This window comes from Triturus cristatus, chromosome 11 (assembly GCF_964204655.1).
Source record: "Triturus cristatus chromosome 11, aTriCri1.1, whole genome shotgun sequence".
NCBI classification, from domain to species: domain Eukaryota; kingdom Metazoa; phylum Chordata; class Amphibia; order Caudata; family Salamandridae; genus Triturus; species Triturus cristatus.
Genome location: NC_140594.1, coordinates 474,841,366 through 474,913,454, shown reverse-complemented (window position 1 = coordinate 474,913,454; position 72,089 = coordinate 474,841,366).

Genomic DNA, 72,089 nt, shown 5'->3' with positions numbered 1-72,089 from the left:
TTGATTATGTTACCAAAAGATCATTAACAAAAATCCCTGAGCTTCAGTGGCCCTAGGAAGATATAACAGGAGTCTCTTGTCCAAGAATTAGACCTGCCGCTGACAATTCATGTTTCTGCTGTCTGAATCCTGCCACACCTGCAGAACATGGGTTCTCAGCTTTGAAAACTGGCAAGTGTGAAATCCGGGGCTATGCACACTCTGATGACACATAGAAATAGCGAACAATTAGAGTGTCCTCTGGAGTGCTGGAGACGGCTCTCTCCCGCCAAGACAAGCCCGGTTCCCATATCCAAGTACAGAAGAAATAAATCACATCTGCTCCATCCCTGCGTCCAACTTTCGAGAAAATACGGTTTCATTGCCGTAGCCTAATGATGTTTTGGAATGCATTCGCAGCGGGGCCGTTTTTTACAGGCCTTTGGGAATGTGTTTTTCATTTGTTTTTACACCGTTGAGCTGAAGAGGCTAAGGCTGAATGAAGCTTATCCTCTCAATCGCGAGAAAGTGCTGTACGTCACTGGCCCGTGTCCAATAAAGAGGAGCGAAGCTGGGCTGAAGACTTAGGGGTATATACCCTCCGTTTGTGTAAAGGAACAATGAACTGCAGGCATTGATTTGGTGTGGTTGGTTTTCTGTTGAGAGAGCAGTGCCTGTGGTCACTGAGTGTGTGTGTTTGTTGGTGTCTTCATTATGGTGTGATGTGTAGCATTTGTAAAGTGCACGACTGGAACTAGTTTGGAATGTTAGCAGAATAAGTACAGGCAGACCTGTATGCGTGTGGAGACATGTGGTTGTTGTATGACCTGTGAGGCAAGTGTTGGTGAGCTGGGAGAGGCCCTGACGTGTGGCCTTGCCATGTAGAAGAAGGCCCAGGTCTACTTGTATGCATGGAAATGTTTATAGAGACATGCAAGAGAAATAGGTCACATTTCATACATTTATTTTACATACCTGATTGAAGAATAGTTGCGTGGTGGGTATACTGACCTCTCTGGACCAAAGTAAGTAAACCAATGCTGTATACGGGTCTAAGGGCTCCACCCAGAAGAAGTGAAGACGTAGCTAAGAAAATCCACAGACACCCCACGTGGGTAAGTCACTTGGGGGCATATTATCAAGAAACGGCGTTAAAATTATCGCCGCTTTAGCGGCAGAAAACTGCTGCTAAAGCGGCGATAATGAGCTTGATAATATGCCCGTGAGAATTCCCATAGAAGCCCATGTTGACACCAGAACATGGGCTTCTATGGGAATTCTCAAGGGCATACTATCAAGCCCATTATCGCCGCTTTAGCGGCAGTTTTCTGCCGCTAAAGCGGCGATAATTGTAACGCAGTTTCTTGATAATATGCCCCTTGGTCTGTTGTGTTGGGGCTAGGCTACCAAGAGTTTGCAAAATGGAGCACACACAGCGAGTATTGGTGGACTCTACATCCAGGAGACGGTGTCTCCCAGCCGGAACCTTTATTTATGACTGCCGTTACATAACCAGAGAACATACCATTATTGGGATAGATCACAGAGGTCTCTTCGCTTTCATGGCTCACTGCACATGAACCTTATGAACGCAACAGAGGTCCACCCAGAAATATTGTAGATGTAAACAGGGAAATCTACCGACACTCTGGGCCTCATTCACAAAGGTAACTTCCACTTTTGAGTACGTTTACTAATTTTCAGTATTATCAAGCTCTGAGTGTAAGTTATTACTAATAAACAACAGTAGTAAGTCCAGGACTGGTAGTGCAACACCCTCCCATAGAAAATAATGGATCTAGGGGCTTAAGAAAACTCCATCGGAAATAATGTGCAAGTAAATTATTTTAAATAATTGAAATATAAATAAATAACATTCATGTTAAAACAATATGTATATATGCATATATATAGAGAGAGAAAGACAGAGAAAGCATATTTATTATTTAATTATAAAATATTTCAATTAGCTATTTTGAATTTAAACATAATATAAAAATCCATTAATTCAGAATAATTAAATTAATTGTAATTAACTCTATGCATCACTTTGGATAAGTATTAATAAACGTAAAACATATTTTTCTTTAGGTGGGAACGTCGTTTTTAATTCAAACTTCAGAAAAATAATTGTAAACTAATTTAATATATCTCCATTATTTAAAATTGCAATTCAAAATTAATTTAATGGTGCTGTAGCATTTTTATATTTTGTTCTACATTTAAAGTAAATATATAAAATGAATTTACATTAATATTTCAAATGAAATATATTAATAGTTATTCTCAAGTTGAATACAACTTTACCATGAAGAAAAAAAATTATAAAATGAATTTACACTCATATTTAACATAAACATATCTGTAATATATTTTCCTGTTAAATAATTTTTGCAAAATATTCACTATATTTTGCCAACCCAGAGGGCCCGATTCACAGAACTAACTTAAGACAAAATCCTAAACTTATTACCATTTTGCTATTCACAGAAGGCATTTACTCATTTTGGTATTCACCGAAGGCACTGACTCATTTTGGTATTCACAGAAGGCACTTACTCATCAATGAGTAAGTGCCTTCTGTGAATACCAAAATGAGTAAACGGTAGTAAGTTTAGGATTTTGTCTTAAGTTAGTTCTGTGAATAGGCCCCAAATCACTATCTGCAAAATACAATAACCTTAAAGAGCACTGAATGAGCATCTTAAATGAAAGGATACATTTAAAAGTAAATTGTGCTTAGATCGGGTTTAAAAGGACTTTAGAAAACGAGCATATCCAGAACGTATCATTTGCTAACACTCTTGTTAAGGAGACACCTATGTATGTGCTTTTCGTAGGTAAAAGATTCTTTGTCACAATAGGCCTTTTTGATTTTTTCTCAAAATGCGACTCTGTCACGTTGTGACAATGACAGGTCCCAGCTCAGAGAACTAGCAGGAAGTCTACCTGCCACGAGCCCCTGCACGTGCGGCCTGTCTGCCACAGGGCCTAGTATGTGTACCTTGTCTGTCACCAGCCCCTCGAGGGCATCCTGCTCTAACAGTGTGCCCGCCCTATTCAAGATATCCGAGTGGTAATCTGTTCCATGTCATTAACACCGCGGGAGCATCTTTTCCCTGTCAATAGAATCACTGTTTGTCTATCCTCGGGGTGTCATCAGGCCTGTGTAGTATGTGTTTATTTCTCCTGCCCACAGACCTTTCCTAGATATATCATTTATCAGCAGTGCTCTCTGCATACATTCCGTGTCATCACGTCTTGTAGCTGTGTTCTCCCTCTGCCTTAACACTCTAAATGTATATTCGCCCTACGCTCCATGTGTTTCCACCCTACCCCACGCCCCACCAGACACCAGTGCACAATCTTCATATATAATCTGTCCTCTTAGATCACATGCATCGTGTACTTATTCTATGCCACTCCACCCTGTAAGCATAGCATATCCATCCAATGTCATCAAATGGTATGTCTGTCCTCCCTATGTCATCACATGCTGTGAGTCTCTCCGCCCTATGTCATCACTTACTGTTTGTCTAGCCATGCTGTGTAATGACACTCAAAATGAGTATCCATCCCATCCCATCATTAGCTATGGTAGGTGTACTAATTTTAAATCATGAAATGGCGTATGTCTACCCTATCCGGGTCATGGCATGCCAAACGCCCATCCACCCTCTCTTTACTGCTGCTTTTCGAGCCATATTATCTCATTACATGCTGCACGTCTATACTGCCTGTGCCCTCCTCACATGCTGCGTGCCTCTTCATTCTTTGTCCTCATATATTGTCTATACGTCTTATGTCATCACACTCTGTATGTGTATTCACTTTTTGTCGTTACATATTTGTTGTGCACAATTTCCTCTGGCAGCAGATTGTATGTATATATTCCTAGCTACGAGGCCCACGCTGTGCTTCCGTGCGCACTGATCAGCTCTTGAGAGAGCTCCTTTCCATAAAGATCCAATTCTGTGTGTATTTAATTCCACAATAGGTGTCTTGTTACTTTTACTGCACAAAAAGCAGAGGTACTGTTGTTTTTATTGCTTAAAAGCAGTGGTATAAAAACCCACACATCGCAGAGAACTGTGAAATCTGAGAACTATTCATGATTTCCTGTGAAACACGGATTTCGCCTAGATTTTAACAGCCCCAAACTACTCTGCACAGCCTTTACATTGTCAGTGCCACTAAGATTAAGAGGCATAGTGGCACAAATTATGTTATCAAGCATCGTTATATAAATTATGCAGCAAAAAAATCAAATGATGCTGCACCTTCTCTGGCAGTATTGTTTTTCAATCCATATTTGGTACAATCTGCAAATCGTGCAAATTATGTGGCAAATGTAGTTAAATCCATAATTATGCAATAAACACTGCAGACACAGAATCGTATAAATACACTGATCGCATAATTTCCTATTGTTTTAACAATAATTTATTTGTAAATGATTAACAAAACCTAAAATGTCCTATTACAATCAGCCCATTGTTAACTGCACTTTAAAGAAAACAGTGTTTTCGAGCTACCGCTAAGTACAAATGTAATATAAAAATACATAACAGGCTACAAGTGTAATATGATCCTATATTGTCATCTCTGAGCTCTGGAGACATTTAAAAACAACCCGGCCTTCGGCGTTGTGGTTTATCATGTCACCAGAACCCTTTCATGGCAATACTGGGCCATATTACTAAGTTGCATGTTATCCCCTATTTAGTGATTAAACCATATTTTTACTTCTCCTATTATCATATCGTGCATTCGAAAACCAGACATAACCTTTCCAATCAGGGCCGGCTTTATTGCTGGTGGCGCCCTGTGCGACAATGTTTGTTGGTGCCCCCCAATGACCACCTCCACCACGGATTCTCTCACTAGCACCCTTTAACAGTGACTAAGTCTCCATAACCACACTCTCTCCGATGCATTGAATTAGTTATATAGCGCCACTCATACCAGTGGAGGGTATCCAAGCACTTTGCATCACACACACATTACACAGAGACAATCAATCATACGTGCGTAAATCAGTGTATAGGGAATGTTACATAAGCCAAAGGACTAAATGTGTAGGAGTCACATGTCATCCATAAAGGTACGCAGTATAGTTTAAGAGTGCTTGGTGTGGAGAAGCACAAACTCACAGTCGAAAAAGAAACAGCATAGTTGGGAGTTTTCTTTAATAATAAGAATTGATTTCTAGCCAAATTAACCCTTTTTGCAACATTAATCAATGTTCTAATAATGTATACTTTGCAGTGTGTATGCAGTTCTAGGATGAAAGTTAATAGCTCACTATTCTATATTAGGACTTTAAGTTATAAATTGCAAGTAACAAAAAAGATGTCTCTTTTGAAGGCAGTAACCTGCTGATCTGTTTACATCATACGCACTACTTGGTACACCTTCTTTGCAGCAGGCATATTAACCCTCTGCACTAACTTCACCGAAGTCAAAACCTCAACTATACAAAATGCTCATCTCTCTCCAGGAAAATAATTAATCACACGAGTTATCTTGACCTTTATGTGAGGCCTGGTAATTGCCGGGGGAAAGAAACGCTGCAGCAGGTGCTTCAAAAGCATAATAAACTTTCAAACACGGCGCTCCCAGGAAGGCAGCACCCGGTGCGGTGGCACCGGTCGCACCGCCCTAAAGCCGGCCGTTTCCAACTATTAGACCATTCTCATATGATTCATCTAATTCAGACCTTCTGTGTGAGAAGTCGCACATTAGACCCTCACAGGGATACAGATTTGCTGATCAGGCGCCATCTTACAACATTGTTTAAAGCAAACATTTTGTTTAAAGAAAACAAACTCCCAAAGCAGGAGCTTGGTTACTCTCAAACAAATGGACCCAAACGGCAGAGTTTTCATTCTTCAAGTCCAGGACTCTCTGTGTTCTCCACGCCCCTGTCCGTAGGGGCAGGGAAAATGAGTGATGGCTGTTCTGCTGTCACTATGACAGAATGTCCTTCACTGTGACCTACAGGCCCCTTGGAAGAGGGGCCTCCAGCTTAGAGGTTCACACTAGCTGAACCAGTGGAGGTTCCACCAGTGTCAACCTTGCACTTTCCCGGACTCTAAGGAACTGACGGCCTGATTCACATAGGTAAACCTACACTTTTGTGTACGTTTACAATTGTTTACTATTCATGAAGGTATTTTACTGGTAGTATTTTTATGACTGCGTAGTATCCACTCATAAAGAGATAGGACAGTCCTATCTTTTTTTGTGCTGAAACTCCACAATACTAGCAGTAAAATACCCTTGTGAATAGCAAATAATCGTTAACTCACAAAAGTGTAAGTTTACCTTTGTGAACCAGGATCTTAGAGCTGGGCAGGAGTACTGCCGTTTTGTGGTGGTGCTCCTGCTCCACCAAACTCTAAGTTTGGCTCACTCTGTTTATGTTTCCCGAAATATCAGATCCTGGATTAATTATTAAGCCTGGGCGGAGTTCGCATGCAAAAAAAACTTTGCCGAACTAAGCGGATCTCCGCGAGCAGCGGAGTGCGTTAGATAAATGCAGTTTGTGGTGATTTTCAGGCCGAGATGCGTGTCCGCACTACGCAATCGTCGCGAACGGCACCATGCACAGCGCACGCGGGCGCTGCTTCCTTAATGCCGCTCGAGTAGATTTTTATACAAGCGGCAGCATTCTCAAAGTGAATGGACAATTTCTCAATGCGAGCGGTCGTGAGCATACCCGACCACTCGCAATGAGAAATCTGACCGCCCGCATTGAGAAATCTCACCGGGAGGTTGATTTTCCATGCTCGCGCTCGCCAACTTGATGTTGACGATCACAAACGAGGAAAAGTCTCGCCGGGAGGTGGATTTTCTGCGCTCGCCAACTTGACGCTGACAAACTCGAGCGAGGAAAAAACTCTGCTCTGCTACGCAAAGTGGAGTTTTTCGAAACTCCGCGTGCTCCGCGTCACGCAAAGTGCGGAAAACCCCGCGAGCGGAGCAGAGTTCACTGCCCAGACGTACTAATTATACGTGTGTCTATTTGCTTTCACAATTATCAACTTTTTGGATCTCTAAATGTCCTTTGTGTTCACACATCTTGTGTGTTATCTTCCTCAATATCAGAAAGTATGTATATAATTTTATTGTTATCAAATTTACAGTCTTTTTTATTAGTCCCTGTGTGTGTGTGCTTCTTACACGATCAGTCAATAATGGTTTATTTAGCTCCAGTCAGCAGTGTAAAATTAATTACAATGCAATTTCTGCCCATTAATACACTAAGGTCTATCGGAGCAGAGAGCAGTGGCACAAGTAAGAGCGGTAGGGTGGGGAGAAGTCGATAGATGACGGGGTAGGTAAAATTAAATTGAAAATAAATAAAACCACTTACCTTGCCCTCACCGCATCGCTGAGTCGGCAATGCGGCAAGCGCAAGGTAATTGGTTTTATTTCCGTAGTCCTCCTACTTGAGCTTTTGGATAATGTCCTAGGCTCTATTGCTATTTTGTTGAGCTCAGAGAGTATCAGAAAACACAGAGGAGCTACCGCTTCCAAAATTACAATTTCCCTAGTTCCAAGTGATGTGTCTACAATCACAAATCGAGCTCCAAGACTGTGGGTACTCACAGACAAAATAATTTCAAGGCCCTTTGAAGAATGGTAAGATATCAGCCGCAAAGGTTTTCCAGGTAAAACTTACCATCAAGCAAAACCTTTAAAGGGGAAGGCAGTAACGGGGTCTATGCTCCAGGCCAGTTATCTAAATAATAAAGCAGGCCGCACCACTAGGTGGTGCCAAATATTGATTTTTCTCTTTCCCTAGCAAGGATTATTTTTGTTAAAGTATGAGGTGCTCTTTGGTTTACATTGTAGAGATGGGCCGCACAAAAGTATTTTTTATAGGCTCCACAAAGGCTTTGACAGACCTGCCATCAAGATTGACTTACTGATATAAATAGGCCCCTGTGGCACAAAAAATAGCAATTCAGATGTACGGATCCATGACAACCCAGTACCCAAGGTGAGAAAATGTACTTATCAAGGCCAGCCAGTTCCAAGATTCTGGTCCCTGAATGCTTTGATTACCCAACATAATCTCAATAGGCAAGCCAATATATCCATTGCAAAAACATTTGCTTGAAAAAACCACAGTATTTGCATCTGTAGTGAGTTTTTCAGTTGGAAGGCTTAATTGGACGTTTTCCCAAAACAAAATTGCCGGATTCTAAGTACACCCTGGTGTGTGGTACTAAAGCGGAACACGGCTGTTGTGGAAGAGTGGGCTCCTACCTTTTGCAGTGGTGTACATTCCTTATCTAGACCCAATGAGAGGAAACAGTAATGAATCCTTGGGACCCTGAGCCTTTTGCTCAAGTAGTTTATCAGACTAACATTAATCAAGAATTTGACTGATTCCTATGGGAAACCAGGTGTACAAATTCGAGGTCCAAACTCCCCACTCATTATGGGTAGACACTTCCAGTACAACATCCTATGCCTAGGCAACCATATCTACAACATTCCACACAATGAATGTGTGCTGCACAGCACTGCCCACATGCAATATTTGAAGACAATAAAACATTTCTCCAACTTTGCATCTGCTTCAAGGAGGGGTTATTTTGATGCAGTGCTTGGTCTCAATTTTATAATATATCAGGCTTTGCTTCACTGTGGGTGTTTACACCGATCTGCCAAAGTCCCTAGACTCAAAGTTGCACAAAGGGGCACAAAGCACAATCTGCACCGCGAATAAGGCACCTTTATTGTGAAAAATAATGCCATTCTCATACTTTGCACCATTTTTCATCACTTTATGTGAATGCGCCAGCCCAAAGTCATAGTAAATCTGCCTCCAGTTTATAAATGTCAGCACTACTGATTGCCAATATATGTATTCCCTGGGGTCTTCACACTGACAATAGTTCCCCCTCCATGCCTCTAAGCCCCCATGACCTGAGCTGGATATTCATATTGGTCACAAATCTCTACAACTGAACTTGTATATTCTGCTTTCTATTAAAAACTCAGCCACTTGCCCTGCCTGTCACCAAGAGACTGTGCAATCAACTAAGGTGGGTTTGCAACAAATGCTCGATATTTGGACTTAGTGTGCTAGCACCAATGTCCTTCAAGTCAATCCAGAAAGTGGTACAGTATGGGCATAGTCCATCAATGAAGTAGCATTAGAACACTGGAACGTTGAAGTCAATGCAGTCAGTGGTTTATTTGTAAAAAAAGAAAATACGTGCCCGGGCTCTCGTTAGGAGGCAGCTTGCACCAGCCCATTTCTCTTTTTAGATCCCCCTAAAACAGAACCAACTACTAATGGAAGGATGTAGCGTAATGGCCAGAGCTGTAGACTTCGAAGCTGGGGAACCAGGTTTGAGTCTGCGTGGGCTTAACATCCTGTGATTCTGGGCCAATCACTTAATCTCCCCGTAAATAAATGTGTCTTTCACTGGTGCTCATGAAAAGTGCCGGTGCTGATGATTAAGTGCCAGTGCTGAGCACCGGAAACCACCAGCTCAATTTAAGCACTGAATGGAGAAGGTCCAGGCTTCTAATGGCTGGTAAAAAGCCCGGAGCTCCAACATTCCAATGTTTGTTTTTCACAGCAATAGCTGGGAAGAAGGGCCTCATGGAGCCCAAGGGGATTTCAGCCCCCTCGGGCTCCATGAGGCCTTTGTTGTACGGTGGGCTATAAGACTATATTAGCAGAAGTGAAAGTACATAATTAGCTGGTATGTTACTTGATAACTGGTTAAACTGGGATGTCCTAATCATAGGTAAGAAAACGTTGGTGCAGTTGTTTGTGAATGCTTTCTGCTGTTTAAACCATATGTTTGGGGGACATTCCATGTGCCTTTCTAGCAAAGCCAGCAGGTCATGTCTTTGTCAGCTATTGGCTTTGCCAGTGCCTTTTGGCGATGCTGTACAGCATCAGCAAGATGCTGTGCAGCATGGCCAAAACAAAAAAAGTGCGATGACTCATCTTCTCTAGACAATCATTTTGTGCATACATGCATGATGTGAGCATCATTATGAATGCACACCTACAAAATATGGTGACCACCTTTTTTTTAATTTGTTGATCCAGAGTTGATGGGTAAATAGACAAAATGATAAAAAGGAGTACCGTGAAAGCAATATATTTAATGCATGGTGCTGGCAGCAATTTACTGCATGGTCCCTCCCCTACAAAATAAATAAATAATAAATAATCTTTTTAAAAAGATGATGGACATGGGGCAACAGAGGAGCGGGTGTGGGAAAGCAGGAAGCAGTGCGGGTGATAGGGGAAAAGCAGTACACAAGGAAGAGCAACACAGGATGCGGAAGAAGCACATGAGCAAGAAAGTGGCACTGAGCACAGGGAAGAGAAGAAGTTTGAAAGGGAGAAGCACACGAGAGAGCACTTCCAACACCAGAGAGACAGCAATATGGAGCACAGAGATTTGGCTGAAAGGAATGTGTAAGCAAAAGGAAAAAAAATAGCTTCCTATAAGTGGGCAGTAGAAGGGTAGAAGTCAGTGAACCTTTGACCCTGTCACCAGGCAGGTCACTCCCCTCACCGCCACGCAGCCCCCTGTGTGACTGGTGTTCCGCTGCCACTGCGCCCGTATTAAGCCGCCTGCCTCCAGGTTAAGTACTGTGCTGCCTTGTCTTTGTCTCTGTTTGTTTACTCCTGGTTGTTTCTGCGCGATTGTACCCCTGTGCCATTTTGCCTTCTGTATCCCTGTGTGTTCGTCCTCCCCCCATTGAGCCCCCTTACTTTGCGGTCCCCTTGCCTCCGTGACCCCGCCGTTTTTCTTTTCCCGCCGCTGCGTCCCTGCGGCCCCGCCCCCTTGTCTCCCATTCGCCGCCCCGCTCCCGCCTCCCAGCTGCTCCTCCCTCCCTTTCCCCCTCATATGGAGGCAGCGCAGCGGTAGAGAGAGCGACCTTTGACCCTGTCACCAGGCAGGTCGCTCCCCTCACCGCCACGCAGCCCCCTGTGTGACTGGTGTTCCGCTGCCACTGCGCCCGTATTAAGCCGCCTGCCTCTAGGTTAAGTACTGTGCTGCCTTGTCTTTGCCTCTGTTTGTTTACTCCTGGTTGTTTTTGCGGGATTGTCTTTGCCTCTGTTTGTTTACTCCTGGTTGTTTCTGCGAGATTGTACCCCTGTGCCATGTTGCCTTCTGTACCCCTGTGTGTTCGTCCTCCCCCCATTGAGCCCCCTTACTTTGCTGTCCCCTTGCCTCCGTGACCCCGACGTTTTTCTTTTCCCGCCACTGCGTCCCTGCGGCCTCGCCCCCTTGTCTCCCATTCGCCACCCCGCTCCCGCCTCCCAGATGTTCCTCCCACCCTCTCCCCCTTCATATGGAGGCCGCGAGGCCGTCTGCGCCCGTCTGTGCCTGGACCGCGCCCAGCGCCAGAACCCCTGGCCCCCGCCGGAGCCAGAAGCCTCGACTGAGATACAACTCCGCTGCCCTCAACGCACTCAACACCGGACGACCACATGCCTGCCACCGAGCCACCCCGAAGCGCACCCACGGACCATTTACCTGTCAAGCCTGCAAATTCACCTGCCTCCAAACCTGCCTCCCGCCCGCCGGACCAAGCAACAACAACAACCACCTCAAATGCATCCTCCTCAACACACGCTCCGTCCACAAGCAAGCCGTCGAACTCTGGGACCTCCTCGACACAACAGCACCTGACGTCGCCTTCCTCGCGGAAACCTGGATGAACGCCTCCTCGGCCCCCGACATCGCCATAGCCATCCCGGACGGCTACAAGATCACCAGGAAGGACCGCGTCAACCAAACCGGAGGAGAAATCGCCATCATCTACAGGAACACCATCAACATCACAACCAACGCCGAAGACACATTCCCCGACGCCGAACACCTACACTTCCAGATTCGCACCGACCCCAAGACCACCCTTAGAGGAACGCTCATCTACAGACCCCCGGGCCCGCGCACACAATTCAGCGAAACCATCGCCAACTTCATCAGCCCGCACGTCCTAGCCTCACCAGAATACATCCTCCTAGGGGACCTGAACTTCCACCTGGAGAAAAACAACGACAACAACACCACCACACTGCTCGACAACCTCGCCAACCTCGGACTCAAACAACTGGTGAACATCCCCAACCACCTCGCCGGCCACACGCTCAACCCCATCTTCTCCACCAGCAACCACGTCTCCTTCAGCCACTCCACCGGACCACACTGTACCGACCACAGATGCATTCACTTCACCTTCAAAAAGACCACAGCACAACACCGCACGCAACAAATCCCCCGCAGATGCTGGAGCAAAATCACCACAGACCAGCTCCTCTCATCACTGAGCCAGAACCCGCCAGCCGACACCGCTGACACAAACAACGCAGCCCACAACCTCACACAGTGGATCACCAACTGCGCCGACGACCTTGCCCCACTAAAGAACCCCCCAGGCAAGACCGGCAACAGGAAAACCTCATGGTTCACTGACGCCCTCAAAGAATCAAAGAAATCCTGTAGAACCGTCAAAAAAACCTGGTGCCACGAACGGACAATAGAAAACATGACAGCCCTCAAAAATGCCACTCGCGAACACCACCAGCTGATCCGCACCACCAAAAGGACATCGTTCAAAGAGCGGCTAGACAGCAACCCCCACATCAGCAAGGAACTCTTCAGCATAGTCAAAGAGCTCTCCAACCCCAGCGCCAGCAACAACGACATCACACTGTCACAAGACCTCTGCAACTCCCTCGCCACGTTCTTCCACCGCAAGATCGCAGACATACACGACAGCTTCGGACCCCAGACACCACCTCCAGCCACCGAACCAACGACCCCCACCACCACCCTCAGCACCTGGACCCCCATCAGCACTGAAGACACCACCCACACCATGAACACCATCCACTCTGGCTCCCCCTCTGATCCATGCCCCCATCATATCTTCAACAAAGCCGACATCATCATCGCACCCCACCTCCGGAACGTCATCAACAACTCCTTTGCGTCAGCCTCCTTCCCTGAGAGCTGGAAGCACGCAGAAATCAACGCCCTTCTGAAGAAACCCACAGCGGACCCCAAAGACCTCAAGAACTTCCGCCCCATCTCTCTTCTTCCCTTCCCGGCTAAAGTCATCGAGAAGACCGTCAACAAACAGCTGACTGCATTCCTCGAGGCAACCAACTCTCTCGACCCGTCCCAGTCCGGATTTCGAGCCAACCACAGCACCGAGACCGCCCTCATCGCAGCCACCGACGAGATCAGGACCCTGATGGACAACGGAGAAACAACTGCTCTCATCCTCCTAGACCTCTCGGCAGCCTTTGTTACCGTATGCCATCGCACCCTAATAACCCGCCTCTTCAACACTGGGATCCAAGGAAAGGCCCTGGACTGGATCACCTCGTTCCTCTCTGACAGAACCCAGAGAGTCCGCCTCCCTCCCTTCCGCTCAGCGGCCACCGAGATCATCTGCGGCGTACCCCAAGGCTCCTCACTCAGCCCAACCCTCTTCAACATCTACATGAGCCCCCTCGCCGCCATCGCACGCAAACACAACATCAACATCATCTCCTACACCGACGACACCCAGCTGATACTCTCCCTCACCAAACACCCAGCCACCGCCAAAACCAACCTCCAGGAAGGAATGAAAGACGTCACAGAATGGATGAAGCTCAGTCGCCTGAAGCTGAACTCAGACAAGACGGAGGTCCTCATCCTCGGACAATCCCCATCCGCCTGAAACGACTCCTGGTGGCCCACAGCGCTGGGATCCGCGCCAACACCCTCGGACCACGCACGCACGCAACCTGGGATTCATCCTGGACTCCTCCCTCATGATGACCAAGCAAGTTAACGCCGTCTCGTCCTCTTGCTTTAACACCCTGCGCATGCTCCGAAAAATCTTCCGGTGGGTCCCCACCGAAACCGGAAAGACCGTCACCCAGGCCCTCGTCACCAGCCGACTGGACTACGGAAACGCCCTATACGCAGGAACTACAGCCAAACTTCAGAAACGACTTCAGCGCAGACAGAACGCTTCCGCACGACTCATCCTCGACATCCCTCGCCACAGCCACATATCCGCCGTCCTGAAAAACCTGCACTGGCTCCCTGTCAGCAAGAGGATCACGTTCAGACTCCTCACCCACGCACACAAAGCACTCCACGACATGGGCCCCGAATACCTCAACAGCCGCCTCTTGTTCTACACTCCCACCCACCAGCTCCGCTCCGCCAGCCTCGCCCTCGCCACCGTCCCACGGATTCGCAGAACCACCACCGGAGGAAGATCGTTCTCCTACCTGGCAGCCAAAACATGGAACTCCCTCCCCGCACACCTACGACTGACCCAGGACCATCTCACCTTCAGGAAACACCTCAAGACCTGGCTATTTGAGCAATAGCGGCACCCCCCTCCCTTGAGCGCCTTGAGACCCTCACGGGTGAATAGCGCGCTCTATAAATGTATAGATTGTATTGATTGATTGATTGAGTGAACCAGAGAGTTGGCTAAGAAGGTAGGCTCCAGGTGAGGAACAGAACAAGGCTGTCCAAGGAAAGCCATTAAAATGAACTACCTTTGCAGAGGCGGCCGGCATGGCTCGCGGATGATAGGGTGGGGGGTGCCACAGGGGACATTGCGCGGGAGGAGTCATGCTGGGGGTTGGGGAGAGCAATATAACAAAAAAGAACTTACCTTGCCGCCGGATCCCTCGTCTCTGCTCCTGTTCTCCTCTTCTTGGAACAGGAAGAACAGCTAGGCCTCACTGACCAATCACAATGATGCAATGCAGTGTTGTGATTGGTAAGCACCCAGGCTCCCCTGACCAATCACAACGCTGCAATGCTGCGGTCAATTTTATGTGTTCGCCAACCTCTGCCATGCCACAAAATACTCTTTACTCTAGAGAGTTTCTCCATTGGGAAAAATGTTTTTCAAAGGCACCGCCTTGGGAATGCCAAAGGACCGCCTGCCAGACAACGAAAGAAATTGTAATCTGGCGGGCAGCCGGTGGTCGAGTTTGGTGATGTGGGAGCTGGGCGGTGGCGTGCTGCCCCACTCCCACACCATCTTACTCATAATCAGGCCCTTAGTCCTGTTTCACAGCACACATGCAAAGATGGTATTTCTCCTCATTATGCCAGCCTCACGTAGGTGCTCCATTTTGGTGCAAATGCATGTTTACCAAATTTAGTAAATATGGGTGCACAGGAACATCCATGCTCCATCCATGTAAAGTATCTGCTACGCAAGGTAACACAAGGTAACACAAGGCACCTTGCGTAATGTTTTTTTTTTTTTTTTTACAAATCCACATACATTGGGCCTTGCGTGGCTTTGTTAATCCCCAAATAGGCTTTGCATTGGTGCTGCACCAAAACAGTGATGCATCCCTAATGCAAAATCTTAGTAAATCTGGGCATAAATATTTATGAGGCTAAACTGTTCCTCTGGTCACTATTCCAGTGCTGTGTTTATCAACCTTTGCAAATACTCTCCTTTCTGAATTTTGGAAAACTAATTTTTATGCTCAGCAGTATGCCAGTTCACTGCGAATAGCTTGGTTCAAACAGGTGAAACATTGAATGCTATCTAATAGAGGAATATGGAATGACGATTGAAGTGCTAAGACATTTCTGCCTTCCATTTGATCTTCACTAACTAATGAAATATGGATCATTACTTTGTTTCCCCTCAAATTAAGTATGAGTGATTGAGCATGCAAACATTTTCACAAACACTGACAAATAAAACTAAGCAATGCCACAATCTTATGCTGTATTAAATATGGGTGGCTTTGAGCCCCTTCGTTTGTATAGGCCATTGTGAACAGAGCAATACTGTTGTAAAAGAACACAATTTATAACTGTAAATATTTCAAAAGTTTTTTTTTTTTTCAATTTTTTCAGAAATGTGTGAGTTTTTCTTTTTCTTTCATAATTTGCCCCTTGACCAAGGGCCCACCCCAAAATGCACTGGGACACAGAGGCATCTATAAATGTTTATCGGAGTATCTAGCGAATAAACCTCTTTGTAAAAAATAAATTGAAGAGATCTGCAAATTAGCAAAATCATTTGGATATATTTGAATATCAATGGAGCAATGTTATAGGAATCATGATAAACACTGGAAATTGACTGGATAAATGGGCACTAGGACCAATATTATCAATATCAATATTAGACTTGTGCACACAAGGAAGACTAGAAGCTGCACAGAACACTTGTTATTCCCATGTAAAGTCAACATTACTGTTACAAATCTTGAAAAATAACAAGTCAGGATTCATACACCTAATAATTTGTCTGGGCCAGTCTTCCTCCCCCCTGATCATCAATAGGAGCCACTTGGCATCCACATGCACTCTCACTCCCAATACCTTTGACATCACTGTTGTCACCCCTTGCCAGAATAAAATGATGACTGGGCATTCCCATAGAGTATGGAAGAGGGATCCCTTCTGCTGGCAGTCTCTTATGCATTGAGGTGACTGCACTTTGCCCCATTTGTGAATTAGCGTGCGGGGGTAATATGAGCAGTGTAAGACCCTGAGTTGTACCAGTCTGAATCGTGCCCTGATCGCTATCTCTCAAGGGCTCTTCACCGCTTCCATCCAATCTTCATCTTCAATACTGCCCAGATCATCTGTCCAGGCGTTTCTGAGGGAGGTCAAAGGGTCTGGTGCATTATTTATTATTTTCTTGTATATCGTGGAAGTCCCTTTGTCGAGTATGGGGTCTACCTGTAGCCTGTCTTCCTGAGGGGAATGGCCAGGGATGGTCACTCCTCATTTTATGTGCCTATTTAGGGCATGCGTGAGCTGGTGTAAGGGAAAATCTGAGTAGGTGCTAAGTTGAATTCTTGTTTTAAATCGTCAAAGGAGAGGGGCGCTCCATCCCGCCACATGTCTCCTAGGTGCTCAATGCCTATATTCCGCCACCCTGAGAAAACCTGCCAGATTGGCCACCTCCTTCAACTGGTCACCCACCCATAGTGGCATCATTGCTGTCAACCGGTCGTGCCAGCCCAAATACTTGTTTGCCTCTTTCCAGCATTTGACCACTGTTTCTGTGTGTGTTGGCCATCACTGATGAGGCCTACGGGCATGTAAGAGAGGATTGTGGTTCCCATTCGGCATTACTTCTCTATCCATTTTATAGGCCGGCTCGTCCCTACTAGCATAGACCCAATCATTTATCACTACCAACTGGGAGGCCCAGTAGTATAGTCTAACATCCGAGACTGCTAATCAGCCATCGTAGATCCCCCTCCTGTAGTTTATGTAGGGCTGTATGTGGCACCCCTCCCTGCTATAGCAGGGTGCGGAGTTCCTGGGCTACCTGTTTGAAAAAAGTGTCAGGAACTGGATAGGGAGTGTTTTGTAGCACATATAGGAGGCGCGGCAGTCATCATTTTATATAGCGCAGCTGTGCCCATCAAGGACAGCGGGAGAGTGTTTCAATGCACTATGTCGGTGCGAAGTCTATGCAGCTGGGGGAAGAGTTTTTTTTAGAAATATCTGAGGGCTGCGCATTACATATATGCTCAGGTACTTGAATCCTTCCTCCACAAGTGGAGCTGCGCATTTTGCCAGTAATCTCGGGGAAGGGCCCGACAGGGAAAGCACAACTGATTCTATGAACATTTCTTGTCATTTCTTGTGTTAAAAATAATTACAAAAGGGGATAATGCTGAATACCTGAAGATGTCTATGGTCTCAAGGACTTTTTTATTTTTATTTGAGCTCTAGAAAAGCATGATATTCCAATATTATCTAAACACCAAACAGTGCCACTGCATGTCGTCATCAGGGGATTCACTCCAGAATGAAGCACATCCAGAAAAAGGTTGGTATATTTGCACTGAAGAATAGCATTGTTTTTAGATGCGTTGTCATAAAAATCTCAAAATAATGCACAAATATTCGGAGATTTTATAGCGTGAAAGTCTTCTGCCTTCTGGGCAATGCAAGTTGACATACCATATTGTATGCACATAAACCAAAAATGGAGGGTTCCCCCAAAACAAGCAATCACTCTGCCCTGCTCCTTAGTGCTCACAGGCACACATGTTTTCTTATAGAACCCTCCCCCACATGCTAATCATGTAGCATGCTTCATCATCGGGTCCTCACCTGGTGAGGTATTCACCACCAGGTGGGCTTAACCTTGCACATTGATATTCTCTATATTCCTGGTGAGATTTTAGGACAGAAAAGGTGAACATTTCTCCAGGGTACCCTAATCTAATAAGAGGGACCCTTTGATATGCTTAAAAACATAACATGACACAAAGAAGCATTTACTAAGCCAGTGTGTCTATTCTAGGTCGACTTGTTTCATTTGATTAGCAAGTTCCCAGATTTCATCAGGACCTCTAAGACCTTTAGCTTCCTAACATATACTGAGCAGGAGTTATGCATCTCCGCGCATTCCGTCCAAGATCAAGAGATAGTTACCCAACCTTATTATACAAGGTGAGTTGATTGAAAACTGGAGATTATCCACTTCAATTAACACAAACAGAAATGTGTCTGTATTAGAATATGGGTAGTTTAAACAATTAAACCTGTGTACTGCATCACACACTCAAAGGTTCTGAGATCTTTAACCTTAGAGAAACTTTAGAGCCACCATCATCTATAAGCCAGAATAAGTGTCCTGGTGTAACTTTGAGTACTTGTAACAGCTAGTGTTCAAAATATCATGCAGTCATCTCATTATTCAAGTGCATTCACACAGTGCATCACATATCCACCACAGAGTGGAGAGTAAATTCAGGAAGGTAAGCCATCTACCTCCTAGTGTTTTCAAAGGGGAATTTACTTGGCAACGGGGATTATCCAGGTGGGGAGCAAAGGTCACACACTGTAAAAACATAGGAGAGATAGTCCTACATTACTGACAAAGAAGAATAAACAGAATAGAATAGAATAGAAGAGGCATTTATAGAGCGCATGGCTACCCTAAGGCCTCCCAGCGCTAAGAAACCAGACGGCCAGAGGCAGATCAGATTATGCCATAGGAAAGAGGTGCGTTTTCAGAAGCCGTCGAAAAGGCAGGTATTCTTCCTCCATACGGATGGAGTCTGGGAGGGTGTTCCATGTCTTAGAGGCGACATAAGAGAAACAGCGACCTCCACATCTAGTCCTGGCAATTCTCGGTACCATAGCAAGGCGCTTATTTTCGGAGCGCAAGTGCCTTCTGGGATGATATGGGGAAACTATCCTTTGAAGGATTAAAGGGCCATTCGCGGCCATGATCTTGTGTGTGACACAAAGGGCCTTAAATTTAATCCTTTCTAAGACAGGCAGCCAATGTAACTGTTTAATTGCTCTTCTTACTGATTCTCTCCGTGGAATTTTCAGGAGGATTCTGGCCGCACAGTTCTGGACCTTTTGTAGTATGCCTATTGTGAACTGGGGGGCTCCTAAATATAGAGCATTAGCGTAATCCAGACATGACAAAATCAGAGCCTGGAGGAGTAGTCTTCTTGCATGAAACGGGAGAAGGGGCAGGATCTTTCGTGCCGACTTCATAATCCCGAAGCAGCACCCGGCTACCTTGTTAGCCTGTATCTTCATGTCAAGTCTTGTATCCAGCCAGACTCCTAAGCTCTTAATGTGATTTTTGGGAGTAGGCGGGTATCCCATACAGCCAGGCCATGCCAACGGCATGTCTGGGGGTAAAGGTTTGCCCAGCAGCATAAGGTCTGTTTTGGTTCCATTAAGCTGGAGCCAGGATTTTTTCATCCAGACGGATATTTCCTCAAGGCATCTGGAAAGATTGCTTCCTGGTTGTCCTGAGTCTTTGAGGGAGACAATCAGCTGGGTGTCATCAGCATACGTGACAATTTGTATGTCAAATGCCTCTACAATTTTGGCTAAAGGACACATGTAAATATTAAAAAGAGTGGGGCTAAGTGATGAGCCCTGAGGTACTCCACTCTTCAAAGGCACAATCCTAGAGGCAACGTTCTCCTCGAAAAGCTGGAATGTCCGACCTTCCAGAAAGGAGGCAATCCAACTCAGTGCGGTACCGTTCATACCCATCTCGTGACATCTTGCAAGAAGAATTTGATGGTTGACGGTATCAAAAGCCGCACTGAGATCAAGGAGGATTATTGCAGCTGATCCTCCTGAGTCCATAATTTTCCTTGCCTCTTCAACTACAGCAATCAGGGCAGTTTCAGTGCCCTGACGAGATCTGAAGCCAGTCTGTGTCGAGTGCAGGCAGTTATGTTCCTCCAGATAATTGGAGAGAATGGTATTAACATACTTCTCTGCTATTTTAGCTATTCCCGGGAGCAGGGAAATAGGGCGATAATTAGCCATTACCTCAGGATCAGATCCAGGTTTTTTTAGCAGGGCCTTCACCATTGCTTCCTTCCAAGGTGGAGGGACCTTGCCTGTTGCCAATGAGGAGTTAATAAGAGTTGCAATAACAGGGGCTACTTCTGAGGCAACCTTTTGCAGCACCGTGGGGGGCGCCTGGTCATTAGGGGAACCTGATTTAAGTTTATTAAGTAAGGACATTGCTGTATCTGAATCCAGGGGCGGGAAAGAAACCAGGCTCTGATCTCGACGGACTCTAATATCTTCCGTCAAAGCATCAAGGTCAAAAGTGGCGACTGCCGGAGAGGCTGAGTAAATCACCTGTACCTTATCCTGGAAATACTCTGCTAAATTATTACAGCGACCTTGTACATCAGTGGGGATCATTGTGGTGAGTGGAGGGGTGGTTAAAGATTTAAAAATTTTAAAAATTTCTCTAGGGGAGTTAGGTGCAGATAAAATCTTTGTTTCATAAAACTTGGATTGTGTTTTCGTGATCTCGGTTTTATATAGTTTTAGTGCATCACGATATACTTTCTTTTTCTCAAGTGAAAAGTCTTTCCTCCATTGTCTCTCAAGTTGCTTACAGTTCCGTTTAAGATCTCTCAGCTCCCTAGTGAACCAAGCAACTTTCTTTGGGCCCTTTTTAATGTCCCTGAGTTTTAAAGGGGCTAATACGTCCAGTGAATTTTTAATCCAGTGATTAAATTGCAAGTTTGCCATTTCAGGGTCAGGGTCGAGATGGGGGCGTGTTGCTTTGAGAATGGTGGTCCATTCTTCCACGGAAATATTGGACCAATTCCGATTCAAAACATACCAACAAATGATCCAGGGGTTAGGAAGATTACTTCCTGCACACCAATGCTCAGCAGAGACTTCCCAACCTACCTCCGTGGACCGCATCCCCCAAATGTGGTGGAAGGGTAGCTCGAGTTAGTCCTTAAATAATGCAATGTGTGCTGTGATGATCAATTACACCTGGAATTGTTATATTCCATATAGGTATCCTATATAGGCGCAGCTAACACTGCAACCTTTCACCTATATACTTCCCTACATTATATACATGACCGTTCATAGGGACTGACCTTTTACCTAGATAGACACTGCATTCAGAATGCGGGGTTTTCCCTGGTTTAAAACTCATACATTATGCATGAGGCTTCTTGGAAGTACAGCAGGACTGACAGCAGGACGAACATCTCCTGTATAATATCTCTGTATAAAGGTCAGGCCCGACGTCATTCTTTAGGACGACACAGTAACACAGCAAGGTAGGACCCCTGGGGAGACCTGTGGATATATATACATCATGTCTTGCTTAGAAAGACAGAGGAGACCGTGACTTTCCGGCTGACACACTGACCAGAGACGCTGAGGTTCCTGCATGCAGACACTCCAGCTCGCAGTGGTCTAACGTCCCTGGCGAGGTGTCCAACTCAAGACCAGGACGGGGTCCCGTATTCTCTCATTCTCAGGTAATGGGGTTGACTAGATCCTAGAGGGATTCTTGGCATAACACCTACACAGATGCTAGTTACATTTACATACATCTAGTTAGTGAGGCATTGTAGGAGTATGCACTTTTATTATCATGTATTCTATGTACTTGTATATATTCATGATTACTGCAAAATTATAGAACAGTACCATCCCTTTACTTTCGTAGTAATGCTAATCATATATCTCTGCTACTGTCTAATGGTTGTTACAGCACATCTATTTTACACTAGAATAACAACTGCTCAATAAATTCTTATTGAAACACCCAGACTGTTTATTCTGTGTATCTCTGAAACAAACTAAGTGAGCACGAGTGACTGAGCGAAAGGTAGTAAATTGTTTCCATGATCCTGGGGCATCAGGGTTGTCATGTTCTGAGGTTGCCAGAAACTATTCTCTCCCCGATAAGAGGAGATTCTAGTGGCACTGTGAGCTAGTTGATACAGACAGGCTAACATATCCAGTGGGGGTGCTCGGAACCAGTCTGCCACCAAGCCCACAGTTTATGTTATCCGAACGCGCAGATCCTGTATCAGGTATATAGGAACTACACGATATGGTGCCGCCAACGTTGGTGGGTACTTATTTAACAGTAGAATCTGAGTAGTTCAGTTGTGCTATTCTCAGAGACCCCTACTCACAAAATACCGGAGACGTCTGGAGTGGTTGGGCACAAACTCCGCACAGCTGAGTAGGCAAAAAAATCCTATTTATTGGCTGGTGGATAATCAAGCTTGAAGGACACATTGTTCCTGAAATTGTGCATAAAAAAACCTCATCTTAATTCCCTTGGACAAACTTCTTCTTTATAACAAGCATTTGCAATGCAATAGGTCTCGCATTTGCAGGAGTTAGAGCGATTGGCATTGTAAATACCAATGTCTTTTACCTACGTGTTTTGGTTTGGAGTGTACTGGGTGTATGTTGTGTGGAGTGGAATTATATGGGTTGTGTTGGAATTGTTAGTTGTAGAATTGTGCAGTGTGAAGTGTATTTGCGTAGTGGAATTATGTGGCACGGTGAGGTAGAGTTCAGTGGCAGAGAGTGTTGTAGAGTGCATTGTCAGAGTGAAGTGTTGTAGAGTGGTGTGGGGTGGAATAGGGTGAAGTGGGTTGGAGTGGAAACCAGAAATCACTGCATCAAATTAAACACTGATGCTTCTCCATAGGTGTTAGGCACAGCTATTCACCTCCATGGCCAGTAGTAACTCATTCTCTTCCATCGCTGCACCCCTGGAGGGGCGTGCACCTTCACTACTTGTGAGAACTATTGTGTATATTGTGTAGCCACGAAAGCCTTTACTAGCCATTTCAGTCAACAGTTGTCACATGTCAGTGAGAGCGACGAGAAGCAGCTGTAAAAGGACAGCACAAGACGCATTGAGGCTTCAAACATCCCTAACCCTCCATGGGACCTAAAAACAGCACGACATGGGGCTCTCACACTTTCAGAAGGATTGATGCACATTCTCAGTGGCGGAATAGAAGTGCAAACACATACACCTACTGTCTGACACAGACTACCGCCCGCAAGCACTGACACTGCCAGCCTGCTTTCTGACACTGATATATGCACACAAACACATCTGCATACTGACACTGACACACAATCACATCTGCTTACTGACACACACACAAACACATCTGCATACTGACACACGCACACAAACACATCTGTATACAGACACAGACACACGCACACAAACACATCTGTATACAGATACAGACACACGCACACAAACACATCTGTATACAGACACATGCACACAAACATCTGTATAAAGACACATGCACACAAACACATCTGTATACTGAAACACGCACACAAACACTTCTGTATACAGACACAGATAGGCTCACGCAAATATCAGTATACAGACACGCACACAAACACTTCTGTATATGGACACAGACATTGTCACACGGATTAACAGACGTACACATGCGTACATCAACACATTCACTATGACACTCAAGCACATCTGCACCACTTCCAAACCAGCATCCACGCACAATCATATCTACACACCTACAATCTGACAGACACGCACCAAAAGCACACGGAGATACAAAACACTCCTTGATGCTAAAACATAGACAAAAGCATGTGTGCACAGAGGGAACACAGAAACACACACTGACAGACACACGCTGGCGCAGACAGGCGTCTGCTGCCTGTCACACATCTGTTCACACACACATGCTACATCGGGACTACAGACATGTGTGTTCACACTCCGGCTGCGCAGCGTCTGCTTGCTGTCGGCATCAGTGCCAGAGGGGGCTGCTCCCTGGCAGCTGCAGCCAGTGAGCCCCATACTGCACACACTGCATAGAGGCTACCGTGAAGAAGACGCGGCGCACATCTCAGGGGAGCCCTCCAGCCTTCGGCACCCATGGGTGCCCTGCTGCTGTGTCTCCTCCTGAGCACCCCCATGCACCCCGCAGCTGAGAGGAGGGACTTAGGGGTGCAGGCAGGTGAGTGCTGTAGTGCCTAGAATCCCTGGACATTCCGTAAGTCTTGGTTTACAGCGACATATGTATATGTAAAAGGACCTGGCGGCGGGAATCCAAGTGCGAGGAAATGCACCCCAGTCAGTGTGCTATGGATTGTGTGGGGTAGTGTGTTTGCAGGAAAACTGCACGCGATTTCAGAGTGTAGGAAACTGCACAGTTATGGGTGTTTCTTAATACGATGGCAGTGTATGAGTGAGTGAGTGTCGAATGTGTCGGGAGTGTAATAAACTACATTAAGTATGTCGTACTATGAGGGACGTTTATCAGTGCATGGGGTGCATGCAGAATCAGTACATTTATAAGAAACTGAACAGCAATGTGTGTGTCACAGTATGAAGGGGCGTTATACGACTGGTGTAGGGATTTGCATATAACAGCACTGCATGCGAAAAAGTGTAGAGCAATGACCATGTCATGGCAGGGCGGTTTATGAGTGTGCACAGGGGAAGTGAGCACAGTGGCTGTGTGTGCAAGAAATTGTACAACAATGAGCATGTCATAGTGCTAAGGGAAATATCTCAGTGTGTACAGAGTAGTTGCATGAGTAAGAAATAGTACAGCACTGAATATGGTGTAGAACGCGCATGCGCCGCTGCATGTTTACGTCAGTCAGAGATGCGTGATAAAAAAAAAGTGCGATCTGGCGGACGAAAACTGTAGTTAGTGGCCACTGCTTCTGGACTACATGGAAGTCAGTTTGACATCAACAGCCAGTAAAAAGCCAGCTAACAGGAGCTGCGCCAACATTCACCAAATGGCAAGCGGCAGGAGAAACTACCGGGTGCTTGCCAACATATACAATTACTTGATGCCTTGTAGGGGAAGAGCATGCGCTGCCTATGCGAGACCTAAAAATGATTGATACCAGAGATAACGCAATAGTAAATCTAAACCTCTCAGCCGGAGAAGATGCAGATGCAATACAAATTGCAGAAAAATTCAGAAATACAGTCACCCTGAAATTGTTAGAGAATGGACTATCAACTAGGGGTGGCATAGTAGCATTCGTGATTGAGGTACACAAATCAAATAAAACAGAGGTATTTTATTTGTGGGTTACATTCCCAGCAGCAGATGCAAGTACACAGACATTTCACTACTATACAAAAGGAGATGCACCAGCGGAATATTGTCCATTTGAGGACATTGAGGTTTCGCTCACATACCAGGAACACTTATACTGGTTTAAAGGTGCCCTACCCCATACAAGGAAAAGAATAAGACTTGGCCCGCTCGGAGGAGAAGGGGCAATATGCACGATATTAGCAGCCTACACACCACATCCTGACATTGATACAATGCCAGTAGGAGACTTACTCATACAACATAAAGATTTAACCCCTTCCCCGCTCATGACGGAACCGTTCCGTCATGAGCCACGGTTGCCGTGTGCTCATGACGGAACGGTTCCGTCATGACACGCCCGTTGGCGGCCGCTCCGCCTACGCGGCGCTGTTTCCCCGCCTGTGTGGGGGGACAACGCAAATGGGCGGAGTCATGACGGAACCGTTCCGTCATGAGCACAGCTCAACTGTGGCTCATGACGGAGCGGCTCCGTCATGAGCACAGGCCCACCGCGCTGCCCCCCTGCCCCCCCCAGCGCTGCAGCGGAATGTCCGCAGCAGCGAAGGGGTTAATTCAAATCTATAGAAACATGACTCAATCGTCATGAGGACATTTACAGTCCAACCAGCAATAGTTGCAACAAATGTAACTCAATCTCAGGGGACAGCAACTAAAATCACACCACAAACATTACATGCAGTGATAGGCAAAATGCCCACAAAACGCAAATAAATGCCATTCTGGGTAGCTCAGAAAATAACACAGCTAGAGGCAGTATTCCCAAATACTACCCCGTATGAAAAACACAGAATGCTAACATTATGCTTGCCCTTGGGGATAACACCACAAGTAGAAGATTGTACCACTTGGGGTATAGTCTTTGCTGCTATTTATACCAGTACTCATGGTATTCCTTCATTAGCGGTGATACCCGAAGTATTAAGACAAATACAAAATGAGTTCGGAGCAGAGCCTGCTCTGAACTTAGGGATGAAGTTACTAGGTAACTATGCCCAGGTATCAGCCATAATATTAGCTAATATTAAAGGGGAAGCAGCTTCAGTGGCTATCCCCCAACGCCTAAGGGAGTTCAGTCCTTTAGAACAGGAACATGAACTGCCAAAAATAATTGAACTGTGTATGCAGAATTAGGCAGAGACAGTTTTGAGGGGGAAAGCATTAAAACCACAACTAATGGGCAGTTCTGAAAAATACACTTCCAAGCAGACACCTGATTCTTCTAAAAAGAAGTGGGGAAATAAAAAACAGCAAACATTTAAAGGAAACAGATCTTAATCCCAAGGTAGATCTCCTCCACAGGATCCCTCCGAAAAGTGGTGTAACCTCAAGAATAGGGTTAATAATAGGAAACCTGACAGGTATAAGGATACTGATACACGTTCCTCTCATTCCTTTCAGGGTTCATCGAAAAACTCCGAGAGGGAAGGACGGTCAGAAAGACAAGAAGAGCGTACAGCAAAGTCCAGAGACAAGCAGCACGCTCAAGATTACATTTCCAAAAAAGAAGAGAAGCCAAAGCAAAAGCCACAGTTCAAAGAGAAGAAGGTTGCAGGTCTACAGACCAGACATGCCCAGAATTCTGAGGACTCGACTGCTGTTCGGGGAATCGGCTCAGACGATGCTAGACAGTGCGGCAGAAGTAACAATAGCTCGCCAGAACCTGATGGAATTCCTTGTGATAGCGGACTTGAATGATTATATCACAGTAGAAACCCCCGATACTAGGGTAAGTGTCCCACATAAAGTATATGGAATAACGCTCCAGATGGAGGGGGACAAAAGTAGAACAGTGAGAGGTCTCTTTTCGGAGAAACTTACATTTGGCTATGACATTTTGTTAGCTGAACGAGATTGGCCACTAGCATTCGTCATGGATTGCCCTAAAGGAGAAACGGTAATTCTACCGGCATTCGATGATCATATTCCTAGGCACTTGCAATACTCATATGCACAGGAGTGGGCGGTAGCCCAAGCTCCAGCATCATACAAAAACCATGTTGTATGAGATGAGGATTCAACCCACCACATAATTCCCTTAAAAAACACTCCAACTGCACAGAGGCAGTATCCAATAACACAAGAAGCTAAAAAAACAGGTCAGGGAGATCTTAGATAAACTTGAATACCAAGGGGTGATTGAAACTTGCACCTCTCAAATGAATAATCCTTTGTTTCCGGTCATGAAACCCGACAATTCATATCGTCTAGTTTTAGATTAAAGACATTTAAACACTTGCACTAAGACATTTGCATTCCAAAATGCACACGGTGCCGCATTAATGAATAACATTGTGCGGAAAAAATATAAAACAACACTTGATAGCTCAAATGTTTTTTTCTGCCAAAATATAGCGCCTGAAAGCAGATATCTAACAGCATTCTCAGCACTAGGGTCACAGCGGTAATTTTGTCGACTCCCCCAGGGGTATAACACAGCCCAGGGTTGTTTTCGGCTGGAGTAACTGAGTTACTTCAAAAATTAGATGAAGAGGCATTGTCCTATGTGGGTGATATTTATCTGACGGACAATGACCTAGAGAAACACTTGAACAGAGTGAATGCCATAATTTTGGGATTTGCGTCTGAGGGCTACACATTTAACTTTAAAAAATCAAAAATTGCCCATCTCAGTGTCCTGTTTTTAGGATATGAGCTTTCAAATGAAGGGAAAAGCCTGGCAGCCAATTCTTTGGAAAAATGCGCGCTGCTCCAACCTCCAAAATCATTAAAAAATCTACAGTCAATCCTGGGATTCCTACATTTTGGTAGAACATACATTTTAGATTACGCAGAAAGAGGGCAACCTTTCTACGACTTAATAAAACCTGATTTTTCAGTGAGGCGATGGAAACAGGAACACACAGATATACTTCATTCCTTACAAACTGACATGATAGCTTCCAAACACTTACAGACACACGTAAACGTAAGTAACCTGGTGATCCATATAATTGCAGGTCAATCTGGTTTCACCTATCTGACATATAATGAAGGTGAAACAGTACCAACGGCATAAAAATCACATTTATACACAAATGCTGAGATGCGTTTCGCATCTATAGAAAAACTTCTGACAGCAGTACAAATTGCTGTAGTGAGAGAAAGAGCACTGGCTCATGGGAAACGAATAATAGTAGTGACTCCGGTTCCTGCCTTAGAGGCTGTGACAAAAGCAAGCGCTCCAAACGCTAAAGCTTTACATCCGAGATGGATACAATGGGCGAATTATCTCACTGCAACAGATGTAGAATACAGGTACGACCCAAATTTAAAGACACAAGCATTTCTGCAATACGAACATCCTCTACCAAACGAAATAATACCTCTAGATCAGTGTGAATATAACATTTACACTGATGGATCTGCTCAACCAGCCATAGGAAGTAAGCAACAATATAGTGCGGCATGTGCAATCATTAAAGGTTGCATGCGAGATGGAAAGTTCCATCAAAGTTACACTAAAACGCATTCTCTAGGAGACTGCACGGCACAGTTGGCAGAGTTAAAAGCCCTGATACTGGCACTTGTAAATACAGATCGAGAATTCCCCACACTAATTGTGTGTGATTCCTTTTACTGTGTGCAATTGTATAATAAAAACTTGCAATACTGGATTGAAAACAGGTTCAAAGATGCTAAAGGTGGCACAATTAAGCACAAAATGCTATGGGAACAGGTAGTGGAGTTGAAAATGGAACTACCAAGGGCTCACGTGATACATACACTGAGTCATCAGCGTGATGGCGTTCACATTGAAGGGAATTCATTGGGTGATGAAGCCGTAAAGGGGGCTGTACGCATGGCTTCCGTAGCTGCAATCACTCGTTCTAAAACAAAAATAGACGGTGAGATTATGGTAGCTGTTATTGCTTCATGCAAAAACAGTGGTGCAGTACCAAAAAGATTTCCACTCAAGTACTCCTACAAGTTAGATGCCAATAACATTCCATTTGCTCAGATTCCTGGAGTGGGGAATAGAGTAATTCCAAACATGGATCGTAGCTTAGGTTTAATTCTAGCAGCACACGTGGGAATAGATTCTGCACACGCAGGAGCTACGGTGACTGTTTCTTTATTGAAACAATGCTATTGGTGACTGGTTTAACAGAGCAGACTAAAGACTATGTCTTGAAATGCGACATCTGCCAACAGATGAAAGGTTCCACCGTAACACGTCCAGCGCAGACACCTTTGTTAATATCTGACAAACCACTAGCGTGTGTTTACCGAGACCACTGCGGCCCCTTAAAAAGAGATGGTGCATACAGATATATCATGGTAGCAGTGGATTCCTGCTCAAGATTCCTATGGGTGTGGCCCCAGTGCTCGGCTGACACTCAAACTGTTATAAAAGATTTGCGAGTCTTCATAGGGACATACGCAATTGGCACATTACATTCTGACCAGGGCCCTGTGTTTAGCTCTCGGGCTTACAAGGAGGCCATGCGAGGATTGGGTGTAGCTTTGTGGTACTCCTCTGCGTACCTTCCCGAGGGAAATTCAGTCTTGGAGAGGAAAAACCGAGACTTAAAGCAGTCTTTAACAGCTAGAGTATTAGGCACGGGTGAGAGCTGGTTAAAACATCTTTACGGAGTGCAGCAGGCTCTGAACAATATGCCAAGAAGTTCTATAGGGGGTGTCACTCCATATGAGGTCCTATTTGGGACAAGAATGTGGGTAGCTGATCTTGATTGTGAAGGCGTAGTGGCGGATGAAAAACCTTTTGACATCCATGATCGTTTGGCTGTTTTTCAGGATCTACAGGCATCCAGGACACAACAAACTAATGCCCACCTGAAGCAGACCGCCAACCAGTCACAGCAAGACCTGTCTGGATCCCAAAAGTCAGGGATCTGGTCAGAGAGAAAATAGCGTAAAAGAAAGAATTTGGGCCATCCTACAGAAAACCTGTGCAGGTCCTAGCAGTGAAAGGAATAAGAACTGTACTTCTACCGCCTCTTGCCAGAAAAAAGGAGAAAAGATTTGTCTCAATTGACCTAATCAAGCCACACTATTTGGCAGATACTGAGTAGCAGGTCATGTGGGCTCCAAAGTAGCAGATGCCCTCCTCTCGCTACAATTCAAGAAGTTTAAACCGAAAGACTCATCACGTTCAAAGAGTCCCCTGTACGGAATGAAGGACTATACAACAATGCTATGGAACTCGTTCCCCTTGAACCATAAGTTCAATCTTAAAATCAAACTCAATATGAAAAACAAATTGCTATTCGATCAAATACAGATGTCTACGTCAACATACCTCAACAACAGCAACCTACGATTTCTACAATTCCTGAAGAAATACCAACAATTGATCTAACTGCTTCTGGCTACTTCATAAACTTTTATATGTTTTCTTTGGATCCAAGTGAACCTGAAACGATGCCAGCCCAAAAATCACGCAAGCAGCAAGTTAAAGACTTTCTGAACTTTCTTAAAAAGACTTCCCTGGTATCACCTTGGGTAGAACTATGGGTAATAAGAGGGATACTTTTCTTTCTTTTCTGGGTAGGCTTGGTAATAGTTTTTAGCATGCTTGCTAATGGCAAATACCTTCGACAAAGCTCTGAAGCCCAAAAGGTGAATTTAATTTTGAAACCACATCAATCATCGCATCGAGAACAAAGAGACTTGTCATTAGTGAACATTACAGCAGTTCTTATACCGGATGGTATAGTTTGGAACAAGGTTGATTTCGATATATTTGGCCCGACAGAAATTTTAAAAATTCCTCATTTTAAAAAAATATCTTTGACTGTTATCATTACCTCAAGTACATTTTCCGATGATTGGGACTTTGAAACTGTAAATAACATGTTGTCTGATTTAGAAAAATCTGCTGCATTTTCTAATAGTGAAACATTGGTAAGCACATCAGATTACAAATCTATATATTGTTTTCAACATTATGGTCATTACTTTTTGCATCAATCTGCTAATCCTAGAAATGTGTTCACATAGCATCACTGAGAACATTGTCCAACACCACCAAAAAGGCAGTTCAAAAACCTTACACAAAAGTTTCCATATTTTTCAGGGTTTAATATGTCTGACCCAGCCTCATATTATTATAAGGTTGCACCAACATCAGCACAGAAAAATATGTTAACAACCACCAAACAGATTTACTCTGCATCCTTTATTGCCCATTTGTCTGAACAAGGTTACGACTTATGGAAACACACCATAGACTTAAAATCAGTCCGGGGTACTAGAGAATGGCTAGTTCAGGGAACGGAAGCTTTATTTAGAGCGTGTTTTATCCCTCAACAGATCATGTTTTTTAATGAGACAGTGCAACAGAAGTCTTGCCCTGGACTAGCCAAGAACAAAGACTTGAACACACCTTGGCTGCTAACACCATCACTGACGGAGCGTAATGAAACATCACAAACAGAGGTTACATTAGATGACATCATACAATACAATAGATCAGACCCCGATTGGAAAAAATGGTTGAATTGGCCCACAGACACCAATAGTTGTCAGGCAAGATTCATGGGTAAAACCAATGGGTTTGCTATCCATAGGCCAGATTGACACTATGTACACCCAGGGGTAGTGACATCCTACAGTGTTGGGAAGTTGTGCCTTGATTGGCTAAAAACCTCAACACTGACACAGGTGAAACAACACTTATCCTTACTATCACAGGATGTGGATCTTATGGAATTTTTACTAGGTCCCAGGAAGCCACGTCTAAAAACGTTTCATATATCCTGGCATTTATGCTGCCTACAACAAAATATGGAAAATATCCCAACAAGAGGCCGCAGAGAGATTACGTGAAATAGACCGTATAAATCTAGAAAAAACTATAGCTGTGGTAGACAATTGGTTAACAACATTGACCTCCAGGATATATTCTTTAGGCAGCATTGTATCTTCTGCGATAGACATACTAGAACAAGATTTGGCCATATTACAACACGGACAATCTCAATTACGTTCTATCATGTTGTTAAGCTGGACGCTGCAATCTTTACGTGCAGGCTATGTGCCTTGGCGTTTTATCAACACTACGTCCCTGTTTTCTAAATACACTCTAACAGAAAAACAGATAGAAATGGCACAAAGGGGAGCAAAATATACAATGCTGTGTATCGAAAAACTGGATAGATTACCATTTACAGTGGCAGAATCACCGTCCACAGAATGGCTAATCCATGGCCACATAACTCTACCGGTCACAACTTTTCAGTTTCAGTATTGCCTTGAACAAAAGCAGGCAGGCAGATATGAAAAAATGGGTAAGGAATACATTAAGGAATCATGGGAATTACCATACAGATTTTGATGCCGGAGTGGGGATCGAGAAGTGTTTCTAAGTGGTATAAACTGTGAGAACGCTTTAAGTGGATCACACATATGTCAGGATATAATGCTGCACGGGGCTTGTAGTGTTTCTGTAGCGCACTTGTCATGTCAGCTGAGGGGTTCCCCAGCTGCCATGATTACTCCAGAGTTCGGGCTACTTTTAAATGGGAGTTACTTGATGCTGATCAGTCAAGGCTGCTGCGGAATGCTCCCGGGCATCACATATCTGGTAACCATGAGTTCCAGGGTTACTTGTTGTATGCTAGTATTGTTTCCACCGACACATACAGTCAGGGAGGTGCCGTTATGGCCTTCACTGAATGTTTCTTTAATACGGTTTGATACTCTAAGCAGACTGAAAGCCATGCTTTTACAGAAGTCTGTGCCCGTAACTTCCCCTCGAGAGACTTTTGATCTGCAGATCACAAGGTCTTCAGCAGAGATACAGGCGCTTATCCATACAAACTGCCCTTTCCATTCTGTAGGAATGGTAAATCATATCTTTAACATGTCTGATACGACTGGCATTGTCCACCTCTTTAAGACCATAGGTTCTGAACTTCTAGGCACCTTTCAGACGGTACTTGGAGTTATACCAAATTTCATACACTCCGTATTCAGAAGCATCTTTTTTGGAGGACTTCCACTAATCCTGTTTCTAATAGCAGGTATCCTGATTGTCTTCTATCTGCTATGCAATATATGTCTCTGTCACCAAAGAGATAGAAAAAGCGCTCCTGGAGTGGAAATACCGTGACCGAATGGTACAACATCTAGGCATGCCTCGCCTGAGAGAACTAAGTGCATCTTGGTTCCTGTCATTTCGACCAGTCTGGATGGACTGCATCTTACCTGTCCTCTGATGCCTGTTTAGCGGAGAAGAATGCATGTTAGACCTTTGTTTGACACTCTCATCATGTGCGCAACCGGACGTGAATGCTCTACTGGACCCGATAACAGCCCATGTTCTGCAGTGTCCTCAGCATATTCCAATGTTGATGGCGGCATTCCTTGAGCCACCGCAGGTAGTAACTGCACCTGTTGGTATGGACACCGGCTTCTCCTCTGACACCCAGGCTTTGGATGGGGCACCAGCTGCCCCAGCACCGGCTGCGGGCAACGCAGAACATCATCTGTGCTCAATTGATGTACTCTGCGAGGTGTTACAGGGGCCGTCTACTGCGGAAGCAAACAACAAAAATGTTGCGTCTACCAGCCAGGACACATTAACATTTGACCCACATTTGGCTCGTCATTTGCTCGAAGAAATTCATTCTTTTTTAAACAAACTCGATTTGGAACTAAGAATCAAAATTGATATTGACATTCCTTTTGTTATTGGGCATAAATGGCTTTCTAATGCTTGTAGTGGTTCGAACTATAACTACGGACACTTTTAGAGCTATAGTTTGCAAACATTTTCTTTTTAACACTTTTAAAGTTTTTTAGACATTTTTGTAGATGTTTTTAAACATTTTAGCAATAGAAATGTTTTTAACACTGTCTAATTTGAATGGTAGTACAATAATAGGTTACATATAGGTTACATATGTCATCCAGTTGAAATAGGAGTGGGTGTTATATTCCATATCGGTACCCTATATAGGCGCAGGTAACACTGCAACCTTTTACCTATATCCTTCCCTACATTACATACATAACACTTCATAGGGACAGACTTTTTACCTAGATACGCCACTGCATCCCTGTGTATCATGCCCACCAACACTGCCTGTGGTATGGGTAAGTCACCCCTCTGGCATGTCTTACAGCCCTAAGGCAGGGTGCACCATACCATAGGTGAGGGCATAGCTGCAGGAGCAATATGCCCCTACAGTGTCCATGTCATTCACAGACATTGTAAATGCAGTGAAGCCATTTTGAGTACATGGGCTGGGAGTTTGTCATTATGAACTCCACAGCTCCATGATGGCTTTACTAAAAACTGGGAAGTTTGGTACCAAACTTCTCAACATGATAAACCCACACTAATGCCAGTGTTGGATTTATTACAAAATGCACTCAGAGGGCATCTTAGAGATGCCCCCTGAAAAACGACCAACTTCTAGTGTATTTGCTGACTGGTCCCTGCCAGCCAGCCACCACCAGACAAGTTTCTGACCTCATGGGGTGAGAGTCTTTGTGCTCTCAGAGATCAGGAACAAAGACTGCTCTGGGTGGAGGTGCTTCACACCTCCCCCTGTCAAGAACAGCAACACTTGGCAGTGAGCCTCGAAGGCTCTCAACTCGTGATGTGCTGATTTGGGCAGCTCAACTAGTGGAGATGCCCACCCCCCTGTCCAGGCCCCACTTTTGGCAGCAGGGCAGGTGGGAAAATTAGTAAGCAAAGTAGCAGTGTCCACCTCAGCCTGGGACACCCCTAGGGTCCCCAGGAGCTGAGGTGAACCCCTCTCTTAGAAATTCTCCATCTTGAATTGGAGAATTAGACACAATAGAAACAGTTATGTGCCCCTCTCCCCAATGGGAGGGGGCAAACAGAGGGTGTAGTCTCCCTAGGGAACTGTAGCCATTGGCTACTTCCCCTGACCTCAGAAACGCCCTTAAATTTAGTATTTAAGGGCTCCCCAGAACCTTGTTCCTCAGATTCAAAGACATACGAAGAAGAAGGATCGAAGAGCCGTGCAGCAGTGGAGAAGAAGAGGACACATAACTTGGCCCCAGCCCTACCGGCCTGTCTCCTCCTGCAGTGACCCCGCTTCAAGAAACCGTTGTGGCCCCCAGCAAGCAACCTCAAGAACCCCGGAGGACCTGTGCTGTCTTCAACAAATTGGTCAAGCCAAGAAACCAACACAAGGACTCCAGATTCAGGCGGCAGTGCAACACTTGCACCACTCTGCACCCATCGTCCACGGCCCGAGTCCAGGTGGCCCACCGACCCAGTGAAGTCTCCCTGGTGATCTTGAAATGGGATTGAGCATTGGATGATCTCACCTGGTCTCCCCCTCGATGCCTACAGCCTCAACCTCAAGGGCCTCCCTGACCGTGACCGATTCTGGTGAGAAAACTCGACGTCAAAAGGCACCCCTGCACCCGCAGCCCCCGGCCTTGTTGTGCGCAAATGATGGTATCCTGGCATCCCCCCACTATCTAATTTACAGGGATTCCTTCAGCCAACTTCCGGAACAGAGCCTGCATCTGTTTTCCCCAATCGAGGATCTCCATTTATTTCAACGGAGACCCGACATCTTCCTTGCACTCGGCCACCCCTGTGCCACTGGTGGTGCAGGCTCAGTACTCTTTGGTGGCCCCTTAGTGCTGATCTTAACCCTCAGAGCCTGTGTCCTTGAGCTACAGGTACTTACTACTTACCTGTAACCAGTGCCTCTTCGAAGTGCCCCCAGTCTCCATAGGATAACATTGGGCCCAGTGACCTCTGTATCCGGCTGCCCCAGGGCCGCTGATGGTGCAGTACCTACCATGGTCAGACCATGGCCCAGTGTTGACCCAAACCCCGGAGACTGAACTCGAGAACCACTTACTTTACCTGTAAGTTACAGGCCTGTCTTTTTCCCCATAGGATAACATTGGTCTCTCACTGTACTGTACTAAGTGTGATCCTGAAAACAAAGGGGCAAATTTACAAGCCCCTTTCGTCATTGGTGCGTCACTTTTTGGGACGCAGAGGCGGCACATTTTAGTGCCCCATATTTACAAGGACAGGAAAAGCCACCCTGCGTGACTTTTCCTGTTCTTGTAAATATGGCCCCTTTGCACGCAGCACTTTGCATGAAAGGGGCATCCATGGGTGTTGCTGTGGGTGTTCCCATGCAACATCCATGGAACCAGACACATTTCCAGATTTACGAGAAATCGTAAATCTGGAAATGCGCCTGAATGCTACGCCTCCCCAGGGTAGGCGTAGGGAGGCACAACGAGGAGAAATTGATTCATTTCTCCTAGTTTGTATCCTCTTTCTATGCGTCTTGCATTCTACAGCACACATAGAAAGAGGAAATCACCTCTGGTGATTATTTATGTACAGGAAGGTGTCCCTTACTGCACGTAAACAATCAGTAAAACAATGACGTTTTGCAAGTTCTATGTTTGCTAATGCAGCACATATAGAAGTTGAAAAACGCCATTTGTGATTGTTGATGTGCAGGAAGGTAACCCTTCCTGCACATAAATGATCTCCCCACGATGCAGGCATTGTTGCACCGTGGTGCAAGGGTGCCTGTGCTGGTGCATGGCAGCAGTTTGTGCACCCGTGCAGGGGGAAGCACAGAGATGGGACATATTGTTGTAAATATGTTGCATCCCTGTGCTTTGAAAGTGACTGAGTGTGGTGCAGCCATATGGCTTGCAGCACACACTGAGTCACTTTCCTTGTAAATCTGCCCCAAAGTATCTTTTTCTGTACCGAAAAGCCTTCCATGCACATACAAAGTATTGACTGATGCTATACAAATCCATTGCCAGTATTTTAAAGTATTACAATTGAAAAATATGTACCTGTAAATGAGTTCCATTTGGTTCATAGAAATAAATGTTAACAAAGTAATATTTTTCTACAAACATTGGCATGGAGTCAGTCATTGAGTGTGTGTTCCTGCCTTGCATGAGTATGTACACCAAATACATTCACACTACCCTCTGATAAGCCTAACTGCTCAGCCAAGCTACCACTAAATTGAGAGTAAGGTATTATCTACTTTAACCTCTGATATACCTTTGGGGACTCACTGGACTCTGTGCACACTATACCTCTTTTTGCTACAGTATATACAGAGCCAGCTTCCTACAGTAGGTGTCAGTTATAAGGTGCTGGTTCTCATGGATGATGACGTCTAGAAAGGGGAGAGCTTCTTACTCAAAAGTGTATGTGTGAATTTTAAATAACTACACAAAAGGTTATCCTCACCCACTATCTTTTGTTAGGCCTAATAGACTAGTCACCGTCTGCTTCTTTAGAAATACAAATATTTCTTTTTAAGGACCCTCACCCACTCTGGAAGTGGCATGCCTTATCGTCATGTCTCATCCTGTTCCCTAAAGACCAGGATGGGCTCGACCATATTCCAGGGAGTACTTTGAATTTTTGAATATTGATTAACAGACGGATATCTGCAAAGAATAAAAATACCTAAAGTAACCCGGGTATTCCCTTTATTTATGGTTGCTCTGTAAGGTTAAAATGCTATACAGTGAGTAGGGATATACCTTTCTCCTTCGTGAGTTTCTCAGCTTTTTGTTGGGTCAAGTGCTCCCTAGAGTCATTCAACTGTTTGTTGAATGCATCTAGTTTCTTTTGTAAAGTGCCACTAAGATCTGTAACTTTCAAGTTTTTCTCACACTTGAGTAAGGCATCAGACAGGTGGGTTCGCTGTTTTAATTATTAGCACAAGCCAATCATGCGTAGTTCTCCATGACATTTAAGCCCATTCTCTTCTGAATATGGCATCTAACTGGAACACATGTGGTGCATTTGTGACAATTAAACCCCAGGGGACAAATTCTTACTTAAATACTCTATGAGGATGCCTTCTCTGTAATAAGGTTTTACCTTGCTCTTTAATGTGTTCAAGGCATCCCAATCTTCTGAATTGGCTAAAGTGTAATTAATGTTAGTCTGCTAAAACAGAGGGGAATATGCCTAGATGAGACTCATCTCCTCAACAGTAAAAGTCAGTCCCAAATTCTCAGCCATTTTGTAACTGATGCTATGCGAGTGACAGTCTCTAAAAAATGATCTCTAAACTTCTGCAGGTATGAATGTCACGTGTTACTACCATAGCAGAATTTGTCTCTGTGTTGTAAATATTGTGTCCCCACAGCCCAGTATCATATTTTATAAACAAGGACTTACTCAATCAGCCCACCAAGACCGGGGCATTCATAATAGAAGAAGCAATCGCCCTGTGGGACTCTTTTGCAGCATTACTATGGGTAGTTCATCACTTTTTTAAAAAAAAATATCACTAATTATTCAATGATAGATTCAGAGAAATGAAGTCAATACCTCAATTTTCATAACTGTAATTATATATTTTGTGTACATCATATTTTCTTGATGTAAGACAAAAAACGATTGTGACAATAGTGCAGATGACACAGTGCATAAAAGACATTGGAGGTTAAGTTCTATCAAAAATAGTAAAAACAACAAAGGACATAATCCCTGGTTAATACGGTAAATCACAATATTGTTTAGCCTTTTAACAAAATCACAGGTTTGCCAATATGATACAGTCATCATGAATCCAAGGGATCTATTGTGGATGTTTCCACCCAATATTAATTTGATGTATCATATCAGGACCAGCCATCCCACTAAAAGTGTACCTATAAAAGAAGCAAAAAACAGGGTGTTACACCTAGCATCATTGGTGTGGGATTCCCCTGTATTTTTTTACCTTTGTCTCCTGTTGTTTTGCTGTGTGTTGGACTTCATTTTTGCTGGTCTACATGCTTTGGGCATTTTGCCACTGCTGTTCAGTGCCAAAGTGCAAGTTCTCCCTCTGTATATTGTTGTTATGGATTGGTGATTCCATGATTCCATGATTGGCATATTTGATTTACTGGTAAATACCTAGTACCCTGCACTGTGTGTGCCCAGGGCATGTAAATCAAATGCTGCTAGTGCACCTGCAGCACTGATTGTGCCACCCACCCAAGCAGCCTGTAAATGTAACTCAGACCTGCCACTGCAATGTCTGTGCGCAGTTTGGTACTGCCATGTCAACCTGGCAAGAGCACCCACTTGCCAGGCCCTAACCCTCCCTTTTCTTACATGTGAGTCACCCCTAAGGAAGGCCCAAGGTACCCCCGTGGGCGGGGTGCAGTGTATGTGAAAGGAAGGACATGCCCTGATGTATGTGGCATGTCCTGATAGTGACATACTGCCAATTTCGTTTGTCACTATTGATAGGCTATCTGTCCCATAGGATAGAATGGAAGTTTATTCATAACATCTTTTAAATATAACTTCCCATTGGGACAAGTTAGGAAGATAATGTTTAGCATGTCTGAACTCAGAATTTGAGGATGCATCTTTTAGTAAGGATGATTTTTACATTCTGTGAATGAAAATACCACTTTTTAAAAAGTAGGTATTTTCTTACTTAGCATTCCTGTGTGCCTCTGCTAGGTTTGTGTATTGACTGTCTGGCTTTGGAGTGACAGGGGCTGGGGATGTCCATTCTGTTCAGACAGCCACTGGAGGGTTGAGGTGTGACCTGTCTTTCCAGAGGGAGTCAGGGCTGGGCTGAATATACCTGGGCTGCACTCAGAGTAGGGGCTGGTCTGCCTTGGACAATACTGTCTCCACCTCCTGCCGGGAAGCTGCACCAGAGAGGACAGAACTGTTTTTGGCTGGGCAAAGAGCTTCTCTGCCTCCAGAGAGCAAAGGAATTTGTGCTATAAAAAAGTGGGGCCCAGACCCCAAACTTTTAAATTACTTCTAGGACTCAAGAGGAACCTTTGCCAAGGAGAAGAGCTGGAGAAACTGAGGAGAAATACTGCCCCTTTGCTGTGTGCTGTCTGGGGTTGGCCTGCAGTGGCTGTTTCTGCCAAGGAAAGGACAAGGACTTTGCTGTGTGCTGTGTCCCCTGCTTGAGGAAGATCTCCAAGGGTTTGAAGTAGAGCTTGCCTCCTGTTTTGAAGTCTCAGGGACACAAAACCCGAGCCCCTCTGAACTTTTTTGTTTGGAGTTTTGACCTGTCAAGCGGTGCCTGACAGTGTTCTGATTTTCAACAGTAAATGGGAAACCCAATTGACCCTTGATGGCTTGGGCAAACACATATTAGCGGGAAAGAGAGTCTACAAGGGATTTGTTAAACCAAATATTTATAGTAATTGCTGCATTCAATGTTCACAAACTCTATCAAAGTAGCTTGCAATTCAATTTTTCCAAATCCAATTCCAGTTATTCACATACAGTGAATTGATTAATATAAAATTCAATCTTTGAATACAGATACCCATGTGATAAATCTTTCTTTGATGATTTGTCTATATGTGAATAACTGGAATTGGATTTGGAAAATTTGAATTGCAAGCTACTTTGATAGAGTTTGTCAACATAGAATGCAGCAATTAATATAAATATTTGGTTTAGCAAATCCCTTGCAGGCTCTCTTGACAGTGTTCTGGGCCTCTGGAGGTTGCTTCTGGAGCTGGGAACTGCAAAAGACTAAAGAACTGTGAAAATCGATGCATTGCCTGGTTCCGACGCATCGCAGCGGTGCGAGAAGACTTTCTGATGCATTGCCGCAGAAGAAGAATCGACTCAGCGCCTGCCCATGGCTGAAGTGTCTGCCATGCGACGAGTCCTGTGCACCAATCTTCGACGTCCGAGATCCCTGCACCGACTCTGACGCAGGCCCTGCTGTGTAAGAACCAACCCATTGAGGGGACGCTGCTGGAATCATCGCAGCACATCCTGGATCTTCATGCATTGCCCCGGATTGTCACACATTGCAACGAGGCGGCAGGTCTGTGACATCGCTGGGGGTTGCAGTAAGAAACTGATGCATCACCTCCCCACGCAGTAAGAAACCGACGCATCACCTCCTCTCCGGTAAAGAACCGACGCATCACCTCCCCTGCGCAGCAGTAAGGAACCGACTCATCACCTCCCCCGGAGCAAGGAACCGACGCATCACCTTCCCTGTTTGTAAGGCTTGTGTTTTTGATGCATCCAAGGTACTTTATGTTGAAAGTGTCGCATCCACCATTTTCTATGAACAGAACCATTGATACCTTTTAAAAGTCATATATTGATTACTGTATTGTGGATTTTTGTTGTTTTGGTCTTATTTGATTTAGATAAAGATTACTTATTTTTCTAAACTGGTGTGGTGTCCATTTGTAGTGTTTTCACTGTAATACTGTATGTGTTCACAAATGCTTTACACACTGCCTCTGAGATAAGGCTGTCTGATCGTGCCAAGCTACCAATGGGGTGAGCCGGAAGTTCATCCCCCTCATCCTGACTACGAAGAAGGGTTTCTATTTGGACAAAGGTGCAAACCATTGCCAACTAGAGACCCCCATTTCTAACACAGGGCACTTTAAAAACATCCGGTCAAAATGCGTACATCTAGCAAACTACATGAAAGGCCTTCAAATTCACTTACACAAGTTTGTTGAGATTATTCACTTAAATCATCATCTCGAGAAAAAATGTGGAAAACAGTCCCACAGGGCCATTGATTCTTCTTTTATCCCAAGGATATCATGCATAGCTTGAATAGGATGGCACCTTGCATAGTGGATAAGGTTAAGATTTGGCATCCTGTACACATATATATGCAATGGTCAGTGTGATCAGGATTAGCATGAATAGAGATAAACCAGTGGTTGCTTGAAGTTTATTTGGGGTATGTAGCGGTGCTCTTGAGAAAAGATTGTTAGAAGCGAGTCTAGCAATAGATACATTTCAATTGGAACGCAGATGCAGTCAGTGGCACAATGCCGGAGTCCATCCAACCGTACAGATTCTTCATCAGGGAGTTTAAGATCCTGGTCATATGATTATCTGAACCATCCAGTTTTCAATAGTTCTGTGAAGAGCAATTAGTTCTGTTTTTAACATAATGGGCAACCAACGCCTGCATGTGGCATGGGTCATTATTCCTGAATGCTTTGTGTGGGGTGCATAGTGCTTTCAATTATATCCCTCCTCAATACCGTAGCAAACAAATCTTGATGTTGTCACATAGCATGCATTTGAGAGCCAGCCATGCTGCCTGGTTTTATTTCTATTGAAGGATATTGATGAGTTTCTTTAGTGGATGGCTGTAGACCAATGTGAAACAATCCAGCCTTGCAAGGACTTGGGATCTTCTCAATTCTTCTTTGTGATCTGCCTGTTGTGCTATTGGACAGTGTAGGGCAGTGAGATTTGTAAACTGGGTCTTTTTATTACACCATTTATTTTGGAGGTTGAAGGTAGGCAAAAGTTGAAGGCTGCTGTGGGATCCGGACATTTATGCTGGGGTTCAGGGTGTCCTTAGGGTGAGAGGCCATGCAAACAGGATCTTTATTTTGTTTTTGGCACTACCCAAAAGTAGAATCTACATTTGGATGTTATTTCTCCTCATCCATTCTGTGATTGATAGTGGAGGCATTAGCGATTATAGGTGATGGTGCTCTTTTAAATTAGCTGGACCAGTGAGTACATATATATATATCTAGTGGAAACTACAAAATTAGTTATTTCTACACTGGCTCCATCCGAACTAAAGAAATAAGAGATTTAACAATTGCATTAAAAGTGGTTCCTGTTTGGGATCATCAGTGTGATGTAGTTTGATATACTTTGAAAATAATCAATGTCAAAGAGTTACTACTATTTAGCTACTCTATGTTGTGGTGAGTTAAACAAAATGGGACAAAATCCATTCACAATGAAGTGTATGATGCAAAAAAAGTCTTGATTCCACCTCAGGCATTTCTAGTCCATCCCCAGGCACCCCCTGCCCCTCTGTCTCACTCCTACACATTCTTTGTTGTCCCTACTGTGTTCTCTTGTTCCTGTTTTCCCATCTTTCTTTTATTTTTTTCTCTCTTGTTCGGGGTCAAAGTCTGCTGAGGAAAAATAAGTGCCAATGATCAAAAATGAGTGCCCCTGGGACCCACTTGCAACCACCTGCAACCACCCGCTCCAATTAAGCACTGACAGCACCACTTCCAACACTTTATCACTGGTGGGACAGGGAGTAGGTTACCTTTCGACCAGAATCAAGGCAAACGTTTGCTTAGGATGTCAGGTAGTGTGTAGCATTTATTAGAGGGCCTTAATCCTTTAGTTTTTGCACTAAGAAGCACATTATTTTGCACTATTCTGACAGCTTACATACAGAATGGAGCAAGTATGTTTTGCTTCACATTCAAATATCAAACACTGGAAAGCTATTTACACATTATTTTGCATTCAAAGGTGCCATTTAAGCCAAAACAATTATTCACAGTGCAAACACAAAAACTGTACGAATCAGCTTTTGTTGCCCTTTTCTGTCAGACCAGCTCCTCTCTGAACAGGAACCAAACCAAACCCAGACTGCTGTTGGCTTTGTTGGGCCTCAGCAGTGAGGTGCAGCTTGAGTCCTATGACACATTGAGTTAAAAGGGTCACCTCTGCAATACCCTTCACATGTAGGGCATAGCACTTTTAAGAAGCAAAAAAGTGTTGGGAGGAACGATTGTATTACTCTTAGCTGCTATTAATTACTTCAGTCTGGATTCGAGTTCATAATGTTTTGCTCACTGAGTCACTACAGAGACAACCCTCTGCAAGCGTGGCTTGACCCTGTGCCATTAGAACAGTCCAGAGTGAACTGCCAGACCACACCATCTGAATGGAAATACAAGCATTTCCAGACATATATCAGTATACCGATGGCTCTTTAGAGCATCTCACTGTGTAAAGCAAAAGGTTATGTGTGGAGTGCTTGAATCAATCTCTGCTACTGGCAATTACTTTCACCCATATTCCAATTTGTCTTTGTTGCTGACTACCACTACAGACAGGGACTAAACATATGCAAATCAGGTTTGAACCTGCTCCATTGGGAACACTCATACCTGGAGCTGGTAATTACTTTGGGCCACATTCAAGACCACTGTTTTTGTTCACTGTGCACAAGCAGAGGTAAATCAACTTTAGCACTGCTTGATTGAGAACAGCCAACCCAAATAGCTATGCCACATCCCCTCACAACAGGAAGAAAAGGAACCCCAGGCCACTTTCAGACTTGTTAGGCTACATCAGTGAGGAGCATCTTGAGTTATGTGGAGCAGTGAAATTGCTTTCTACCTTGATAGACCTCATTAATGAGATGCTCCTTGAGTCTTATAGTACAGAGAGGTACAGGAACCAGGTTTGGGCATACTAAATCACACTTACACCACCTCACTGAGAAAAAAAAGTAATGGATGGAATACTTAAATTAATCTCAGCTACTGGTAATTTCTTTGGGCTAATTACTCGGGCCCTTTTTCAGTCCATAGTGTTTTTTGTTCAATAAGCCACTACCTACAGGATCAGATGTTATGCCTTTCACTTTTGCTCTTGCTCCAACAGGAAAAGTCTAGCCGAAATTGCTAGCCTGGTTTAAGCATTATTGGGCCTCATCAGGGGCGTGAAGCTTAAGACATATAGCACAGCGAGCTATCCACAAACCCACAAAGGATGTCTTATTGAGAAAAAAAAAGTTATGGAATGAAAATGCTTCAGTTAATCTAAACCTCTGTGTCACTACAGATATGGGCCAGACTTATGCAACTCAGCTTTAGTCTAGCTTAGTTATGAATACTCCAGCCAGAACTGCTGGGCCATGTCCCATCTTAGCAGAAACGCAAGCAACCCCAGATAGGATAGGATAGAGTTTTTTAAAGCGCTCAAATGCTGAGGCGTCTTGGCGCTGAGAGGTGAGATAGAGGGACTGCATCAGCTATACTAGACCTTGGATCGCGGGGAACAGCCACGTTTTTAGCAGTTTCCTAAACAGCTGCCTATTCAATAGTAATCTCATGGTGATAGGGAGCTGGTTCAACAACTTGGCTGCACAATGTGATAGGCTCCTACCTCCCCATCTGACTCTGCGGATTTCAGAGATACAGATGAGACCATGTTTAGCTTTCTTAGGCCTCATCAGGGAAGAGCAGTTCAATTCTTATGATGCAGTGAGTTAAAGGACCCACTTCTAAACACACCTCTCAAACTTAGAGCACCCTGCTGAGAAAAAAATATGATGGATGGAATACCAGTATTAATCTCAACCAATGTTAAGTATTCTGTCCAACATTTCAGCCCATAATGAATTTTGTTCTCTCTGACACTACAGACAGGATCCAACCATGCACAAATTAGCTTTGGTCCTGCTCTATTAGAAACTGTCCAGACCAAACTACCAGGTAAAGTCCGAACAAGAACACAAGCAAACCGAGACTGATTTTGACCTTGTTGGGTCTCATCAGTGAGGCACAGCTCGAGTTCTATGGCACTAGTAACTACTCTTCGTCTCATTCCCACCGTTCCTCCACTTATTTGCATGCCTAACTTGCAGGTTAACAACCCAAACACACATGCTGAAGAAACTGTAGGAAAATGCACCAAACTATGAGTGCATATTTACTTTCAATGAAAAGAGAACAGTAATATATTTACAAAGAATTTCTTACTTTTATAACTATAAGCATGGTTACAGCATGCAATGCTCTCAGTATGCATGTGCAGGATCAGGGAAAGCGAGATAAATCAGTAATGCACCTTACATACAGTCAAGGGTGTAGCAAGGCAACCGTCCTTCAGCTGGCGCTGCCAGTAGACAGGCTTAATAGTTCTTCTTAATATTGGTCTTTGAAAGAAACAGAAGCTAATAAAATTCCACTGCAATGAAGAAGATCTGACACAGTTATGGGGTGTGGGTCGAAGGCTGGCAAAGGAAATAAACATGGTTAAAGAAAGAGAAAGGAGAAAAAGTGCACAGAAAAAATAAGCAGGAGCCATATGGAATCCCAGTGCGAAAAAACGGACGGAAAGAATGCAAAGAATGACAAAAAGATGGATAGAAGCAGAGAGAAGAAAGAAGCAAGTGATGGAACAAATGCACTGGATCATCCTTAAAAGGGTCGGGATTGCATATATCGCTCATTCATGTAATGCGATATGGTCCAAATTGGCGGGGGGGGGGAGCATTTAATTTGTGTTGCTTCTCCCTAGGAAACACTTGCAGGCATTATACTGTGCATCATGCCCTCATGCACAGCACAGCAATATTTCTGGCTACCTCGAACACAAGTGAGCTATGTCCACATATATGCAGCAAGCAAACAGCACTGCCTTGCATGTTTTTTTCTGTCACTAAGTTCATGGCAACTTCAGTTTGCTCCATTACTTATGGAATCAGAAAAAATGGTAGATCAAGGTTCTCCTCTATTTCTTTTTGTCCAAAACAAACATTGAGGTGCCAATTACGATCCGGCAAAAAAATTCCCCGTCCGACTCGTATCCGGTCTTTTTACCGTACGAATCGTACAAGTGCCGTACAAACTGGCAATCACGATTCGCATGGTAAAAAGTCCATACGAACCGCAGTCGGAATATTTCCCCACACGTCCTCGGGTCGGAAAATGTGTCCGACACGTCCTCGGATGATATACCGTACAAATGTGAAAAGTCAAGTCCGACCGAGGAATCACGATCCAACCCGTGCGTCCGATCTCACAACCGTATGGTAAAAACACCGTCCGCACCGAACTCCCATTGCAACCATGGAGACATGTCCCAGCATACGCGCCCAACACTCCCCCCAGCACCCATACGTTCGAGTCGCACTCCCCGTTAATGTACACACCCCCCCTGTATGTACACCCGTGTACGTGTCGAACCCCCACCCGTGTATGTACACCCCTGTACGTCCGAGTCGTACCCCCACCCCTGTACGTGTCCTACCCCCGTGCATGTACACCCCTGTACGTTCGCGTCATACCCCCACCCCTGTACGTGGCCTACCCCCGTGTATGTACACCCCTGTACGTTCGCGTCGTACCCCCACCCCTGTACGTGTCGTACCACCGTGTATGTACACCCCAGTACGTTCGCGTCGTACCCCCACCCCTGTACGTGTCCTACCCCCATGTATGTACACCCCAGTACGTTCGCGTCGTACCCCCACCCCTGTACGTGTCCTACCCCCGTGCATGTACACCCCTGTACGTCCGAGTCGTACCCCCACCCCTGTATGTGTCGTACCACCGTGTATGTACACCCCAGTACATTCGAGTCGTACCCCCACCCCTGTACGTGTCGTACCACCGTGCATGTACACCCCAGTACGTTCGAGTTGTACCCCCACCCCTGTACGTGTCCTACCCCCGTGCATGTACACCCCTGTACGTCCGAGTCGTACCCCCACCCCTGTACATGTCCTACCCCCGTGTATGTACACCCCAGTACGTTCACGTCATACCCCCACCCCTGTACGTGTCCTACCCCCGTGTATGTACACCCCAGTACGTTCGCGTCATACCCCCACCCCTGTACGTGTCCTACCCCGTGCATGTACACCCCTGTACGTCCGAGTCGTACCCCCACCCCTGTACGTGTCATACCACCGTGTATGTACACCCCTGTACGTTCGCGTCGTACCCCCACCCCTGTACGTGTCGTACCACTGTGTATGTACACCCCAGTATGTTTGCGTCGTACCCCCACCCCTGTACGTGTCCTACCCCCGTGTATGTACACCCCAGTACGTTCGCGTCGTACCCCCACCCCTGTACGTGTCGTACCACCGTGTATGTACACCCCAGTACGTTCGCGTTGTACCCCCACCCCTGTACGTGTCCTACCCCCGTGCATGTACACCCCTGTACGTCCGATTCGTACCCCCACCCCTGTACGTGTCGTACCACCGTGTATGTACACCCCAGTACGTTCGAGTCGTACCCCCACCCCTGTACGTGTCGTACCACCGTGTATGTACACCCCAGTACGTTCGCGTCGTACCCCCACCCCTGTACATGTCGTACCACCGTGTATGTTCACCCCAGTACGTTCGCGTCGTACCCCCACCCCTGTATGTGTCCTACCCCCGTGTATATACACCCCAGTACGTTCGCGTCATACCCCCACCCCTGTACGTGTCGTACCACCGTGTATGTACACCCCAGTACGTTCGCGTCGTACCCCCACCCCTGTACGTGTCCTACCCCCCTGTATGTACAACCGTGTACGTCAGAGTCGCACCCCCACCACAACCTCCTAAGTACGGAGCGCACCCCAGGCCCCAACATCACAACCGCATGTACGAGTCGTACCAAGCCACACACAAGGACAGCACCGTACAACCAAATGGCCCATGTACACACCGTACACACGCTCAAAACGCACGTACACAACCAGGACAAAACAAAACAACACAAGAATACACTATTCGAATGGCACAAAGCCACTAAACATGGCCAACAAACACTAAAAAAACACATTCACTGACCTGCAACTGCCAAAAACAAACAGAGGCCCAAAACACCACCACTCCTTATAACACACCCACCCAAACTTCAAACACAGCCACACCCACCAATGGACCAATAAAAAGGGCCCACACACACAAACCATGAGCCTTTGCAACAGACTCACTGCTGCCAGACACCACAGAACCATCCTACAAGCTTCACCACACCTTACACTTGCACACCTTCACACAACCACCTTCACAAACACCCCCTCATCACATTCACACACACACACCTGCACAACCACACCCACACACCCACAACCATCCACACACCCCCCCACCATCCACACCCACACCCCTCACCATGCCCACTAACAAGAATCCAAAGTTCAGTAACCGAGAGTTGGAGGTCCTTGTTGATGAAATCCTCAGAGTCGAGCCACAGCTCTTTGGAACATTGGTCAGACAGACCAGCATTGCAGCAAAAACAGCCATGTGGCAGACCATCGTCGATGCTGTGAATGCTGTTGCGGACACCAGAAGGACCAGGCATGAATGCCAAGCCTGCGGAGGAGGGTCCGAGCCAAGATGCTGGAGGAACACAACCAGGCCAACGCCACTGGAGGAGGGCCCTCCCGCAGACCCGTGCACTACCAGCCCTGGGAGGAGAGGGTGATGGCCATACAGCCGGTGGAGGCAGTCGAAGGATTAGGAGGACTCCGAGACCCGGGTGAGTACACAAACAACGCACCTCACATGGGGGGAACGTCATCCACAACCAAAATCACTAACAGGCACGCAACCACCCCAAGCTATCGCATGACTCAACCACACTCCATGAACACGCACATGCCACTGCCGCCACCATGCCCCATGCACCCAGCTGGAGAATGTCAAGTCACAGGCCACAGAAGACACCAACACATGACACGGTAACCCGGATGGCGGGAGGGTGGGCCCCAAAATTCATATAGTGTAACTCAGAAGCAGACAACAATGCCCTCTGCCCATATGGCCTAGGTCACAGCCATACAAACACTGTGTCCCCACACAGGAAAGACTCGCCAGCAAATGGCGGACGCCTTGCATCAACACATGGGGGTGAAGGCACTGTTTTGCACATGACAGCAGCTAATGAACAGCCAACATTGTGAAAGAGTGGCAGCACACACCACCACAGCAGCAGTGCAGAGACACACACTACACCCAATGGGTGCCTGGAGATCAGAAACAAACTCACATCAACAAGCCAAGGGCCATTCAAAGATCTGCTAACAGTGTGTGCCCAGGAAGCTGGGCTGAGGTGACAGAGGGTGACACACAGAGGGAGGGAGAGGGGGATAGAGAGGGAGGGAGAGGGGGACAGAGAGGGAGGGAGACACAGGGACACGGACAGAGGGAGGAGGCTGACACACGGAGAGAGGGAGAGGGGGACAGAGAGGGAGGGAGAGGGGGACAGAGAGGGAGGGAGACACAGGGAGACGGACAGAGGGAGGGGGCTGACACACGGAGGGAGGGAGAGGGGGACAGAGAGGGAGGGAGACACAGGGAGATGGAAAGAGGGAGGAGGCTGACACACGGAGGGAGGGAGAGGGGGACAGAGAGGGAGGGAGACACAGGGAGAGCAAATCAGCCGTGTGGTGTGTGGGAATGTCTGCTCGTCAGCAGGTAGACTGCGTGCATGTAGCCAAGGGTGGCCAGTGCCAGAACCCCCCCTCTTCTCCATGGCCAAACACAGGGCCATCTCACAACCTGTTCACGAGCACAACGACAGCTACCTGCATTATATAAGTGTGTGGATCCACTCCATGTGCACATGTACAGTGCTACACGGAAGGCGCCAATGCATGGCTCGCCACACCTGCCCACTCCACTGCTGACTGCAGTCACACTTGACGCAGCAAGTAAGACTGTGCCACACATAGTTAAAGGGGCCAAAGTGGTGCACAAGGGACACACCCATGCACAAGTGCACTGTGAGTGGAATGCAAGACAGATCCTAATTCCAAGAGGAAATGTGCCAACGTTGAAACTGATGAAACATGGATGTTGCATGGACCGAAATTAACATTGTCTCTCTCACACACAGGTCAACGTCGTGGTTCCTCCCCCAACACTGGGGGGGAAGACTCACAGGACCCGGATCTGCGGGAGGCCGATCCCACCGGCAGCGACGACTCTCACCACTCTGTGGACGACCCCGACCAACCTGGCCCCTCTGGTGTCCAACCACCTGCAGCACCTGCGTCAGGTACAACGGGGCCAACCACCACCCCCACTCCTGCCACATCCCAGGAGACACCCAGGATCCCTGCCCCACCACCACAAAGCAGCCAGGCTGGCCAGGAGGGACACGGTGTCCCGGGCACCCAGGAGGAGGCAGGCGACAACGCAAATGCCACCCCTCAGGGGTCCCGGAGACCCGATGTGCCCACAAGGGCAGGCCAGGTGCAAGTGGGCAGGGGTGGTGGGAGTGGAGGACGGCGGAGGCGCCAGCCTGACCAGTTGGCTGCGGAACCGGTGTATTCCCATGTCCGAAACATCCTGGACACATACCGGCAGGACACCACGGGCCTGGCCCAGGTTGTGTCCGTCCTCGAGGGGATCAAGACCCAGCAGGCCCAGCAACATGCGGAGCTACATGCCTGTCTACTGCAACACCAACGGAGGATGGAGGACGGACAGGCTGAGCTCGTGACGGCGTACACGGGAATTCACGATACACTCCGTCGGATGGCCGACAACATGGCCGACCCTCCCTGTGCCAGAAGGCGGAGAACATCACCACCCACAGGGAGGGATCAGGAGGAGGAGGAGGAAACATCCGATGGAGCATCCCAGACGTCGTCACGGCCTGCTTCTGAGGGTCCCCGCAGGAGGGCGGGTCGTCCACGGAAAAGACCGTGAGGGTCGGCGCAACATCACCATCTTCCAGGACACCTGGCCTGGCACCTGGCCCACTGGAGCAACAGCATCACAGCATCAAGAGACATACTCTGCCACATGGCTTGCTGGTCACTGTCTGACCAATGTAGACAAAGACTGTGGCATGGACTCTGAGGACTTCCAATGGCAAGGACACCAACCCCCCTACTGAACTTTGGATTCCAAACTCCCGGAAAGCCCCTCACGTCATACCCCTCCCCCCCAAAATAAAAATTCACACCATGAAGAGAAGATGCCTGCTGGTTGCATTATTACCTTACATGTGTCTTGTAAAGTCTAAACATGCCAGAGTTCTCTTTTGACTTCAACCATCCACACCCTGGGGCCTGAGTCTGGCACAGGACACACGGGCCACAGTGTATTAGGCAAGACAGACATGGAGCACCACACACACCCGTGATGGGCCCAACCAGCTGAGGGGGTGGCCGAACAACCGTGCTGACAGACACATTGAGTACAGCAACAGTCATGCGCAGAGGTCAGGGATCCAGTCCAGTGTCCTGGGGGGCACCCAGGTATGTGTAGACAGGTGGCAGAACCATGTCCTGCAAGCTTGAGTCCGGTGGATGCAGAGAATGGGGGCCTGGCCAACGTTGGATGCATGGGGATGGCACATGTCACAATACCCACACAGTCATGGACATCATGCATAATACACAGTCTCAGCCCACACACACAGCTTGCATCTTGTTACTCAACACATAGACACATAGCCTCTATCAGGGGAAACCATGCCAAACATGCTGGATGCACCGTGGCAACACACCAGCATTGACTGAGAAGAGGCACCTTGGAGGCATAGGGACACCTTTATTAGTCATGTTTTCGGGATTGCAGAGCCAACTTGAAGTACACATGAACAGTTCATGTGGAGTAACATGTGGGTCCAACACTGGCACCCCCCTTCTGCAGCACAAATGCGTGATAGCCATGGAACTGGCACACAATTGTCGGCCAACAGCTAAACACCCACAGCTGCTCACGGAGATCCTGCCATACACCATAGATCCGCTGATGTAGAAGTCCCACACCATGTCAAGCCAATGCTAACCGTATGTGACCGAGGGCAGTGTTACACACATTGATGCCATCATCACAATCCACTATCCCATCACTGATGACTGTCAACAAGTCTGACCATCTATTCAGGTGTACCCAGCTGCATGTTATGTGTACCATGGTGATGCTACATGTCTGCAGAGGAACCAAACATCGACAGGGGCAGTGTGCATACATCGTGAACAACTGCCACACCCAATACACCCCTGATGCATCCCTTACCCTATGGAGACTTCCAAACGTGTCCGTGCCTGTAACGCTGAGTCAGCACACGATGACGTGTCCATGAGGAATAGCAGTGTCACAACAATGCAAGCAGCAGACGGCATGCGCAAGTACCTGGGGAAGAGAGACACACAAGAAGTCAGCCACAAGAAGCACAGCCACTTGCATGTGCATTTACTCGACACGTGTATGGATGACAACATGCTAGGTCACAATTATGACTGGGGAAATACAACCATCACTGGCACCATCACTCCAGTGACACACCCACACACACCTCTGACTCACGTGCCATACATGCAGGTGGAGACACACATCACAACACATGCCACACGGGGACCAATGCGTGCACACTCAGACACTGGTACTCACCACTAAGCAAAGAAGTCGCGTATGAGCCGAGTCCGGATGTCCTCTTGCGGCTCCACATCCTCCACATCACTAGCCCCATTGCCAAGCCCTTCGTCCTCCACGGGTGGATGGTCCTCGTCATGTTGATCCAGGATGAGTGGCACAGCTTTCTCAACTGCCATGTTGTGCAGCATGCAGCAGACCATGAAGATTTTGCAGACCTTCGCAGGGGCATATGGGAGCGCGCCGCCGGTCTTGTGGAGGCACCGAAATCGGCTCTTCAGCAGGCCAAACGTCCTCTCTATCACTCGCCTTGTCCGGCCATGGGTGGTGTTGTAGCGGAGCTGGGCCGGCGTGATGGGGTTGCGGAGAGGTGTGAGCAGCCATGGCATGTTGGGATAGCCAGCGTCCCCTACATGGGAAGCACATGGACATCGTTAGAAGTGGTGAAGCGGTCGTGCTGGTAGGCTATGCAAAATACAGGACAGACAGACTGTACCCACCAACAACACATGCTCGTTCGTTGCGCAGCTGCATCATCATTTCAGGCATCCTGCTACGCCTCATGATGTAGGCATCGTGTGCTGATCCTGGAAAACGAGCACAGACATGTGAAATCACCATGTTGGACAGACACACCACAAGGGCATTGATGGAGTGGTAGTGCTTCCGATTGCGGTACGCTACCTCCCGTGCGTGTGGTGGTACCAAAGCTACATGTGTCCCATCTATGGACCCAATGACATGGGGCATCCCTCCGAGGGCATAGAATCCATGCTTGACCCCAGTCATCTGTTCAGGGGTTGGGAAGTTGATGAAGTCATCCAGGTGAATCAACATGGCCTCTAAGAAATCATGCAGCACATGGCAGAACATGCTCTGGGACATGCCACCAACATGAGCTATGGTATTGTGAAAGGTACCCGTGGCTAGAAAATGTAGGGCTGCCATTACCTTCAGCTTGGGTGTCAGTGCCGTAGGATACCTGTGCAGCGGTTGCAGGTGTGGTGCCAGTCTCGCCGTCAACTCCAGAATCAACCGTCGTGGGAAGCGGTAGCACCGGATCCGATCATTCTCCCACATGGCAGCCAAGTCCGGCATTGCTCGGGGAAGAGGCGGCGCTCTGCAGTAATTTGGAAGTGACAAGGAAGAGTGAGTGCACCACAACAACAAATCATTTGTACTGAGCACATGTTATTCTGTCTATACACATATGCTACATACAGAGTGAGGTATGTGCCACATGCCCTGGACACGTATGCCTGCCAGGTGACACTCCTACCAAGACCCAGCTACACACGGAGATTGAGAACCTCCCCATGACATGCCATGGGATTAGCTGTGTCCCAGTGCAAGTGAACAGCCAGACGCAAGACAGGAGTGACATACACCCACACATCAGCAGAAGTAGGAGGCCGATTGCAGAGACTGGTAGCGGAACACTAGAGCCACAGGTCACATGACATTACACTAGGACAGCCCACACACCTTGCCATGAAGGTGCACATGTCATGACTCACCACACATTCATTGAGAGGATGCAGACATGTCCTTGTCACGCTACTCCGTGTCCCATGCATACATGCGCACCACACATCCGAAACCACATGTGGCATGGTGTGCGGAACAGTGTGCAATCTCAATCTACACACAGACACATGTTGGTTGCTGCAACAGCTGCAGCTTTTGAGGGTGCTCCAACATCAACCAAATGGGAAGCCCCCACACATACATGACATAGTCACATCGTGCACCGTGGGTAGTGACAAGTCAGGTGTGGTAACCCCTGTAACGGGCATCAGGGGACACTCCCGTGTGTTGGTGTCCGTGCCAGGCCAGTGTCGGTCATCCCAAGTGTGCAGTACGACATGCACACATGTCCAAGGAGTCAAGGGCATGCCTGGCACACATTGCACCGTCACACATTACATCTGTACACATCTCATCATACATCTGGTGCCTTCTCGACTCAGGAGTAATGTGCCACATCACAGCCTGTCACACCTGTGCCCCACACATGTAGTAATGCACAGACAATGCCTTGATGTCCCTTCATGGACAAGTATGTCCATCCATGGACAAGTATGTCCGCCCTATTCCTTCCTGTGTGCTGCCTGTCACCACTGTGATGTGTGAAAACCGCCGTACTGCTGCTAAGAGGGCCTGTGTACGTTCTTATATCACTATGGGAGTGCTGCCGTATGTGTACCCATCGTGATGGCGAGCGTACAGGCATGTGTACGGTCCGTACCACTACGAGTACGCATACGCAAGAACACCCATAGTGGTAAAGGCCGTACACACGCCTGTACTCTCCCTATCACTATGGGTGTCCTCGCGTATGCGTACACGTAGTTGTACGGGCCGTACACACGCCTGTCCTCTCCCTATCACTATGGGTGTCCTCGCGTATGCGTACACGTAGTTGTACGGGCCGTACACACGCCTGTACTCTCCCTATCACTATGGGTGTCCTCGCGTATGCGTACACGTAGTGATAGTGAGCGTACAGGCGTGTGTACGGCCCGTACAACTACGAGTACGCATACGCAAGAACACCCATAGTGGTACGGGCCGTACACATGCCTGTACTCTCCCTATCACTATGGGTGTCCTCGCGTATGCGTACACGTAGTTGTACGGGCCGTACACACGCCTGTACTCTCCCTATCACTATGGGTGTCCTCGCGTATGCGTACACGTAGTGATAGTGAGCGTACAGGCGTGTGTACGGCCCGTACCACTACGAGTACGCATACGCGAGGACACCCATAGTGAGAGGGAGAGTACAGGCGTGTGTACGGCCCGTACAACTACGTGTACGCATACGCGAGGACACCCATAGTGATAGTGAACGTAGGCACGCGTGTACGGGCTGTTGCTATGCATTTGGGGTGCCCTAGGGCCCCGGAACGCACCGTACCTATGTGTGAAGCTCCAAATTACATAGGGGACACATGAGGGACAAGTATTAAGGCCTACATGCATGCTGGTTGTCATGGAGACCAAGTTCAAATTTTGATTTTGTTCAGGAAGGTGCACAGCAGAAGTCAGTTGGAATGAATCTACTTTGTTGCAATGTGTTTGTGGGGCTGACATCATGCAGGAGAAAAAAACAGATTGAGAACCCACAGACTGCTTGGTTTGAAGGGATTGGAGGAAACATAGGATGCATATGTGAGTGACCAATCACTCTGTACTCCTGTGCATGAGACGGGCCAGCAAGGCAGATATAAGGCAGCCAGGTCCCATGAGGGAGCACTTGCCTGCACATCTCTGTATTCCACGACCCAGCTGCTGCTACTGATTCCCTGGAACCATGTCAAGGGCTGTGGAGAGGTCACAGCCATTCACCCTGGAGGAGAACATGGCTTTGGTGGATGTGATCCTCCCACGGTACCCCATGCTGTATGGGCGACCAGGTTATCAGGTGAGTTCAGTGTCCACTGGCACAGACTGTGTCCCTTTTTTGTAACTGTGACTTCTGCCATTGTGTCCAGGTGTGACACACATGCTATGTACTGTAGGGGGGGTCCCAGGGGGGGAATGCCTGATGTCTCCCAGCAGTGCCCAGAGACAGGAGGGGTGGGTGCCTATCACTCCCAGCAGTGCCCAGAGACAGGAGGGGTGGGGGCCCATCACTCCCAGCAGTGCCCTGAGACAGGAGGGGTGGGTGCCTATTACTCCCAGCAGTGCCCAGAGACAGGAGGGTTGGGGGCCTATCACTCCCAGCAGTGCCCTGAGACAGGAGGGGTGGGGGCCTAACACTCCCAGCAGTGCCCAGAGACAGGAGGGGTGGGTGCAGAGTCCTCCCAGCAGTGCCCTGAGACAGGAGGGGTGGGTGCAGAGTCCTCCCAGCAGTGCCCTGAGACAGGAGGGGTGGGTGCCTAACACTCCCAGCAGTGCCCAGAGACAGGAGGGGTGGGTGCCTAACACTCCCAGCAGTGCCCTGAGACAGGAGGGGTGGGGGCCTATCACTCCCAGCAGTGCCCTGAGACAGGAGGGGTGGGGGCCTATCACTCCCAGCAGTGCCCTGAGACAGGAGGGGTGGGTGCAGAGTCCTCCCAGCAGTGCCCTGAGACAGGAGGGGTGGGTGCCTAACACTCCCAGCAGTGCCCAGAGACAGGAGGGGTGGGTGCCTAACACTCCCAGCAGTGCCCTGAGACAGGAGGGGTGGGGGCCCAACTCTCCCAGCAGTGCCCAGAGACAGGAGGGGTGGGTGCCTAACACTCCCAGCAGTGCCCAGAGACAGGAGGGGTGGGTGCAGAGTCCTCCCAGCAGTGCCCTGAGACAGGAGGGGTGGGTGCAGAGTCCTCCCAGCAGTGCCCTGAGATAGGAGGGGTGGGTGCCTAACACTCCCAGCAGTGCCCTGAGACAGGAGGGGTGGGGGCCTATCACTCCCAGCAGTGCCCTGAGACAGGAGGGGTGGGTGCAGAGTCCTCCCAGCAGTGCCCAGAGACAGGAGGGGTGGGGGCCTATCACTCCCAGCAGTGCCCTGAGACAGGAGGGGTGGGTGCCTAACACTCCCAGCAGTGCCCAGAGACAGGAGGGGTGGGTGCCTAACACTCCCAGCAGTGCCCAGAGACAGGAGGGGTGGGTGCAGAGTCCTCCCAGCAGTGCCCTGAGACAGGAGGGGTGGGTGCAGAGTCCTCCCAGCAGTGCCCTGAGACAGGAGGGGTGGGTGCCTAACACTCCCAGCAGTGCCCTGAGACAGGAGGGGTGGGGGCCTATCACTCCCAGCAGTGCCCTGAGACAGGAGGGGTGAGGGCCTATCACTCCCAGCAGTGCCCTGAGACAGGAGGGGTGGGTGCAGAGTCCTCCCAGCAGTGCCCTGAGACAGGAGGGGTGGGTGCCTAACACTCCCAGCAGTGCCCAGAGACAGGAGGGGTGGGTGCCTAACACTCCCAGCAGTGCCCTGAGACAGGAGGGGTGGGGGCCTAACACTCCCAGCAGTGCCCAGAGACAGGAGGGGTGGGTGCCTAACACTCCCAGCAGTGCCCAGAGACAGGAGGGGTGGGTGCAGAGTCCTCCCAGCAGTGCCCTGAGACAGGAGGGGTGGGTGCAGAGTCCTCCCAGCAGTGCCCTGAGACAGGAGGGGTGGGTGCCTAACACTCCCAGCAGTGCCCTGAGACAGGAGGGGTGGGGGCCTATCACTCCCAGCAGTGCCCTGAGACAGGAGGGGTGGGTGCAGAGTCCTCCCAGCAGTGCCCAGAGACATGAGGGGTGGGGGCCTATCACTCCCAGCAGTGCCCTGAGACAGGAGGGGTGGGTGCCTAACACTCCCAGCAGTGCCCAGAAACAGGAGGGGTGGGTGCCTAACACTCCCAGCAGTGCCCTGAGACAGGAGGGGTGGGTGCCTAACACTCCCAGCAGTGCCCAGAGACAGGAGGGGTGGGTGCCTAACACTCCCAGCAGTGCCCTGAGACAGGAGGGGTGGGGGCCTATCACTCCCAGCAGTGCCCTGAGACAGGAGGGGTGGGGGCCTATCACTCCCAGCAGTGCCCTGAGACAGGAGGGGTGGGTGCAGAGTCCTCCCAGCAGTGCCCTGAGACAGGAGGGGTGGGTGCCTAACACTCCCAGCAGTGCCCAGAGACAGGAGGGGTGGGTGCCTAACACTCCCAGCAGTGCCCTAAGACAGGAGGGGTGGGGTCCTAACACTCCCAGCAGTGCCCAGAGACAGGAGGGGTGGGTGCCTAACACTCCCAGCAGTGCCCAGAGACAGGAGGGGTGGGTGCAGAGTCCTCCCAGCAGTGCCCTGAGACAGGAGGGGTGGGTGCAGAGTCCTCCCAGCAGTGCCCTGAGACAGGAGGGGTGGGTGCCTAACACTCCCAGCAGTGCCCTGAGACAGGAGGGGTGGGGGCCTATCACTCCCAGCAGTGCCCTGAGACAGGAGGGGTGGGTGCAGAGTCCTCCCAGCAGTGCCCAGAGACAGGAGGGGTGGGGGCCTATCACTCACAGCAGTGCCCTGAGACAGGAGGGGTGGGTGCCTAACACTCCCAGCAGTGCCCAGAGACAGGAGGGGTAGGTGCCTAACACTCCCAGCAGTGCCCTGAGACAGGAGGGGTGGGGGCCTATCACTCCCAGCAGTGCCCTGAGACAGGAGGGGTGGGGGCCTATCACTCCCAGCAGTGCCCTGAGACAGGAGGGGTGGGTGCAGAGTCCTCCCAGCAGTGCCCAGAGACAGGAGGGGTGGGGGCCTATCACTCCCAGCAGTGCCCTGAGACAGGAGGGGTGGGGGCCTAACACTCCCAGCAGTGCCCTGAGACAGGAGGGGTGGGTGCAGAGTCCTCCCAGCAGTGCCCTGAGACAGGAGGTGTGGGTGCCTAACACTCCCAGCAGTGCCCAGAGACAGGAGGGGTGGGTGCCTAACACTCCCAGCAGTGCCCTGAGACAGGAGGGGTGGGGGCCTATCACTCCCAGCAGTGCCCTGAGAGACAGGAGGGGTGGGTGCCTAACACTCCCAGCAGTGCCCTGAGACAGGAGGGGTGGGGGCCTATCACTCCCAGCAGTGCCCTGAGACAGGAGGGGTGGGGGCCTATCACTCCCAGCAGTGCCCTGAGACAGGAGGGGTGGGGGCCTAACACTCCCAGCAGTGCCCTGAGACAGGAGGGGTGGGTGCAGAGTCCTCCCAGCAGTGCCCTGAGACAGGAGGGGTGGGTGCAGAGTCCTCCCAGCAGTGCCCTGAGACAGGAGGGGTGGGTGCCTAACACTCCCAGCAGTGCCCAGAGACAGGAGGGGTGGGTGTGATGCACAGTGTGAGCCTGGATCATTGCTTGTGTAGTTGCCCTCATTCCACCTGTGTCCTTTAAATGGCACGTACTGCTTTTGGCCTTCCCCCAGAGGATCATGTCCCTATGACAAAGGTGCAATGCGTTGGATGCATACTATGCCTTGTTGTAAACAGCAAATGTGTCATAATCTGTGTCCCTGTGAGATGTGCCAGGTGTATTGAGGTAGTGTCACTTGTCCATCCTCAGAGGTAGACGCCACTGCCAAGGAGAAGATATGGCTGGACGCCGTCAGCGCCGTGAGGAGTGCGGATGGTCGGAAGCGGCGCCTGCCCCAGGTGAGGAAACGCTGGCAGGATATCCGGTGCTGGACGCGGAGGATCGCACGGGTCCTGCTGGGGGACTCACCTGAGAGCCATAAGAACCGCGGGCGCCGCCGTCTCTCCCATATCCAGAAACGTGTGCTGGCGGTGGTCTTTCCTGACTTGGACAGGCGCCTACAGGAGATGCAGCAGCCGGAAGGGGGTAGGTACATGTGTGTGTTTGTTGTGTTTCACCAGCATTTGTAAGTGCACTGTTCCATGGATACACTTCCAGGGTTTATGGTGCTGTGCAGATCCTGTTACCCACAGTGTTGCAGGCCTCTCCTGCCTCCCTTCCCCACCTTGCAATGTGTTCACTGGTCTCTGTGTAGTCACTCCATCACAAAGTTATGTAGCCTGACACATTCTCCAAGTGTACAATGCCTGCAGCATCATGTGTGGGGGTGGTGTGTAACAGGTTTAGTGACCTTGCCTGTGCCCTGTCCAGTTCTGGACTTGTGGGTTCCATGTAAGTTGGCACTAATGCTGATTGCAGACATGGGAGTTAATCTCTTGAGTGCGAGGCCTTCCAGCAGGCATGTCCCATGTGGTGGCCTGTGACATGATGTGCATGAGTGTGCGTTATGCATAGAGCAGGGATGTTAGCGTGTGTTGCAGTCATTTCCATTCAGGAGCATGGAGTTGTGTGGCCACTACTGTCCCCAGGGCATCTTTTCCTAGGTATCATGTGTGTAATCCGAGAATGTCGACAATCTCTGTGTCTACAGCATAGGTTGTGCTCTGTGCCATTGTCCCCTGGCACCATGTTTATTGACGTGAGATGTATTACAAGTGTCCACTGTACAGCCTGACCTGATTTTCCAAGTACATACTCACGGTGGCCATTGCCTGTGTGTCTTGTAGCAATCATCTGATGATGCCCATTTGTACATGACTATTTGGACAGGCGCACCTTGGGTATTTGGTGTGCAATCTTGAATTATTGCATCCCATGTGTATTTCACCCAGACTAAGAGATGTAAGCGCTTCCTGTGTCTCCACAGATTTGTCTCATGTAGGGGGTGGGTGGTGCGGCCATGGCCTACATGTCAAGACCTGTAATCTCCTTGCTCGGACTGGCCAGTGTGTGATGTTTGTCTGGACATACACTCAAGGTGCAGCGTGCCAGTCAGAGTGGGCATGTTATCAGTATTACCTATGCTGCATGTGCCTCTAGTTCCTCGATGTGGTCCCTGCTCATCCCAATTTCCTGCCACGCTGTGTGGTGCAGATGCAGTGCTGTATTGTCCCCAGGGCCTTGCTCCTCAGTCAAAATTCCAGGTCATCTCATTTGCTATTGTGTCATGCTCTCCATAGTTTTTCCATGGCATGGTGGGTCACACAACTGTGTCTTGCAGGGCCTACATATGTACCTTGTTTTGTAGTTGTAACTCATCCTTTGTTTCAGGCTATGCACTGTAACCTAAGTAGATTTGACTCATGTGACATATGTATACAGGTGAATGATTAATTTCTGGAGGGACCGAGCACCAGTGCCAGCGGTGACATCGGGGCTGGCACTTCGAGTGGGACTGAGGCGGAGAAGAGTGAGCCCGGGGACCTGTCGACTGGCACAACAGAGTATGAAGCTGACGGGTCCGAGGATGATCTCGCCGAGTGGGCGGTGGCTGCACCACCATCTGACAGCAGCCCTACATCTGGCACCGCCCCCTCCATTGGCATCAGCCGCCTCCCACGTGCTCGTGTCCCTTCCCAACGTGCCCGGTCATCACATGTCTCCTTCCTGCCAGGCACCGCACCCCCTGCCCCTGTCTCCACTGCTGCCGCCAATGCTGAGTCTGTGGACATCCAGCGGCAGTTGCAGATTGGTCAGACTGCGATCCTTAATGTCCTCCATGCCCACAGCCAGGTCCTCAACAACATGGAGGCATACTTGGAGGGCATTCATTCATCGCAGGCTGACCAACGCAACTTGCTGAGGTCCATAGACTCCACACTGACTGCAGCAGTGGGTCTCCTGCAGCGCTACGTCCCACCCCCTACCCCTGCTCCTTCCACACTTCCCACTCCCATGCCTGTCCCACATACACCCAGACGTAAGCATGCACCCACCACAACAGACACAGGCACCACACCAGCAGGGAAGGTCCGCCGCACACCTCCTGACACGCACACATAGGGTGAAGTAGGCACACCCACTGGGTCGGGGGGCAAACGTGTGACACGCAGCCAGAGTGGGAGTCCGCATTCCACCAAATCCACTCCCTCCAAATCCCCTCCCCTCAGCTCTCCTGGCCACATCTCCCACAAAGACTCCTTCATGGCCGCTCTGTCCCTGAGCCCCACAGTGACACCACCCCGCAAGCGGTCAAGGAGGTCCACGGTCAGGGTGCTTGAGTCCCCCCCCTGTCCACACCCTCCCTCAGTGGCGCTGCGACCCATCCCTCTGACCCCCCCCTCCTTGGGGCCTGTGGTTCCTTCGGGTGCAGGGGAGTCCCTGGAGGACCTTGCCGAGGTGTGCAGCGCGCTCCTAGAATCCACCTTTGGCCCTGCCCCACCCCCTGTGGTGGAGTCCTCCATACCTGCACCCACGTCACCTACCCTTCGCCCTCCTGTCCCTGCGGTGCCTGTTCCTTCCCCCCAACATGATGCCCTGACCCCTGTGGAAGACAACGGCTTGTAACTGTGCAGGCAAGCTAGGGGACACGCATCCCACTGTGTCCCCCATCCAGCTGGGACTCCTGGACTGCCCTATGGGCTTTGTTAATATTGGACTTACTTCATAATAGTTTTTTGCTCATGCTGAATAAAGCTATTTATTTTTTGCCCTTGGAACACTCCTGCTTTGCTGGCATTGCTGTTGGTGGGGCTGCTACATGGTTGTGGGTGTTGGTCATGTGTTGGGTGCGTGGGAAATGTAGTAGTGTGCTGCTCATAGGGGGGACCCTGGGATCTGTGTGCCATCACACGGTGTTAGCTACCTTTCTCCATTCATGTAAGCAGTTGCTGCATGTTGCAATTGTCCCAAGGTGTATTCCTTCCTCTGTGTACCCTGACTTCTTCCCTGCAGGGTGTCCCCTGACTTTAGCGCAGAGCTGTGTGTCCATTAGCTGGGTGTGTGACGTAGTCCTTCACCTTTGCACATGCATGCTGAGCCATTTTCCACCTGCATCATTCGTGGCATCCTTGGTAGTCATTGTACTTGTGTATGTGGCCTATTGACATGACTTCATGTGGACATGTTTTCTTTTTGGCCCTATGCATGCGTATACTCCCAGCCTCGCACACATGTGGTACATGTACTGCAGGGTCTTTGTGCACCTGACTGACATTTGTGGGCATGGTATCTGTGGCTACTCCACCCTTTGCGTTCCATGGGCACTGCTGGGGGTGATGGGCACCCACCCCTCCTGTCTCTGGGCACTGCTGGGAGGACTCTGCACACACCCCTCCTGTCTCAGGGCACTGCTGGGAGAGATAGGCCCCCACCCCTCCTGTCTCTGGGCACTGCTGGGAGTGATAGGCCCCCACCCCTCCTGTCTCTGGGCACTGCTGGGAGGACTCTGCACACACCCCTCCTGTCTCTGGGCACTGCTGGGAGTGATAGGCACCCACCCCTCCTGTGTCTGGGCACTGCTGGGAGGACTCTGCACACACCCCTCCTGTCTCAGGGCACTGCTGGGAGTGATAGGCCCCCACCCCTCCTGTCTCTGGGCACTGCTGGGAGTGATAGGCACCCACCCCTCCTGTGTCTGGGCACTGCTGGGAGTGATAGGCCCCCACCCCTCCTGTCTCTGGGCACTGCTGGGAGGACTCTGCACCCACCCCTCCTGTCTCAGGGCACTGCTGGGAGTGATAGGCACCCACCCCTCCTGTGTCTGGGCACTGCTGGGAGGACTCTGCACACACCCTTCCTGTCTCAGGGCACTGCTGGGAGTGATAGGCCCCCACCCCTCCTGTCTCTGGGCACTGCTGGGAGTGATAGGCCTCCACCCCTCCTGTCTCAGGGCACTGCTGGGAGTGATAGGCCCCCACCCCTCCTGTCTCTGGGCACTGCTGGGAGGACTCTGCACACACCCCTCCTGTCTCTGGGCACTGCTGGGAGTGATAGGCACCCACCCCTCCTGTCTCTGGGCACTGCTGGAAGGACTCTGCACACACCCCTCCTGTCTCTGGGCACTGCTGGGAGTGATAGGCACCCACCCCTCCTGTGTCTGGGCACTGCTGGGAGGACTCTGCACACACCCCTCCTGTCTCAGGGCACTGCTGGGAGTGATAGGCCCCCACCCCTCCTGTCTCTGGGCACTGCTGGGAGTGTTAGGCACCCACCCCTCCTGTCTCAGGGCACTGCTGGGAGGACTCTGCACCCACCCCTCCTGTCTCAGGGCACTGCTGGGAGTGATAGGCCCCCACCCCTCCTGTCTCTGGGCACTGCTGGGAGTGATAGGCACCCACCCCTCCTGTGTCTGGGCACTGCTGGGAGTGATAGGCCCCCACCCCTCCTGTCTCTGGGCACTGCTGGGAGGACTCTGCACACACCCCTCCTGTCTCTGGGCACTGCTGGGAGTGATAGGCACCCACCCCTCCTGTGTCTGGGCACTGCTGGGAGGACTCTGCACACACCCCTCCTGTCTCAGGGCACTGCTGGGAGTGATAGGCCCCCACCCCTCCTGTCTCTGGGCACTGCTGGGAGTGTTAGGCACCCACCCCTCCTGTCTCAGGGCACTGCTGGGAGGACTCTGCACCCACCCCTCCTGTCTCAGGGCACTGCTGGGAGTGATAGGCCCCCACCCCTCCTGTCTCTGGGCACTGCTGGGAGTGATAGGCACCCACCCCTCCTGTCTCAGGGCACTGCTGGGAGTGATAGGCCCCCACCCCTCCTGTCTCTGGGCACTGCTGGGAGGACTCTGCACACACCCCTCCTGTCTCTGGGCACTGCTGGGAGTGATAGGCACCCACCCCTCCTGTGTCTGGGCACTGCTGGGAGGACTCTGCACACACCCCTCCTGTCTCAGGGCACTGCTGTGAGTGATAGGCCCCCACCCCTCCTGTCTCTGGGCACTGCTGGGAGTGATAGGCACCCACCCCTCCTGTGTCTGGGCACTGCTGGGAGTGATAGGCCCCCACCCCTCCTGTCTCTGGGCACTGCTGGGAGGACTCTGCACACACCCCTCCTATTTCACAATATGTACGCTCATGACATACACGGATGTGGGTACGCTCCATGCATTCGAGGTGGGGGTACGTGTCGTACTTACACTGTTGGGGTGGGGGTACGCTCCATACGTACGCGGGTGGGGGTACGGGTCGTACTTACACTGTTGGGGTGGGGGTACGCTCCATACGTACGTGGGTGGGGGTACGGTCGTACTTACACTGTTGGGGTGGGGGTACGCTCCATGCATTCGAGGTGAGGGTACGGGTCGTACTTACACTGTTGGGGTGGGGGTACGCTCCATGCATTCGAGGTGAGGGTACGGGTCGTACTTACACTGTTGGGGTGGGGGTACGCTCCATGCATTCGAGGTGAGGGTACGGGTTGTACTTACACTGTTGGGGTGGGGGTACGCTCCATACGTACGCGGGTGGGGGTACGGGTCCTACTTACACTGTTGGGGTGGGGGTACGCTCCATACGTACGCGGGTGGGGGTACGGGTCCTACTTACACTGTTGGGGTGGGGGTACGCTCCATACGTACGCGGGTGGGGGTACGGGTCCTACTTACACTGTTGGGGTGGGGGTACGCTCCATACGTACGCGGGTGGGGGTACGGGTCATACTTACACTGTTGGGGTGGGGGTACGCTCCATACGTACGTGGGTGGGGGTACGGGTCGTACTTACACTGTTGGGGTGGGGGTACGCTCCATACGTACGCGGGTGGGGGTACGGGTCGTACTTACACTGCTGGGGTGGGGGTACGCTCCGTACGTACGCGGGTGGGGGTACGGGTCGTACTTACACTGTTGGGGTGGGGGTACGCTCCATACGTATGCGGGTGGTGGTACGGGTCGTACTTACACTGTTGGGGTGGGGGTACGCTCCATGCATTCGAGGTGAGGGTACGGGTCGTACTTACACTGTTGGGGTGGGGGTACGCTCCATGCATATGGGGTGGGGGTACGGTCCGTACATATCCGTCCCCACGATATGTGATGCTTGTGCGGCCCGTACCCAGGCCTTTGCCACGTGGGTACGAGCCGTCCCGCCATTGTTGGGGTGATGTGGGTGTGGGCGTGGTACGACTCGTACCCACGCTCTTCAGGCGTGGGTACGGGACGTACCTGTCTGGTTGTGTTGCTGGTTCGCGTCGTGAAGGACTTCCGTTGTGGCGGTCGCTGGCTTAGCTGGACACGCCCCCACCCCCTCGTAGTGACCAGGGCCTGGGAGTCAGGTATGTCCAGGGCATGTGTGCTGTGTGACTTTGGTGGGGGGTTTGTGGCCTGCTCTGGTCCTGCCACCCCCCCCCCACTTTCCCCCCTCCCTTAGTTGTTCTGACCTTCTGCGGCGTCTGCGTCCGAACCTCTAGAGGAGGTCGACTGCTATGAGGGCCGGGATGACACGTAGGTTCGGGTCCATGTCTGTCCGTCGCGTACGGGTACTCCTTGTTCGCGTCGGCCTGTCTGTCCGTCGCGTACTGGTCCTCCTTGTTCGCGTCGTCCTGTCTGTCCGTCGCGTACTGGTACTCCTTGTTCGCGTCGTCCTGTCTGTCCGTCGCGTACTGGTCCTCCTTGTTCGCGTCGTCCTGTCTGTCCGTCGCGTACTGGTAGTCCTTGTTCGCGTCGTCCTGATTTCCCGGCAGTTTTTGGCAGCCGGAAAATATTCACCGTGCGGGATGACGTCGGTGCGAATCGTAATTCCTGGTTCGTGAATGGCAGGCTGCGAGCGTCCCGACGTCAGGTCGGCGCTTTCCCGGATCGCATTTGTAGGTTTATTTTGTTCGGTCGGGGTTTTTTACGATTCGTACGGAAATGGTGTTCCCGTGCGAATCGTAATTCCATGTTTGTATATTTTGCCGACCGGGTACGCGTCGGACGGAGAATATGCTCCGTCCGACGGTTCGTACCCGGTTTTTACAGGATCGTGATCGGCGCCTGAGTGTAATACGGCTTGAACCAGAGAATGTTTTTTGAGAAGTGAAATAGTCATCATCTTGAAATGCCAGAAATCTACGTAGTTCTAGGAAGAACTATGGGGACAAGAGGTCTGCGATGACGGAGCGTCACTTTTTTGATGCTCTGGTGGTGCAGGCCTCTTAATCATATCTATGACGTGACGCAAAGCCACCCTGCGTAGCTTTGCATGGTCTCATAGATATGGGGTAAAGCTCTGCCTTGCCTTACTCTGCGTCAAGCAGACATTCGATGGATATTGAGATGGGTGTTCCCATGCAACATCCATGGATTTTGACACTGCCCCAGATTAACACAATTATGTAAACCTGGGGCAGTGCCAAAATCTTACGCCTCCCCAGAGCAGGCATAACGAGGAGAAAGGTTTTTTTCCTCTTTCCGTATGTGCTGCATTCTGCAGCCCACATAGAATGAGGAAAACGGCTCCATGGATTGTTTTTGTACAGGAAGGTGCCCCTTTCTGCACAAAAACAATCCTGCCAACGAACGCAGGCACCCTTGCACCAAATGTGGAAGGGTGCCTGCTTTGGCACTAGCCACCAAATTGTGTACCAGCTATGGCAGAAAGGAGAGGAATGCACCATATCTTGTAAATATGGTGCATTCTTGTCCTTTCAAACTGACGTAGGGCAGTGCAGCCGAAAGACGTGTGGTTCCGCTCTACGTCAAGTTTTTGTAAATGAGGCCCTATATATTTAAGTTTACACTAAGGCCAAGATTTACAAAGGTGTAGTGTCAAATTTGCATTCATTTTTTAATACAAACCTGATGGAAACCCTTTTTTGGGGTTTTACAAAACAAAGCAAGTTTGTATCTGCATTGGTTTGTAAGGAAAAGTAACGCAAACCAGCGCAAAGCACTGATTTGCGTTACTTAGTGTCAAGGGGGTGGTACATCGGTGGTGCATGGGCGTTCCCATGTTTTTGGATGCAAAACCCTATCTGCTAACATTAGCAAACAGGGTTTTGCGCCCAAAAATAATGTGCTGGAAAGCAGGCATTAATAGGAGAATTTTTTTCATTTCTCCTTTCTATTCCAACTTTGCATAAGGGCTGTGCAGCATGTGTTCAAAGTAGGAAAAGTTTTAAAAGTTGTCTAGTCATAGTATTTTGTACTGGAAGGATGCCCTTCCAGTACAACACCTCTGCTAGACTCACGCACATACCCTTGCAGTATAGCGCAAAGGTGTGTGCGTTGCGGTCAGCAGTCTGATTGTGCACCGGCGCTAGGGAGAGGGGAGGAGAATGGCATATTTCTGTAGCTATGGCACTCTCCTGCTCTCTTCATCACACAATGCAATGCAGTAAATGTGCGTGCTGCGCTGCGTTGCATGACACCTTTTTAAATCTGGGCCAATTACTTGTCTTTATGGGTCTTCAAGTTAGAAAAAATAAGATAAAATGACCAAGTTTCTGCAGGGAAGGACGCTTGGTAAACGGTCAAACTATAACACCTACCCCGTTCATTGGCGAACACAGAGCGAACCATAGGTACCTGATGTGCTTTAATTTGCTCAAGTTGAATAGCGCTAGGTGTGCCATTAAAGATACCACATGGTGCTAAGCAGACATGGTGAAACTTGCTCTTAATTTGATTTGATTAGTACTTGTTAAGCACACAAATACCCGAAGGTGTCAAGGCACTGTAATAGTAGCCACATTAATAATTTTTCTGTCCAGTTGCCACTTGGCTTTTCTGACATTCGGTATAGTTCTCACATTCTACAACCAGCGGTCGAAGAGCATTTTTAAAAAAAGTATGGGAACTGTAATGCTTCATGTGTTGGGGTGGGGCCAGTGTGCTTGGGGGCAGGGTCAAATGTGTGGCTAAAAAAACTAAATATTCTGTAAGTTTTTTTGGTCCTTCACCTTCAGGTAGCTACATATAAAATAAGGCACAGCTTAAATGAAAAATAAATAAAATGTTACAGTGGGAGGTGCATTATAGTACATTATGAAACCTCTACTAGTTAATGCAGTGCAGGGGTGTGTGTGTAAACAGAGAGTCGAAGAATTAAACCTTGGTTGGTGCAGTGGAGGATAGTGACTGTGTATTTTTAGCCCTGCAAAGTCCCAGCCTGTGACAGAAAGCACTGTAAATATGTAAGGTATTATTTTAGGAATCAATCTTTTTTATTGAAGGAAGACAAAAGCCTCGTACACAGCTTCCTGCCTACATCCATGGGCCGGCAGAGCGATCATAAGATAATGCTACACAGCGTTTTAAGCCAACAACCCAGAGGCCAGCAGCGTAATGACCACATTTTCGAAGAAAAAGGGGAAAACAACACATAGAAATATAACAATTGATAAAGAATAGCAAAGCAAAATCCCACCCTAACCCTTCCTTCCCACCCCACCCTCTCTGTACCAGCTACTGCCTCATTATGTTCATTCAAGCTACGATATTAGTTGTTGGGAAAGCTATATGTTTACGTTGCCGATGACTGGGCAGCTGATAACCATTCCAATGGTAATAAGTTAAGAATCTGCAAATACTTAGAACAAGTGACTTCCCTCATGTCGCAGGTCAACAGCTGCAAGAAGGGTGCCCACAATGTAGAAAAATCCCTCCCCTTGCCTTCCACCCCAAGAGACATGAGTTCCATACCCAAGAGCTACCATAGTCGATGTATCCAGGACAGCAGTTCAGGCTCCGACGTCGTTCCCCATTGAGCTTGGATGACCTGTCTAGCTACCAGAAGCGTTAAGGCTATTTGCCTATCCCGTATGGATTTTAATGGGAAGTGCTTGGGGTGAGAGAGGCTAAGGAGGGTGTATTCTGATGCACGGGGCAATGAAATATCAAACACTGCGTCAATGTTGTCAAGGACCTCTGTCCAGTATCATTGTAATTTCGGACAATGCCATAGCAAATGTGCAAAACGTACCCGACATCCCACATCCCCTCCAACAAAGATCTGTCTTGCTTTTTTCCCAACTGTGGATGCAAATGGGCGTGTAATACCAGTAGCAGAAAATCTTAAAAGAGGATTCCGCCCCAGCTGTGTTGTGCGCTGTATGATGGGTGCGATATAGGATGTGTTCCCATTCCGTTTCTCAACATACCTGTGCCTGTGTGCGCTGCCCAGTGGGACCTTCTGTTATCATAGAGTACAATTCAGATATAGGACGATGGTCATCTTGTTTGCAGACAAACCATTTTTCAAACGCGGTAAGAGGTCTGGACATTTGAGCATAATTGGAGGGCATCATGATCCAGTGAGATAGTTGACGGTAGGGGTACTCGTCAGTAGTTAGAAGGCCATACTCCTGTCGGAGCTGAGCAAACGAGACCAGCCCCTCTATGTCAAAGAGGGACCCTACTCTTTTACAGCCATCTTCCCTCTATCGCTGAAATACCACAGAGTCCTGACCTGGAGGGAAATCAGGATTATCTACAATGGGCGTGATCGACTCGAGTTCCAAGACCTCTTTTACCAATTCACTACGCTTCTCCTTATGGAGATTATTATACGTCACAGAAATGGCAATTAATTTCCCTTGTGTCACTAGTTTTAAGGCCTCCCAGACGGAGGGCAAGGGTGTGGAGCCCACGTCGTTGAGCGCTAGGTAATCTTTTATTGTGTTCTTGAGGTGCTGCACCGTCTCGTCAGAATGTAGAAGAGTCTCGGGGAGGTGCCAGCTAGGGGGAAACGCTCGTGATCGCTGTGCTGGGAGGTGTGTGATGATAAGGGCATGATTTGAGAGAGAGCGGGGCTCTATAGTGGTCGTGTGGAGGTGAGGTAGTAGGGAGGTAGAGGACAGAAAGTGATCTAGCCGCGCATACGTTTTGTGGGCCGTGGAGTAGTATGTATAGTCACGTTCCCCAGGGTGCTGTGTGTGCCAAACATCAATTAACCCGTTATCCCTCAACCATTCCTGTCCCTTTGAAGTGAGTGCCCCTGTTTGATGTGTTCGCTGACCGGATCTATCAAGCTTGGCGTCCATAACGAGATTCATATCTCCTCTCACTAAGATCGCTGCATCTGGAGACGTGAGAACGTCTGTGAGAGTGGAGAGGAGGAAGGATTCCTGTTGTGTGTTTGGAAAGTAGAGTGATGCTACGGTGAGATAAGACCCGCCCCATTGTACTCTAATAGCTAATAAGCGTCCCTTTATTTCGGCAACAGTCACTAAGACGTTACCCGAGAAGCGGTCCCCAAACAAAATTGCTGCGCCATTCCTTTTTGATGGCCCCGTTGACCAGAATTGTTGAGGGAAGCATCTATTACGCATCTGTGCGGTATCCTTGGAAAGGAGATGGGTCTCCTGTAGGAGACATATGTCTCCCACTGCACTATCGAGGAGGGACAACACTGCTACTCTCTTCACTGGGTTGTTTAGGCCCCTAAACATTGAGGCTAACTATTTTAACCCGTTGAGTGCTCATGACGAGCTCAGCTCGTCATGAGTCACAGTGGAGCTGTGCTCATGACGAGCTCAGCTCGTCATAACTGCCGCGGCCCGCCCACGCGCGATTAATTCCCCACCTGTGCGGGAGAATTAATGAGTGGGCGGGGTCGTGACGAGCTCAGCTCGTCATGAGCACAGCACCACTGTGAGTCATGACGAGCTGAGCTCGACATGAGCACAGCGGTGCCGTGCCTCCCCTCCGCGCCGCGGAGGAATTAACCCCCCAGGGAAGGAGTTAAGGTCTTTTCCCATCTG